Consider the following 72089-nt stretch of genomic DNA (forward strand, 5'->3'; position numbering starts at 1 on the left):
AATGAGAAGAAAAGCAATAAAGTTAATTGAAGATTACTTACAGGAAAATAAGAGTCGATTGTTCAATTGAATATTGAGGCTTTGGAGGTGAGAATAAAAAAAATAAGATGCAACTGTGGGGTTGAAAACAAAAAAATCAATGGAAAATGAAAAAGTTAGGTTTAGGAAATTTAGGGTTTAGGGTTTATTTGTAAAATGGCTAATTTGAAAATTCGAAATAAGATGTGACTGTAGGTGGGAGCGTTTTTTTTTTTTTTTTTTTTTTTTAATTCTGTTGGAAATTAGGTCGAGTGTCGGATCTTGGTTTGGACACCCATGGTGGCATGACCCATGACCCATGTAGTGACCTTATAAGTTTGAATTTCAAACCACCTTATCCTGGGGATAAGGGTGAATAACCTATAATCTCATTTTCTGAAGAGATAGAGTTGTGGGTGGTTACATCTCTTGCCTCTGTACATATTACGTGATATGGGTTTTAACCGAATAGTTTTTTTAGAAAAAGTTTTTCTCTCTTTAGCTCTCTACCATAGGAAAACAATCATGCTTTTGTACTGTGAATAATGTAGATAGTTCTCTAGTAGTTCTACCTCACTGCTGGGAATTATTCGAAAATATCAATATAGGCACGTGATTCACCCACATAATCTATGGATTCGGTGTGAGCGTAAAAGGTATGCCTGAATCCGTTTATTTTCGTTGTGTATTATTTCTTATTTTTCCTACAAATTCGAAAATTAGAAAATTAATATTGAGATATTGGAGCTCTTGGAGGCCTTGTGAGTTAGAAACCCCATTTTTCTTAATATATATAGATAATAATTGTGGGGATATATTTTCTAAGTACCAACACGTGGCCAAGGTGACGCCGACGTGTCAGCCGAGGTGCCACGTGTCCTGGTTATGACGCCAAGGTGATCTCGGCAAGGCCGAGGTTATCTCTGAAGATATCGAAATCTGAGATAAACGGATAAGAGATAAGGGACAAGAGTCCTAGAATGGGAGAAGACTTCAGTTTGTATTAAGATAAGACTCTTAGAGAGTTTATCCTAATCTTACTGGGAGTCCAAGATTAGCAGTAATCCTGAGTCCATAGAAGTTAGGCTTCTATTGGGACTAGGTTTATGTTTGGCTATAAAAGAGAGGCACCCCCATGGGTCTAAGGTATGCTTTTGATACTCAAGCTTGTGAGTTTAGCACTTGATTTATCTTTGAGAGATATACTGCTTGATCGTCGGAGTGCCCCCGAGTGGTCGAAACCACCGTCGGAATCTTCTTTTTCTGTTGCAGGTTAGCCAGGTGTCATCTATTCTGCTAGTAGTCTCTAGCTGAATACTGAGTCGGGCAGTGTGATCAAAAAATCACCCACACAATTTGGCGCCGTCTGTGGGAAAGAAAGGAGAATAGATGGCCATCACTATACAAGATCAACGTATCGAAAACGACGAGTTTAGCAAAGATGGAGAATGTGTCGACATAAATGGAGTGAAGACCCTTCCAGAAGGGACGCAAAGACAGGGGGCATGAGTGCTCCCAAGGAGATGACATTCAAGTATAGAAGAGCTCAGCCCAAGTAAGCAGATCCCGGATTCCAGATCCTGGATCCCGAATCCCAGAAGACAAGATCTCAGCCTAAATAAGTAGGTCCGAGAAGACAAGAGCTCAGCCTAAGTGAGCAGATCCTGGATTCCAGATCCTGGATCCCGGATCCCAAAAGGCATGATCTCGGCCTAGATGAGTAGGTCCGGGAATAGAAGAGCTCAACCTGAGAGAGCAGATCCAAGATTCCAGCAGACAAGACCTCGGCACTTAAGCTCGAGAAGAGAAGAGCTCAGTGAGCAGATCTCAGATCCCAGAAGATAAAAAGAAAACATACAAGGTCAGACTGCAGCTAGCCAGGTTGAAGACCTTTTATAAGGTCCACAAAAGAGCATGTGAAAGCCATGTAGGGGGCAGAGAGAAGACAAAGATGTTTAACACTTGTTGAAATTTGTGGACAATTTACAAGTTGAAGTTAAACCGAGATCATTGTTTAACACTTGTTGAAATTTGTGGATAATTTACAAGTTGAAGTTAAACCGAAATCATTATTTAACACTTGTTGAAATTTGTGGACAATTTACAAGTTGACGTTAAATCGAGATCATTGTTTAACTATTGTTGAAATTTGTGGACAATTTACAAGTTGAAGTTAAAATCGAAATCATTGTTTAACACTTGTTAAAATTTGTAGACAATTTACAAGTTGAAGTTAAACCGAGATCATTGTTTAACACTTGTTGAAATTTGTGGACAATTTACAAGTTGAAGTTAAACTGAAATCATTGTTTAACACTTGTTGAAATTCTGTGTGCATTTACAAGTTGAAGTTAAAACCGAGATGATATTTAACACTTGTTGAAATTCTGTATCAATTTACAAATTGAAGTTAAACCGATGTGATATATAACACTTGTTGAAATTCTATGTGAATTTACAAGTTAAAGTTAAACCGAGATGATGTTTAACACTTGTTGAAATCTTGTGTGAATTTACAAGTTGAAGTTAAATCGTTGTGATATTTAACACTTGTTGAAATTCTGTGTGAATTTACAAGTTATAGTTAAAACCGAGGTCGTATCGAAAAGAAGATGGTTTAACACTTGTTGAAATTCTGTGTGAATTTACAAGTTATAGTTAAACCGAGGTCATATTGAAAGGAAGATGGTAAAACACTTGTTGAAATTTTTGAGAAAAATTTGCAAGCTGAACTTAAGCCGAGGTTATGATAAAGAATGATGGTTAAAACACTTGTTGAAATTTTTGAGAAAAATTTACAAGTTAAAGTCAAGCTCAAGCAAATCTGCGTACTTGCCGGGACTACCAGGTTGTCAAAACTTGAAATATGAAAAACTGAAGTCTTGATAGAAGACATTGAGAAAGTGACAAGTCCTAAACAACACTTGTGAAAATATTTGTTACAATATTTTCAAGTGTTAGGACAAGGCCGAGATGAGTAAGATTAGAAGTCATGACAGAGGTATTTTACCCAAAGAGATTGCACAGTCAATGTGTACTTTGAAGACATGCAAATTATTTTAAGTGTAGAATCATACAAGAGCAGAAAAAAGAAGACATTCATTCAAAGAAGAAAATAGAGAAATGCATTTAAAGAAGAAAGAAAGCACATCGGCCTGAATATTGAAAAATAAATTATTCAAACTACAAAAATGGCACGTCGGTCGGATTAAAAGCATACAAAGAAGGACAAAGTACAAGGTACAAGGTACAAGGAGTAAAAGAAGGAAACAAAACTACCCGGCATCAATGGTAGGATATTGAAGACAGTTAGGAAGACTTCTCAGCAGCCTTCTCGGCCTCGAACTCAGCATCGATCTCCCGAAAAGTTTGATCAAAGCTCTTCTCGGCGATTGGCACTTCGGAGTTTGAAGGCAAGGATTGAAAGCAAGAATTTGGAAAAAGACACAGAAAACAGAAACAAGAATGTAATTCGTAATCAAGAATGGTGATAAAGCTATCAGGAAATCAAGACAAAAAGATTGCACAGGTGTGTCAAGCCAAGAACAGTGGCAGAAATCAACAGATGTGTGAACAGTGTATATTCAAGAAGATGATTTGGAAACAACGGGTAAAACAGGAATTGTGATTAACAATGAAGCAGAGCTTCTTGGAAAGCAACAAGAAATAAAACCAGGAGGAACAGTGGCTTACCAGAAAGAGGGAAGTCGGAAAGAGAATTGCCGAAGTCTGACGACGGATTCGAAAATGACAGAATGACGTAAGCTTCACCGGAGGAAAGGAACGAAAATAGTTGCAGAGCTTGAAAGCTTGGAACAATGACGGATTTAAGCGAAAGAGCTAGAAAGAGAAAAAGCTAGAGGATTGAATGAAAAAAGAGAAAAATCAGAGTCAAGAAGACTTCAAAGTTCAAGAATAAAGCCAAGTGCACAGGCACTAAGTAAGTATGTGAAGAACAAGAAAGTAAATGACCCAAACACGATGCTAGCAACAGAAAGCGGATATGACAAGAATAGTGTCAGGCGTTCAAACAATTCAAAACTTGAAAACAGACGAAAATAGAAGACAACAGAGGGCAAGTAAACGGATTCAAAAGAGTTATGAAAGATTAAGCTTATAAGAGTTTATGAACCTACCAAGAGAAATGAACGCCGATATGAAGATCGCCGGAGTCAAATAGATAACTAGAAGTCGGGAACCCACCGAAGAATGTGAGTGGAGCAGTTGCAAAGCTCTTAGAGTTTACGAATTAATAGAACAAGAACCTCGGCTAGGAGGTGTGATCTCGAGCAGCTTGGAAATCATGACGCTTGATACTTGACAGAAGTGGACAGTAAAGTCCAGGGAACTTTGAGGTCGGCGAGTTTGATCTCGGACAGAGGGGCATAGATGAACGAACAGTGTAGGTTCCATCATCTCAGAATGCCGAGGTAATAGATCCTAGGGAGCAGTTGTGGGGATATATTTTCTGAGTACCAACACGTGGCCAAGGTGACGCCGAGGAGATCTCAGCAAGGCCAAAGTTATCTTCGAAGATATCGGAATCCGAGATAAGCGAATAAGAGATAAGGGACAAGAGTCATAGAATGGGAGAAGACTTCAGTTTGTACTAAGATAAGACTCTTAGAGAGTCTATCCTAATCTTGGTGGGAGTCCAAGATTAGCAGTAATTCTGAGTTCATAGAAGTTACGCTTCTATTAGGACTAGGTTTATGTTTGGCTATAAAAGAGAGGCACCCCCATGTGTCTAAGGTATGCTTTTGATAATCAAGCTTGTGAGTTTAGCACTTGATTTATCTTTGAGATATATACTGACTTGATTGTTGGAGTGCCTCGGGTGGTCGAAACCATCGCCGGAATCTTCTCTTTTTGTTGTAGGTTAGCCATGTGTCATCTATTCTGCCAGTGTTCTCCAGCTGAATACTGAGTCGGGCAGTGTGATCAGAAAATCACCCACACAATAATCACAATAAATTATAAACAATTTCATAATAAGTTATAACAAAATCATAAGTAACACCATAATAAGTTATAATTAATAATTACAAATATCATAATTGGAACATGTGGTACACACTCCAAATTGGGATGTGTAACAATGACAAATTTTTTATACTAAAATAGTGAAATTGAATTGTTTTTTTTCTCTGTAATTTTGATTCTGATTTGGTTATAGTCTTAAGAAAAAGCGACATTAGAACATGTCTTGAAACACTTTTAATTATTTTCTGTTTTTATCCTCTTCTATCACTTTTATGATTTTTGAACCAAAAATGGACGAATTGTTTCATTTCAAATATTTTAGGGTTAAAATGAAAGATATATAAAATTCAGTGAACAAACAAGAAATAAGGAGCAAAGTTGAGGGCATTTATAAATTGAGTTATGCTAGGACCCCAAACAAATTACCAAATTTTCTACTAAATCTCTCACATAGATGTGGGACCTACGCACATTTGATTTGTATGGATTCCACACCTATTTGAAAGGTTTGATAAAAAATTTAGTAATTTATTTGGGGTCCATAGCATTTTCCTCATAAATTTCCACATGATTTTTTCATGGTTGTAGGACACATTAGGATAAATGGGGAACTCCCTCCGATACATGAGAGACGGAAAAAAAATTACAAATATATGAGAATATATCTGTAATAGAGTATAAATGAAAGATTATGCATTTCATATATTGATAATTTTTTTTTTCTAACGCCCACCCTTTCGCTGAGGTGAAAATTTTATTTGATTACGTCGATATTTAAGCATGAATTCTCTCTCTCTCTCTCCCCTCTCCGTCTGGTAGTTACTGGAGGGTCCGAATGCAGGGGCTAAGGTGGGGGCAGAAGAAGTGCTTTGTTCCGACTAAAACTCATCAAACTGGGTTCTCATATAAAATTCATTGCTAGGTACTTGTACTAGTTCTTCTTCCTTCAGTATATCATCACTGCATGTGTAAGCGCATATATATACACAAATAGAGAATGGCCATTACATCTTCAACAAATAATGAAGTCAGCTTTCTCAAAACCTGCATTAATGGCATCAATGCTTTATCTGGTACACTACCCATCTCCAATTCTCTTTTGGAACTACTAATGCATCAAAGCTGTGTTTGTGATAGTTATAACTAATGGATTTTTTGGGATATGAAACTGGTAATGGGTATTTTTGGGGAATTGCTATTTGGGTCTGATACTGGTGCTATTTGGGTTTTTGTTAAGGAAAATGTTTTAAAGCACTTATTATGGAGCTCCAATCACAGCTCTAATGAGTTGGCAGTAGACCCAACCCATGATGATGTGATGTACATATCTTGTTTTTTTTTTCATTTTATTGTTTTTGCTTCCTGCCACCTCAGTGAAGCTCTGATTAGAGCTCTGAATCATGATTCTTTTTTAATTTCATTGGTTTGTTTTTTTTTTGATGCAATTAATTGTGGAGTATATATTTTAGGTGTTTGATAAAAGGCTTGAATGATTATGGGGTGATGGTCTTTGAGAGGGTTGTCACCGGTGTTTTTTAATTTTTTTTAGTTTGGTTAATGTTGTTAGGGCAAATTATATCAATAGTTCCTATATTTCAGTTTTGTGTCATTTTGGTTTTAATTGACTAAATTTTGACTCTTAATTTTAAGTTTTGGTGTCAATTTGGTTAAATTGACAATGCCATTACAGTTTTTTTCCTAAAAATAATCAGTGAATTGGTTGAGATTAACTCAATAAATTAGTCAAGTTTATAGTTTTGACCATAAAAATATGACACATGCCATTCACGTATGCATTTTTCATAGAACAATGCTTATAGTTGTAATCAATTGGACCAAATTGAGACGGAGTGAAAAATTCAAGGTCAAAATCGAGTCAATTAAAATTATAACAACCAAACTAACACAAGGGCCAAAGTAAAGGGACTACTGCTGTAGTTTGCCTATGTTGTTATTGGGTAGAGATTTCCCCCTTCTTGTAATGTATTATTTTATCTTTCTAATAAAATTCTTATTTTTGTGTTAAAAAGATAAAAAGAAAGAAACTTGTGTTTGTGAGTATAGAAGGTTTATACAAACTAGATATAAAATTCTTGTATCTGATTTTTATAGAGGAAAATTGGTGAGTGGGTGGTTTTTAAAATTTGAAAAGTTTTTTTAGAAGTGGTTGTGTCCGTACCATTTGAGCATGTATTTACAGTATAGTGAAACTTTGAGGATGACCGAAATTGATGTAATTATTGTTAATTGAGTCTCCATATTTGTCTCCACAAGTAGTACAGGCGAAAACTATTGGAATGTGAAAAAAATTTAAATGGACAATTTTGGTTTAAAACCCTTTAACTTCATAATGACGTGTTCACACCAAATGTGATACTTTAAATATTAGTATAGACTGTAAGAATAGTCCATTTTATAAAAACAATATTTATTATTGAATTTCATTGCCAGTTCGATGATACACGTCAATTAAAAGGTGTGTGTGTACCATATACTCTGGTTATGCTTATGTCGCATTGTCATTCTGGATTGGAATTTATGCGCGCACACACACACAACAATTTTGTAAATCATTTTCCATAATATATTGTCTAACATTTTCATCGTTTTGGTTGATTAGGTATTGGCATACTATCAGTCCCATATGCACTCTCATCAGGAGGCTGGTTAAGCTTAATCCTCCTCCTCTTAATTGCTGCTTCGGCATGCTTCACTGCGCTTCTAATCCGACGTTGCATGGATTCAGACCCATCAATCACAAGCTACCCTGACATAGCTGCCATTGCCTTTGGTAGAAAAGGAAGAATCACAGCTTCAATTTTCATCTGTTTAGAGCTCTACCTTGTGGCCACAGGCCTTCTAATACTAGAAGGTGACAATTTACACAAGTTGGCCCCAAACTTTGCCTTAAAGTTTGGAGGTCTCAAATTAGATGGAAAGCATTCATTTGTTATTATTGCAGGGTTTATGATCTTCCCCTCTATGTGGCTTACTGATTTGGGTGTTTTATCGTATATTTCATTTGGGGGAGTGATGTCTTCTCTTATTATTATTGTGTGTGTTTTCTGCGTTGGCACGACAAAAGGGGTTGGATTTCATGGAAAAGGAAGCCTTGTGAATTTGAAAGGAATACCCACTGCGCTTAGTTTGTATACATTTTGCTATGGTGCTCATGCCATGTTCCCTACTATATATAGTTCAATGAGAAAGAAAAGCCAGTTTTCCAAGGTATGTTTGGAAACTTAGTGAGACTCATTTTGGTACTTGATGTCACAGTTACTGGAAGTTTCCTCCTTATGCACCTTTAAGCGAAATATCTCTACGTAATTCTGCTGCTACTGTTGTTGCGTGTTGTTGATTCGAAATAGTTACAAACAATAAAAAGTGCACAAAAATGAAGACTATAGTCAATATTCAAATTTGGTATGGTGTGGGCTACACCCAAAATAAGTCTCAGATGCACATTTCATTTTTCTATCTATTTATTATGGGTTCATAGTGTTGCTGTTGTTAATTTTATTGTAACTAGATCAAATATTAGAACTTTTTTTATATGTATAGGTATCGAGTAAACTTAATGTTAGAACCCGCCATAGATATGACTAATTATTACACTTCATTGCTTCTGATTGCAGGTCCTATTTCTAAGTTTTATCATTTGCACCATCACGTATGTGTCCATGGCCATATTGGGTTATCTAATATATGGTCAGACTGTTCAGTCTCAGGTAACATTGAACTTGCCTCAAGAAAAGCTCAGCTCAAAAGTAGCAATATACACCATATTGGCCGGCCCAATTGCCAAATACTCTTTGACCATAACGCCAGTTGCCACTGCCATAGAAAACTGCTTGCCAGCAAACTATCAACATAATAAGCTTATTGGTATGCTAATCAGATTGGTTTTGCTGATAAGCACGGTGATTTTGGCTGTGTTATTTCCCTCTTTCGAGTCTGTAACGTCCCTCAGTGGAGCATTTCTCATTGTTTCTGTTTCCTTCTTGCTCCCATGCCTTTTTTACTTAAAAATATTTGGGGTCTATAGAAACTTGGGGTATGAGCTAGTTGGTATTGTGGGAATAATATTTATGGCAGTCTTAGTTGGAATTGTGGGGACTTATTCATCTATTGCTCATACTGTCAAGCATGCTTAGAACTACTTTGTGTATTACACTATTTATTTTTTTATTTATAATTTTCTTTTGTAATATTTTAGTAGTACATATAATGAAACAATCCCTTGCCAATACTATTGAAAATCTTGTTTGTTACTCACCTTCAAATGAAACTTTGAGTTGGTGTTGAATACTATTGTATTGCTATCCGAAAAGTGTTCACCTTTTTTTTTTTAATTTTTTTTTTTTGGTGATACATTTGTTCTTGTTTGGTTCATTGTGAAGTGCAGTTTGTTTGTTTGTTTTATTTTTATTTTTCACTTGACATTTGCTCTAGAGTTTCAGATATTGTAGTGTCCATTTTTACCTGCCTAACTTGATTTACAGTGTTAAATTCAATTAGTTTACCCGTTAAACCCCTTGTTTATGTTTCACCAGTGATTAGATGTTGTGCTGAAATTTTCACAAATAGGAATATCTCCCGAATCACTCTTTAATAAACTGTTCACCATAAGTAACTTCCATAGCTTTATTGTTTCTTCAGTTTCCTGTTTCCTTCACATCTTTGGTTTGGTCTATGCTTAACAAACCGAAATTCGTAAGCTTTAGATTTTTTAATGCATTTGGACTAAAGCTCGTGAGCTTAATGTAATACTAACCTGCACAACGAAAGCCTGAAGTTATTATAACAAAGCTGTACGTATGTTCCTCATTCCTCATCGTCAGATTTAGCTACTATCCGTATTTTGCCATTACAACTTGATCGTATTTGGTTATGTTCTGTTTTATTGTTGTTAATACGTCATTTAGTGGACGTTTTGATTGCTACACAACTTGTATCATTTGACAGTTCATAAATAAAAAATAAGACCTGTAATGAATTAGTATCATACTCTTTCTTGTCCAAACAATTGTTTATTATTGTTAAATGTTTATAAGATCAGCTAGTAAGCTCTATTTGGGAGGCTCTTGGAAGTTTCTGAATTCAATGATTTCAGAGCATGGAATCATCTTTAGGCAGCTTAGCTGGTTTCCTTTAGTCCTTTCTATTGTCACATGGCTCATAATGCACTAAACAGAGTACATTTTTTGAGTTGCTTGGTCATAGTTTTGTTTCGTTCATACTTCTAGTCAAGGTTTTAAATATCAACCAACACATCGTATCCGTTTTTTGATCTCCAAATACTGATACATAATCTTATCAAGGTTTCTTTGGTTACTGATCTCCAAATAACGTTGTTGAATAGTTTTCAGCTTTAACGCTGTGTTTGCTTGGGGGATTTGGAAAGAGAAAGGGAAAAAACGCGTGAAACTCAGTAAAATGTAGGTATATTTTATTTACATTTTACTTACCTTTTTCATTTTCCTTTCCAAATTCTTTCTCAAATCTCTCAACCAAACACAACATAAGTGTTTTAACCCTAGCCCATTTCCTTTACATCTTTGGTTTCCTCTCTGTATTAACAAACTGAAATTTGAAATTCTGAAAATTATAACTGTCTTTATTTCAGTAAAGCTTGGAAACAGAATCTTCTCTCTGATTTGTGTGGCAAATGTATGAAATTGGCCAATTGACAGAGGAACCCGTGATTTTAGTAGTGAGTCAAATTAACTTTGATCATATTATGTCAAAAAATAAGTTAATTAAAAAAAAAAAAAAAAACCTTGAGAAATACATGGCGATAAAAAATTATGGTCGCGCCAAACAAAGTACAATTTCTGCCAGGGAGATCTTGTTTTGTTCCTAACTCAAAACAATAAAAGGAAACAAAAACAAAAACAAAATCTGAAATCTTGATCTGCCGCATTTCACCTTTGAGTGAAATTGTAGACATTTTATTGATCCATCTGATTTTCCATCAACTTCTGTTGATTTTATCAGACAAAAGTGGTTCCTCCAAATCAATTTGATCCACAATGATTTTCACGGTTGTTTGATCATTTTGTGGCTTTGGATCTGCTTCCACGTGGAATTCTTCAAGATCTTTGGCTTTGCCCCATAGCACAGTATACAATCCAATAACCACAGCAACAGCTCCTACCAAGCTATATTAATAGAACCAAAATCAATTTTGTAACTTTCGTTAGAAAAAAATAAGATTAATTACACCAATGCCCCTCAATTATTAGCTAATATCACTTTGTCCTTCCTCATTTATGACACTTTTACCCCTCCAGACCACATCTAAGAGGAATGTATTTATATGTTTTTCACAGTTGAGAAGGTTCAATATGTACAAGTTCATAGATCATGAGTGTAAAGTAATATTGCTTAATAATTAAATGGGTGTTGTTGTAATGAACCTACAAAAATAATCATAGAAGACATTGAGATAGTATTATTACCTTCCACTATAGATCTCTTCATGTAGAAATATAGAAGCAAAGATAGTGACTATAACTGTGGATAGAGGGTTGAACATTGCAGAGAAGAGTGGACCTCTATGTGAAATGCACCAGGCTTGGCCAAAGAAGGAGATTGCTGATGATATTCCCTGTTTTTGTAACTTCAATTTGTTAGTCTAATAATTGAATAAACTATTGAATAATTTTTAAAAAAAGGCTGTCACAGCAATAAGATTGCTTCATTGTGAACTGGGCATGTGATTTTATTTCGATACTAATACACCTTGGTATATTGGTGGGAATGAAAAATACATATATTAAGTGGTTTCTGGTATGTACAAGTTTCTAGTTGATTCACAGGTAATTCGCCAATTCAACCATTATACAATTTTATTTTTATTTATTTATATTTTTTTTGCTAATGATGTTCTTAAAAAATTTACAACCACAACATCTGATTCCCGATAAGTATTGCTCGATATTTTCATGACTCACACCGATACTTCTATTTAATGTTGTCTAGTAGTCACGGGCTTGAAACAAAAAAATAGTCTCTCCACATGTGAGGGGAAGATTGCATACGTCTCTATCCCCTTTCAGACTTGTAACTTCTATTTGTGTGTACAATTGGATCTTTAAATTGATAAATGAATTGATAATTTGAAAAGAACTCATATATAGATAGAACAACTACTTACTGTAAAGAAACAACATGAAAGTTGAAGATTTGACTGTAAATTCCAAGCTTGAAGGTCTCTGTCGAAGAACAAGGCAACTGCTGCGGATTGTAACATTGCTATGAAACACATCCATGCCGTTAAAGATAAGTGGTCTGGATAGCATCTTGACAGTGGGACCTGTTGGAAATTGTTGAATTCTTTTATTATGATCACAATTATCACTACTAGACTAAGAAAAAAACAAAGAGAAGAAAACACATTTTTTTGTCAAAGTATTTGCGGCGGTGTGTAATGTCGCCACAATAAGCTCATTATTTGAGATGCAAAAAATTATTTGTAGCGACTTTTGTGATGGTGTTTGCAATCTCAAAGAAATTTTTGAAATTTTGAGTTTTATTATTCTCCTATTTTTTTATTTGTAGTGATTTTTTTAAAAAATATTTTAGTCATTTTTTTTAATATAAATTTTTAGATGCACTTAATCTAAATTTGCTTAAAAAGTAAAATAATTGTAAAGAAATCTTTAAAAAAAAAAAAAAAATTCGATAAATACAAAAAAGTATTAAAAAAATGTACTATTTTTTTATTTATATTTTTTGTATTTAGTGAACTTTCGTTTTAAAAAAGTTTGTACTTTTAAATGTATTTAGATTAAGTGAATTTAAAAAATGAAAAATTAGTTAAAATATTAAAAATATTCCCTAAAAAATAAAAAATACGAATTCAAAACATAAATTTTTTTTTTGAAAACTCTAAATCAAAGAAAGCAATGAATTTTTTTGCAACAAAAAAAAATCCTATCAGCATTTTGCTGTGGCTAAAACTAGGATTTGCTGTCGCAAAAAATTAGCTAGGGAAACTTTTATGTCACAAAACATTTTGCAACCTCAGGAATTTCAATGCCCCATTTACCGGTGTCATGCTGTGACAAAATTAAAATTTCTGACATGTAGCCGACGGATAATTATTCAATAATTTCGGAATATAATTACATGGTATTCCATAATATTGTAATTGATGAAAAATGTGGATAGGTGAGGTCTTGTGTTGGGAGATTAGGAAATATAAAGAGACATATTGAATGATGATTGGATAAGGAGTATGGACACGTGTACTCCGGAAACATTCTATAATTTCCCGCAGCAAACACAAAAAATAAAATAAAATAAAATAAGAAATTCAGCAGTGTAAATATATGAAATTAAAGAGCATTTTGAGAGTAGAGTACCTGCAAAATGAGCCAAACTGACCAGCAGCAACAGCCAGCAAAGAGAAATAGACAACCCAGCAACCAATCATCACCTCCTTCTGAGGCGAAAAGAGACTTCGATGGTAGGAATTGTGTGTTTAGTAGCTTTGGTCCTCTCAGAAATGCCATGGACACAGCTCCACTTACACACAAGACTGTTCCTATGATCTTCGCCATACTTCTTACGCTTCGCATATCTACCTTTTCCAATCTGATTGGTTCAAACGTCAGGAAAACATAAAAAGAAAAATTATAGGAACAATCGAAGTAATTTATTGAAATTTTATGTTTTTGTTACAAGAATTTTGACCTTTATTACTGTTTTGGACGCGGCAAAATATAAAAAGAAAAAGCTATTACAAACATGAGGCAACATTTTTTGAATGGTGTGAGACAATTCATATAGTGGTATTTTGAGGAGTTGGCAAAAAAATTTATTTTTTGTGACTTTTTCAACTAAAAAAATTAAAAAATCAAAAAATTAACATTTTACTATGTACCCAAACCACCTCATAATAAAGACACACCAAATTTATGAATAAAAACTTACAAATTTATTTCACACAAATGGGTCACCCCACATGGGGATTTGTTCCCAGTGTAAACAAAACGCACTCTTCATTAATTTTATACTTTTTGTGTGACCATCCCATTAATTTAACCAATAAAGGGATTACGAATCTAGAGATCTAAAATCAAAACAAACATGAGGGTGGGGTCATCGTTCATCATCTACATCCACTTCAAACTGTGATGGAGGAAAACAAACGGACCCATAATGTTTCCCCTTCATTTATAGACATGGCTTCCTTCCACACTACTACCCTCCATATATTTTCATACTTTATATTATAAGTTCTGGATTGGCCCCACAATAATGATTTGAATCGTTCATTTATTAAATATTGTAGCAAAGATTGTCTGCGCAAAAAATTAATTTTATCAAACATTACTAAACACATGAACAAATTATATTTTATTTTTAAAAATGAACTGCAACTATGAGCTTGAACATCAATCATACTTTTATAATACAAAATGTGATTTGTTCATTTATTTATCGATATTCAATGAAATTATGTTTAAAGAATGAACAATTTAAATTATCATTGTGATGGGGCCAACAAAATGAAGTGTGAAGAGATATAGAAAACAAAAATGCTTGGGATCCCTTTTTTTGGAGACTCCCATAATCCTCTTTGAATTTCAATCATTAATACATGTGTGAGATTCAATACAAACATGAATGATTGAGATTCAAAGAGAATTGTGGAGATTAAAAAAAAGAGTCTCAATCATTATTATTTAGAGAATAAGATGATGCATTCCCTTCATTTATTGCGTAATCTGATCGTGTGAGGAAGGTGTTGGCATAATCAGGGTGAAAATGAACATGAATTCAATTTTCATTATTATCAATTGCCATAAATTAATTATTTAATGGGATTCACAATGAGACTCATTTTGATTCAAGTTATTCATATTATAAAAATTTTCGAGCAGATCATACTACTAAAAATTAATTTGATCAGATTTCAACAGTTACTTAATTGGATCTCATTTGTTTAAAAAAAATAAAAAATGACACACTATTTTCAAAATTATATTGTCTGTTAATTATTTTTCTAAAAAAATGCCATTTGATTAATTTTTTTTTAATATCCAATCAACTTAATTTCTGATATGAATAATGTACTTAACAAGCCATACAAGAACAACGGTTCGAACTGCCAAAATGAACTCAAAATAGCCGCACAGTGAGCTGAGTTGGATCGTCCAATTGAAATCCGAATTTATTTTATTTTATTTTATTTTATTTTCATCTAAACACAAAGTAATGAATACCACACATATTTATAATGTGGGTCACACCACTTATGTGTCTAGTGGTAAAATAATTAGTATAAAAAATTTATATATTTATATATAGGACAATTACAATGATAGTTCTTATATTTTGATCATTATGTTATTTTAATCTCTACAATTTTAATTAGCTCGATTTTGATTTTAAATTTATGATTTTATCTCAATTTAATTAAATTAGTTACCACTTTTAGCATTTTTTTATGACAAATATGCACACAAATATCACGTATTATATTTCAAGGGCAAAACTATAAATCTACTGTCTTAGGAAATTAAATTCAACTAATTTAGTGATAATTTTCTTTAATAAATAGTAACAATTTAGACTAGAGTGACATAAATTTTAAAATTAAACTAATTAAAAATATAGAAAACAAAATAATACAATAAATAAAATATAAAAATTACTGTTATAATTTGTCTTTATATATATAAAAAATATTTAATATCTAAAGCGTTAGTTTTATTGTGGAATTACCCAGTGATTGATGCGATTACGAAGGTGACGGCGGGGACTAGATTACCCAATGCACTTCCCATGGACGACGTGGCAAGGTATAGACCCTCAGAAAATATATTCTGATAGATTGTTACACTGTTTTTTTTTAAAAAAAATGACAACGTAAATAAATAATTAAGAAACCTTTATCATCCACAACAAAAAAAACCTAACATAAAATTCAGAAGGAAGTTTTACCCAATAAGAGTGGTGAAAAATATCCACCAGAAGCTCCTCCATTCCAAACATTTGCTATTCCTCTTCTTCCTGCAAGTTGCAACAGTAGCACAAATATACATGATCAAAGAAGTCTACCCTTTCAGTTAAAAAAAGAAGTCTACTCTTTGCACAGATATCAAACATGAGTAATATTATACTATACACTCTTAAAAGAGTGCAGCCTCCGTTTGAGAAGTAGGTTAACTTTTTAATTTTTTGATTTTTTTAATTATTTTAGTGTGGGTTAAAAAGTTTGATTTGAGAAGGATTTTTTAACTTTTTGATTTTTTTGATTTTTTTGAAGAGAAAAGTGTAATGATTATGGGTTCGATGTGATGTTCTGTTTGTTGAGGCTAAAATAGCATATTTTGTCTTTTGTGACTATTTTAGCCACAAACTAACTTGCCAAACAACACCACAAGGTGGATAATTTAGAAATGAGAGTTTTAAATGTGAAAAATTATGTATCATATCATTTGTTATGTAATGGTATTTTAAATTTCTGATATGGTTATTAATTAATATATCGATCAATATTATTTGATATAAGATCATATTATTAATATCATGCATATTCTAATATTTTGGGCAAATTACAAATACCCTCTCGAGATTTGGTAAAAATACAGATTCTTCCCTGAGGTTTGAAAAATTACATCTCGCCGCTGAGGTTTATATTTCCATAACAAATTATCCCATGAGATTTTTATTTTCATACAGATTTCCCCCTAATTTACTATGCAAATTTGACCTTCAAAGTGCAATTTGTAATTTCTCAAATCTCAGGGGGAAATCTATATTTTTACCAAATCTCGAGGGGTGTTTGTAATTTGCCCTAATATTTTTATTTAAAAATTTGTTAGAAATATAGAAATCAAATACAAAATTAGAAACATAAAATATATTGATGGATGAGATTTCAAAGAGTGCGCTCGCTCCACTGACCAATCTTCAAAAATCCTGTTCATACATCCATGTTTTTTTCTGTGTTTTGTTTTTGTATTTTTAGACTTACACTTTGGATAATGAATTTGAATTGGGACTTAGAAAAAGGTAAGGGAAGTGGAGAAAAAATTTAATTTATATTAATCTCACTTTCTTCCATTTTTTTATTTTTTATTTTTATTTTTGAATTTCTATCTAAATTTATGATCCAGACCCAATACCTTGAAAATTTTATAAAAACTGTGGAACATTTTCTATTTATGATGCATGAGAGAGAGAGAGAGAGAGAGAGAGAGAGAGAGAGAGAGAGAGAGAGAGAGAGAACCAACCTTGTGAAATAAGCTATTGGAGCAATGACTAGGGTAGCTATGGCTTGCCTATAGGCCACAAAAACCCTAGGGCTCATTCCTTGCAAAAGAGCAGCTCTGGTTGTTAAAGAAACCCCTGCATACATAACCTGCAGCCCAAACATAACCATTGCAGGCTTATAATCATGCAAGTCACTCATTTTTTCCTTGCCAAAAACTTTGTGACCAATGTGACCATATAAGCATTACTATCACTCATATATATATATATAAGCTACCTTCCAATACACACACACGACACTTCATCCTATGCAGAGCCTAAGTTTTTATGTTAGATACAGACAGACAAACAAACAAAGCTATGAGTTGTAACGAAAGTGATGAATGTGTCTCTATAAGCAGTTCTGTCATTGCCTTCCAATGAACATGGGCTTGGTGTGGGAAGTGGGTTGGCTTTTTGGCTTTTTTGACTATTTTAGCCTGGGCTTAAAAACTTGATTTGGGAAGGACTTTTTGACTTTTTGGTTTTTTTGAGTTTTTTTGTGAGAGAAGAATGTAATGATTATGGGTTGGATGTGATGTTTTATTTGTTATGGCTAAAATAGCCTATTTTATTTTTTGTGACTAAAATAGTCAAAAATAACCTGAAACTCACTCGCCAAACACAGGAATTAAACATATGCAAAGCCTAATTTTTATTTTATTTTTTATTTTTTGGTCAATGAGTAGCAGGCACTTAAAAAGTTGATTAAAAAAATACTAATTATAAAAGCTAAAAAGAAGCACTGATTGAACAATCCACGTAAAATATTTCTTAGCTGCCCCACATGGTCCAAATATTTCTTAGCTGGCCCACACGGTCCAGTTATCAACTTATTTGTTTATTTTAAAAAAAAAGTGAAAAGTTAAAAAGCAAAAATAAATGGTGTAAAATGCGTTTGGAGTTTTTTTTTTTTTTTTGAATGTTTCAAAAATTAAATTAGTTATGGAAATAACCAACTTTCCAAATTTTTTATCAAACTAATCCATTTTTTAAAATTATAATTTCAAAATACGATTTTATGGTGAAATCGCATTTTAAACATGCGATTTTATATTGACATGACCAACATCTATACACTAATGGGTTATATCAATGTGAAATTGCATCTTTGATGTGATTTCACTATGAAGTTGCATTTTTTAAAAAATGAGTTAGTTTAATAAATAGTGTGAAAAGTGAATTATTTATATAAATAGCTTGATTTTTTAGAATATTAAAAAAAATGAGGTTTCTAAATAAGCAATATTGTCAAAAATATAAAATGACCGCATTACCCACAGCCATGAAGGTAAAATGGAAAATTTTACCCATAGCCATTAGGGTAAAATAAGAATTTTGCTACACAAATATATGATCGGACATCATATTTTATTAATTTTTTAAAAAAAAAAACTTCTAAATAAGCACTTACCAAACACATTATGAAAAAAGTAACAAAATAAGCAAAAAAACAAAAAAGCAAGAAATAAATTAAACCCCAAACGCCCCCTAAGACCATCTCCAACGTTGAATAAAAAATTTCATCGAATTTAAATAAAAATTTGATGAAAATTTTGATTTGATACTATTTACTCCAATGTTAAAATTAAAATTTTTGTCATATTTTTTTACATCCATGGTTGTTCGGAAGGACGTCCGGGTGGATTTCCTGAAAGTCGTTCGGACATGAACTGAAAAATCTAAAAACTCTTAGATATTTATTTGTGATTATGTATCAATTTTAACTAGTAAATAGCAATCTCAATCAAACAATCAAAGGCAAATTGACATAACGATTTTACGTGGAAAAATCACAATTGGAGCGCCTCCGATTGTGATAAAAAAAACTATGGGCCAAAGCCACAAAACGATCCATTAAGAAGATATAAACGAATTATACAAGTGTACTCACAATTACCTACCGAATCCACACCCGAATTGAACTGACCCCTATGTGTCTCTTCCAGCCCCGTCTTCACATCGAAATTGTCTTGCTCAACATTGAATCCACAATGTCGATGTCGAATCACGATGATGAGCCACTCTAGAATCTACCAAAACTTCAGGTCCGAATTCCTCGTAATCCACCAAAAAACAACTATCTCTTTTGTATTGAATAAATAAAGCAAACAAAACTCTTTGATATAATCCACTCAATTCATGACTAAACTCTCACAGATATCAAAGGAAATAGGCAAAGAAGCTCCAGATGAAAACTTTAGTACCCAAGAAGAAGATCTGGAAGTCGTAACCCTAAAATCTGATAGAACCACATATTTATAGAAAACAGATCCGCAATCTCTGCTCGAGTGCAAGAATAGACACTCGAGCGGAAAAAAATAACTCCCAATACTTCTGCTCTTTTGTTTCTTCTCTACTTTTTGAAACAAATTTTGTTTTTAAATAGGGTTTGTTCTTTACTTATGAGGCCATGGTGTGCCATAATAGACTGATTAGGGCCACGGATAAGATGATGACGTCCAATGATCAGCAGGTTGAAAAGATCAAAGAGTTGGAGCTTCGAGCAGTAGATACAGAGGGGAAGGCGCCAAAGGCTGAGAAAAAGCTTCAAGCCATGGATTTAATGCTAAAATCTTTAGAACAAGAGATCGGCTCTTTGAACTTGCCAATGCTCTGGCTACTTCAAAGGACAGCTTTGTGCGTGCAATCAAAGCGGCAAAAGATGAGGGGTGCAATGAGGCCACCGCCATCTATGAAGTGCAGTTTGCCAAGCTTGAGAATATGTTGTTCGAAGACAGCTGGACATCGGCACTCGAGGTGGAGAATGTCCTAGTGGACTCTGATTTGAAGAAGAATGTGCCTTATCCATGCCTTGAGACTGCCGAACATCAAAATGATGCTGTTGAAGGAGCGGGAGCTAGAGATGGAGATACTTCGACGGAGTGATCATGACTATATAATTTTTTTTTAGACTATTTATCAGAATTTCTTTTTATAAATCTGTGGACCCGTTTGGATGAAAAAGTTAGGTTTCTTTTTCTTGGGTGTTAATTCTTTTGGCGGATTATTTGAATGTCGTGTGAATTTTTTAGTATGAATATTTTATGTTTTTGTTTTATGTTTCAAGCAATAGATCTTCAATATCAACGACTGATATATCTTAGGAATAGCTTGCAGGGATCAGTATAAGAGATCGATTTCTTTCTAATCCGATGTACTATCCCTGGGATAGGTGTCATGAGAGGATCCTCATGGATCCATACCTTGCCCAAAGTAAGAGAACGGCGCGGCATCTTGCCGATGTATTATCCTTGGGATAGGTTTCATGAGAGGATCCTCACGGATCCGTTCCTTGCCTAAAGCAAGAGATCGGCGCAACATCTTGCCGACGTACTATCCTTGGGATAGGTTTCATGAGAGAATCCTCATGGATCCGTTCCTTGCCCAAAGCAAGAGATCGGCACCACATCTTGCTGATGTACTATCCCTAGGATAGGTTTCATGAGAGGATCCTCATGGATCCGTTCCTTGCCCAAAGCAAGAGATTGGCACCACATCTTGCCGATGTACTATCCCTAGAATAGGTTTCATGAGAGGATCCTCATGGATCCGTTCCTTGCCCAAAGCAAGAGATCGGCACCACATCTTGTCGATGTACCATTCCTAGGGTTAGGTTTTTTTTTTTTTTTTGGCCTTTAACATGTTGACGTCACCTAGACATATTTGAAAAATCTATCAGCATTAGATATTAAATGCAAAGGCATGCTTATTCAGATAAAGCGACATACGTGTCAGAAGAGAGCGTCATTTACTCTCCCTTTGCTCAGATCATTATCATTGATATTCGGGATTGTTTGCCTCTACAACCGTTTCAATCGAAGGTTCGTCTAATGCTGACACCTGTTCCCTCCTTCTGTTGTTCAAATCATCTGCCTCCTCAAATCGTAAGTGTTCTTGTGCCTTCTTCTTTATTGCCCTAGGTTTACCATAGATTTATGTTGAGATGGGGACGTATGTGTATTTACTTAGTAGTCTAGAGGGCATAACCCATTTTTTGATCTACTTGCAATATTCTTGCTAGCGTGAATGTAGAATCCTCTTGTCCGAATGATAATTTATTATTCCCTAGTGATGATAACGTCCCTTGGCTAGTTTTCTTCATAGTGGTTGGCAAGGTTAGGTTTCCCCTTTGCCCCTGTCTTTGCAAAATTCTTCCACATTATGGAGTCTCTCCTTTTCTGTTGGCCACAAACTTTTTCAAAATCGTAAACGCAATACTTGCTCCGAACAATATGCCAAGCTTAGATTTAGGTTTGAGAGAGTTGCAATATTGCTACAGTATGTACCAGGCTCCCTTGGGGGCATTCTTCCTTGCGTCTAAGCGCTGTGATCGAGATAGATCACTTGTTTGGTTACTCCCCGAGACCTTCAACGTAGAATCGGAGGACGTAGTCATGGTTTTAGGGAGTTGGGAATTTACGTCCTCCCTTTTTGTTGAGGGCGCTACAACTGTGCCCTGAGTGTTGGGTATTGGTGAGCCTTGATGATTTTCATGATTGCGTAGCTATATCTTCCATTGTGCTATACTGATCATAAAGCCCTTATTCCTCATGTTTACAGATCATCGCTCCATAAATACATATCGGCATAACTAGTCTTGGGGTGTGAGCTTGCAAGCTTTATAGACAGGTTGGAGGTGTTTTGCCGCCGTCTCTCGGTCGGCCCAAGTGTTGATAGACCAATTTCTTCCACAAGTAGCTGTGTGTGGACGCGCCCTCGGGCCTTATGCCACCACAGTTCGGACTCCCTTTTGTGTCATGGTTCTTAGTCTGAACCAAAGAGTCCAAATTCGGCAAATCGTTTTGAGAAAACAAATTTTTAGAAAAGAAGTGCCAAACATGGACTGCTTTGCCAGATACAGAGTCGCCACCTAAATATTTTTTAATAGGGGAATTTAGGAAACCGTGACTCGTTTGCCTAAGGTCACGTGTCCGTCATTACCAAAGTTGCCTCGGCTCGGGAACTTGGGTACGATTAGGGAAGGTCAGCTATGAGCACCCCCTCTCGCCCGATCCGAAGATCGGCCTCTACTAACCATGATATCCAATTTTGAAAACGTTATGTGTTCTTATTCCGGTTAATTAGCTAGAATTACTATGTGATGCGCACAGCAAAACAAGTATAGACTAGATCGCCTAATTTGGAACGAAGCATCGCATATCCGTTTGTTTGGAAAATATTTTGAAATTTGCTACTCGCGAGTAGGCTAAAACACGGATTTTGATGAGTTGTTCCAACTCAAGCAATCCAACCTTCACCCACAGGCATTCAGGCAGTTCATATCACATAAGCATCTATCCACATGGTAAGCATGCTGTCATGTTAACATTCACACTTGTGCGAGATGCTAAAGCATAAAATACTTACAGTGTACTCCAAGCCAAAATAAAGAATTCGTTAGCAATCAATGTATGATCCAAGTCCATGTTAAGTGCTTAATGCAACGCATACAGAATGCAATTAGGATAGGCTCGGCTAATCCTAGGATGGCATGTGAAATGCAACCATTTGATGCACGTATTCAAGTTAGATTTGAAATACTTATGCAGTTAGCATGATGCGCCGAGCCCGGTGCATGCAATACTAATGAATGATGCACGCATGCATAGCATAAGGTATGCTAAATTAAATATGCCATAATACTAACCATCAAAGCAGGTAAGTAAAAAGGAGAAAGAAGTGGGGGTTGGAAAACATGCACACACGCACCCACACTTATTACAAATTCGCCCTCGCTCGGAGGGACCAAAAGAATAATACAATTAATTAACCTTCAAGCTAATTAATTATTACAGACAAATTAAACTAGTTAAGCAAATTAACTAATCTAATAAAATAGTAAACAACCCCGGGAAGAGGGCCCAATGTAATACATGCTCGGTTCCGTTCGGAAGTCCACTGCCATGCACAAGTTGCCTCTGTTTTTACTGTTTGGCACCTCTGAAAATTGCACAAACTCCATGGTTACTTCTCTGAGTGCTGTGGAACGTCACCGGCCATGAGGAATGGTCACCGGCCATGGGGAATGGTCATCGACCACCTGTGGAGATATCGGCCACAAATTGTTGGTCGGTCGGCACTGTATGTAGCCGACCGGCCAAAACTTCCTGCAGAACCTGTTTTGACAACAGCAGAGGGCAAAACAAGGTATGGCAATGCATTTCAAGAAAATGTGAGCACCAACACATCCCTTATCATGTTTGTGACTCAAAGGGACATGGTTCTCAATTCTCAGACCACCAATCGCGCATTTCAATGCGTGATGGCCAAAGAAACCAAGTATGCACTTTGATTTCAAATGAGATGCACATCAAACAAACAAGTGAGGCTCAACCTCTATCATACTCAATTCAAGAGGCAAAGCATGCATGCCAATGCAATGCAACCTAGGCATGTTAACTAAGTATGCAACATGGGCATGCAATGCACAATACATACTAGGCATACAACCTATGCAAGCAAGCATGCAAGGCATGAGGCAATGCAAACCAACAAGTGTGCAAGATGCAATGTAGATGTTCAAGCATGCAACAACACATGGAGCAAACATGTTAAACAACCTAAACATGTAACAACACACAAGTATGCAACAACACACAAGGTGAACATGCAACAACATGCGAATAATGAACTTAAACTAATTTGGGCAGCTCTATACTAGGCCCAAAACAGTGGCCAATTGCTAAGAGAATGAGGACCAAATAACATGCAAGCATGAATGCACACAAGAACCAATAGTTAGGCATTGAAGAGCAACTCTCAAGCACACTTAAGAGGATGAAAACATGGACAAATGGCATGCATTATAAGCTCTGAAAATCAAGTCATGAAAGGTGCCAAACCAACTAGACAAGACAAACAAGGCATGCAAGCAAAGTCAAAATTCAAGGCAAGCCAAAGGTGTATTGAACTACATTTAGCAAAATCGAACATGGCATGAATTAAGCAACCAAAATCAGAGTTTTAGCATATTAAGACAAAGCCAATAACACATCTAGATGGCATCTAAATGGCTTAAACATGCAAGCATGCACAAGGGCCTAAACAAGGGGCATAAGACAACAACCTTTTAACACATTAAAGGGGCATCAAATGCAAGCATGCAAGCATGTCATGAGGACTGAAATGACATGTTAAATGGTTCCAAACCACTGGAATAATGCAAGTAATGCATGCTCATGGTTCATACACTTGAGGCTTACAAGCTAAGAATGCAAAGAGGCTAAACAAAGCATGGCAAGCATGGCTAAGACAACCTACATCAGACCTTAAGCATGGTAAAAAAAGCCTAAAAGCTTCACAAAGCTTGGCCAAAACAAGCAAGCATGGTAATCTACATGCTAAGCACATGTTAAGGCAAATGATGGCATTACAAGACATGTATGCTAAACAAGCATGGTGTGCCTAAACCAACATAAAACAGTGCTATAGCATGGCAAAATAACACTAAATAGCAACTAAGATATGGCCAACATAAACCTAAATAAGATGCTCACTCAAGAGGCTAAAATGGCCCTTTTCAAAGACAACAAGGAGAGGGGGTGGCCCTCTCCTTCTTAGGACCTCAAGGCACCATCCTTACCACTGAAATCCCTTAAGATTTTAGTGGTGAGGAGGCCCAAACAAGGTGGTCCCGGAGCTCAACCAAAATGGCACAAAATGGGGCCAAACAAGCCCTAAGAGGGGTCAAATAACCCCAAAGCTCAAAACACTCTAAACAACTATTTAGAGCAGGCAAAAACAAGACTTTTACATGTTATACACAAAGTCTAAAAACAGTTGCAAGAAAGGTGAAAAAGCTATGCAAAAATGGGAAAAAAGGGTAAGATCGTTACCCTTGTAGACCCTCTTCAAAAATGGAAGACTAGCAGCTTCCTTAGGTTCAAACCAGTCCAAAACCTCCAAGAACAAGCCCCTTATGCCTCAGCAACTAAGGTATGGTGTAATGGTAGGTGTTTGTGTGCAAAACTAAGACTAAACACACACAAAACACTCAAGAGAGGGAGAGATATAGAGATAGAGTATGAACAAACCCTAACCCTAAAACTCAAAGCTCTAAAAAAAATTGTAACCCTAATGGAGGGAGAAGAGGCTCCCTCTTATAGACAATCCCTCTTGTAAAGCTTTCCAAACAAGCTAGTCAAGAGGGAGATCCCTCCATACACGTGTATGGAGGGGAGCAAAGTGTATGCCAGCTAGCACAGCTGGCATAAAAATATCTGCAAAAGCAGATGAACAGTGGTCGGCCAGCCAAAAATGCAATTTGACCAAAATAGATGGCCGGTCGACCATCTAGAGTGCCGGTCGGCCAAACATTTGACCGATGGCGACAAAACACAGCCGGTGGCCTCAAGCCATGGCCGGTGGAGTGTGGGGATGGCCAACAAGCCATTCCCTGCCCTCCAAAGCAAAAACACAAGTGTTTGGTGCAAAACCAAATACAAAACAGTCGAGTTAAGAGATCCTGAGGCAAGGCGCGTAGCCGAGACCTCCGGGAACTCAAGACGAACACAAACAAGGATGATCACCGAGTGTTCAAACGGTGACGTCCAAGTCTTGAGGAAGGTCAAAAATGGGGTGTCTACACCGTGCTACCATTTCCTACTCCCGATATTGCTCCTGAGGCTCTTGACGAAGCTCGAGAGGCTGGGCCATTACTTCCCTTATTACTAGGAGAAGTAAATCAAGGAGAAATTCATCGGGCAGAGACAATTATTATGCCAACTGAGTCGTCAGAGTCTTCGGCGCCCAATATGCCTACGTGACATCGATTGACCAGACAATCAAAAGCTGTTCGGAGGGCGAGTCAGGAGGCCGGTGGTCGAGGCTTACACAGATCAGCCGACCATTTGCCTAGTGGGACAGAATCGTCAACAAGTTGCGAACGTATTCAAGCGAGTGAAGAGCACACAGGAAATGCCGTGGAAGAACCGATAATACATTTTTCAACCAATGGGTAGAGAATTGGTCCTTGAATACACGCGATTCTGTATTTGCCGATACTGGGGTTGCCTTTGGTATGGCGTGAAACATGCGTATTCCTGAAGACATTTGATGTTTGAAGGGACAATCCAACCAACAAATTCTGGGCCAAGGCATTCAAAACTTAGTAATGGTAAGACTGTCATGATTTGTCCTTTAACTAGTGTCATTATGAATCTAATAAGTATACATGACAATACAGGCCGTCAATCAATTCATAGAGATGGAGGTTTGGCTAACCCGAGAGAAAGATCAGCAAGATGAAGAGAGGCACAAGATTGAAGAAGAGAGAAGACTGATTGCCGTTGAAAGAAAGCAGATATCAGTAGAGAGAAAATGTTTTAAAGGAGAATTAGCACAAGCCGAAAGCAGAATTACAATGGTCGAGTCGGGCTAGATGTCGGCTGAAGAAAATTTTGAAGCGACAACTCGGCAACTTGATAAATTAAGGTCGGCTTATGAGGGATTGAGGATTTCCATGGAGACCATGAAGGGTCAATGAGAGGTCAAGCTTAAAGCGAGTACAGAGGCCACTTGGAACGAGGCAAACATGGCCTATGCCGATCAGATGAATAAACTAGAGAACTTTTTGAGAGATGGCTGAAGGGCAGCAATGAAACAGATGGGGGTTACTGAGTCATCAAAATTATATTCTTAAGTTCCCCTGCCCAACCTTGATATTCTGATTCCTCCCGAATTAGATAGCTTGTAGTGATTTTGTTAGGAATCCAACTTGTTTTTGTTTTGTTTTGTTTGTTTGTTTGTTTGCTCTTTTTTTTTTTTTTTTTTTTTTTTTTTTTTTTTTTGTAGTCTGTACATTTGTACTCGTTGTAAAGTGCTTTTGATGAGTGGAGAACTCTTTTTACCACTTAGGATGTGCATACTAATTGAGCAAATGAAGAGTCTAATGCTTTTGTTTTTTATGGCTAGCGGATCCCTCTTCTTTATTGATTAAGCATATGAAGAGGCGGTAGACGTGGATAGCCATTCTTAAAAGAATTCCCATGCATTAATTAACCCTACTCACTTTCCTCCATTTATACAAGTTATGGAGGCTTTCGCATAGTATAATCCCTTAAAACAACAATTTGCTCATATGGACCTGGAACAATAACTCGCTTATATGGACCTTGAAGAATCGTCATCACATTCAAAGGCTTCTACTTGGGATGAGGTTGTCACCACCTCTTCTGCGACTAGCTGGAATACTTGGCCAAAACCATCCCAACTGCAGGCAAGGAAACAAATTCACCATAGACTTGTAGAATTTGATGACCCCACTTTGGTTCCTATTTCCTTTCGCAGCTCAGTGGTATATCCTTATATACCGTTTGATCGCCTTCACTACGTGGAAGATAATCTTCTTTCAACGTGGTATACCTCCACTTTGCAAACAAGAATAGTGCGGAAGGCTCCCAATTCAATTGAGGCTTTGGGACTTAGCCCTTCGCACGTTTGGCCAAAAAGGCAAAGCTTTGTTCTTCTGACTAGCTAGAGTGTGTGAATGAGCCTCAATTCCCTTCCTCTTTTAGATTGGACCCAATCACACCTCTCCTTTCTCCAAAGCCTAATTGGATTGAGGAGCTGAAACTTATCCTCTTTGAGGGGCAACACTTCCCTTCATACCAAGTCCCAAGTCCCCCTACTACTTATCAGCAGTATAAGGCTCAAACTTTGCCTATTGTTTTTTTCCCACTTATGCTTTGAAATTCTTCAAGATGGTGTCCCCCACAAGAACCTTCGATGGGCTTATGACATAGTCTCTCTAAGCTACACCCTCAATCCAATTGCCTAGGTTGAACTTCATACTTTCTTGGACCAACTCCTTTTTCTTCTTAATTGGCATAAGAATAACTTGGCCACCTGTGAAGCTTTGAATGAGATTTTTGCTACTCATGTTCAAACCCAGAATAAAGTAGAGAATTTACTTGAATAATATGCTGACTTCAAGAATAACGACTCAACATACTGGGACAATGTTGGCATAGAGGGGATGGATGTGGTGGAGATAGCTTTGAAGCAAATAGAGTTTGAAATGAAGGCCAAATAACTCTTTCACCAAATAAGGGCGCAATAGCTGGACAAGCCCCAATTGGGTAGGATAGAGGACAAGTTAAAGAAAGAATATGTATTTATTGAGTACTGTTGGACTAAGTTTCATGATCTTGTAACTTTTTCCATTCCCTATTTCTACGAAATTGAGAATGTAATCAAGTAGGCTTCTTGAATAAAACAAAAGGTATATTATGTAACCTTATATTTATTTATTATGCATCATAGCCGAGCATTATTACATCATAGCTACAAGGTTTAATAGTAATATTTACATAGATGCATTGCGTTCCAAGGTCTAGGGAGCACATTCCCCCGTTGATTGGCGACCTCATATGCTCTTTTGCTGGCCAGATCAGTGATCTGATAGGGTCCCTCTCAATTTGGCCCCAGTTTCACATCGGTAACTTTTTGTTCGTTCGAGAGGACCTTCTTTAGAATTAGTTTGTCAATTAGATACCTTCGGTGTCTACCACACTTGTTGTAGGCCCGAGCTATTTTTTGTTAGTACTTCACCAAGCGTAGTGACGCTTTCTCGCGTTTTTCTTCGGCGAGATCACGGTCATTCAAAAGTAGTCCATCGTTCATGCCACTTTCCACTTAAATAAGATTGCCCTTTTGAAAAATCAATCTCTAGTGGGATGACAACCTTCATCTCAAATGTAAGCGAGAATGTTGTTTCACCAGTAGCACATTGGGGTGTTGTTCGGTACGACCAGAGGACTACTAGGAGCTCTTCGGCCCATGCCCCCTTTGATGCCTCCAACTGTTTCTTAATCCCATTCAAAATGTTTTAATTAAAGTTTCAGCTTGCCCATTACTCTGAGGATAGGCAAGGGTAGAGTAATAGACCTTGATCCCGTATCAATCACATAATTCTTTGTACATCTGAAAATCGAATTGTATTTTGGTTCACATTCTTCGTTATCTCAGGGGTACCATCTTTCAGGGCTTACTATTGTCCTCTACTTCCTCTTTGGACTTGGTGACCTATGTTGATTTTGATTGGGCGGGTGATGTTACTGATCGTAAGTCTACATCTGGTTTCAGTATGTTTCTTGGTGATTCCTTGATCTCTTGAAAAAGCAAGAAACAATGAGTTATTGCTTACTTTACTAACGAAGCTAAGTATCGTGCTATGGCTTATGCCATTGCTGAGATTGTTCGGCTTCGTTGTCTCTTGTCTAATTTGGATGTCCCTTAGTCTTCTCCAACCTCTCTCTATTGTGACAACCGCAATGCTATTCAGATTGCCTGTAATACTCTCTTCCATGAATGGATGAAACACATTGAGATTGATTGTCACTTTGTCCAATAGCATCTGCAGTTTGGCTCTATCTTGATTTCTTTCGTCTCTTCAGGTTTGCAACTTGTGGACTTTTCCACCAAGACTTATACTACCGCTCAGTTTTGATTTCTTCTTAGCAAACTTTCTGTGTTTTCTGCTACAACACCTTGAGTTTAAGCGGGGGTGTGAGAATATATTGTGTATATTCTGTAACACCCCACTAAAAATCATTTACATAAACTAGTTAAAATGTACATTTTCTTCTCACATACACAACATAGTTCCATACAAATGTTCTCTTTCTCATTGAACTGCAGATTTTGCTTACCAAACAATTACAATAATACATACCCATGTTCAATGAGTTAGAGAAATTACAAAATAATTACATCGTTCTTCTAATTTACCAATTACATTGGGACATTAATACAAAATCAAGAGTTCATAATAAAATAAAAGTTTTCATAATTTAGTTACAATGTCCAATTCACAAAAGATTAGACTTTTTAAATAAAAACAAAAGAAATGCCTTTATCTTTTTCTTTTTCATCATGAACAGGTTTGGGGCTCTTTATTTCCTAAAATGTTAGTAACATAGGAATGAGCAATGTTTCCCAATAGGGAATAACTTTGTCCAATTATATAAATATTTGATTTAACTATGCATGATCCTTATTGACGCCCAGGAGTTCATTGTATTTTTAAAACTATATTTTACAAACACAATTCAAGGTCAACTTCCACACTTTTTCCACCCTTACACGGATGGCATGTAGACACCTCAAACCTTTCCACTTTCGTTGTCCTCACACGAACCGGCCAGTGGAAGCCTCGCAGCATCCTTACATTCGCCGCCCTTAGGCAGATCGGGCAAGTGGGCACTGCAAGCACAATCCCACATTTGTCATCCTCACACGAACCGGGCAAGTGGGCACCTCAAACACATTCCAAACATTAACATTTTCACATAACACCAACAACTACAAGGATTCTCAAATTTTACTTATCAATTATCCATTTCATCAAAATCATGAACAAACCTTTATGGTTCACATAAAAATTTGGGGCTTTTCTTTTCAATTGATTATTTCCCTTGATTCATGTATGTTTATTCACTATTTCATAGTTGATTTCATAACCCATCATCAATTTCAATTAAATACACGAAGCCCACATATATAGATATATATATACACCTCATTTATCTCAATAGTTCCAAATATCTAAAGATTCACACCTATCTAGATCAAAATATAAATATACAAGGGTAAAGATATTCTTACATCAAAAGTTGTGGAAGAAGGGATGAAGACCCAAAGATAAATCTCTACGATACCAAGATCTAGTCGGTCCAAAATGTAGCTCTTGATGAGATAAACAACCTTAATGAAGGAGCAAGAATGATTTCTATCTAAAAATAGATGAAATCTAGTGTTTAGGAGTTAGGGTTTTCAGAAAACGGGTTTAGAGAGAGAAGGAGTATGAAAAAGTGAAATCAAAATGTGTTTAGATTGAAATTTAAAACTATTGTCCTAAACAAATTGCTCAAATGAATGTTTCTTCGCTCGAACGAAGTGCCAAAATACAAAGAGACCGCTCGAGCGAACTTTCTATCGCTCAAGCGGTAAACGCAAGGTCTCAGAAGTTTTGCAGACCTACAGTGAAAATATTGGGAGCTCGTATTCTACGCTCAAGCAACCATTCCTTCGCTCGAGCGGTGTCACTTGCAAACCTGCGAGATATTGGGAGGTACAAATCTCCGCTCGAGCGATCAAATGACCGCTTGAGCAGTCACCCAAAAACAGCTGTTACATATTCTATCTTTGGCATGATTGTGGTTGTACATATTATAGGCATGATTGTGTATAGGTGTAATTGAGGCGTGATTGTGTTTTCCTTTTTTGGTTTAGGAGTTAGAGCTATATAATATAGGGTCTTGTTGTAATCAAATACACAATTTGAATATACAGAATATAGAAAACTTACAGTATATACAAATACTAATAAATAAAAAATGAACAAAAAAAAGCCTCTTAATTTTAGGAATTTTTGTGGTGCTTTGTTATGATTATTATTCTTCTTTTTTTTTTATCTATAAAATAATAATGATGAAATTAGTTGCTGAGCTTATCAGATTAAAATTGTACATGTGAGAACAACAAATTCCTTTCTCCATTTAAATCAACTTCTGGACTCAATAACCATAGTACATGTCAAGTATGAGGAAATAAAAGAGGGGGGGGGGGGGAGGGGGGAAAACCCGTTATTTTTTTTAGCCAAATAAGCTATAAAAATATCAAATTGTAGTTTAAAGCCGTGCAATAAACCTCTATTTTTTGGCCAAATAAGCTATAAAAATACCATAAATAGTCTTTTTAAATCTAATCCCGTGCATAACACGGGTGATATGCTAGTTTATATTTATATTGTGAAAGACAAGGTTAAATAATCTATTACTTGAGTGAATAAGTTTTTAAAAAACAACAAATTAATTGTAGAAAAACAAAATCAATCAAAAGTATAAATCAAACTCATATCACAATATAAATAATTTATATCTATATTGTAGTTTTATAACATAAATGGGATGCATTGCCAACTATTGACACAGTTAGTAAAATTCATGACCCATTAGTATTGTAAAATATTTATACTATTAAGAATGTCATTTAAAATGCACAAAAGGAAAAAAAAAAAAAAAAAAAAACCACACTCATATTCATCTCACACATGTTTTACTTTGTCATCCATCCCAAACCTGTTAGGTGAAAAAATACAACCAGTTATTTTCCCTTTTTAGAAAACATATTCGTCTTGCACTTGTTTTTATTTTGTCATCCATCCAAACATGTTAGGTAAAAAAATATAATCAGTTATTTTCCTTTTTCAAAAAACACAATAAGCTAAAAAACACAATAACAATTTTTTTTTGGGTCATCGTGTCATCAAAACAGAGTGTAAAAAAACACAATCAATTAAAAAATACAAGCACAATTTTTTTTTTCTCACTGGCAGATCAAAACGGTGTGTAAAAAAACACAATCAATTAAAAAACACAAGCATATATTTTTTCTCACCGTTTGATCAAAATAGAGTGTATAAAGCACAATTAGTATTGTAAAATAATCATTCATATTAAGAACATCATTTAAAATATAAACAGGAAAAAAAGTATCACACTCGTCCAAATATAATAGTTAAAAAACACAATCATATGCTCATTTTTCATAATACACAGTGAATTAAAAAATAGATGCACAAAACTTTTTTTTTTCTCACCGTGTGATCAAAATAGAGTAAAAAAACCACAATCAATTAAAAAAAAAAATCATCGTTGAGTGTAAAAAAATACAATCATCGTGTTTCTATGTTATTATGTCAAACAGATGCTCTGAAATATAACAGATGCTCTAGAATATGTTAGACAAAGGATATTTGAAGGATTTCTTATATATATATATATGTGTGTGTGTGTGTGTATAACAAATGTTCTAGAATCTAGAATCTAGGATCTAGCATTTTAATTGTTTTTTTGTCTAATACCTGTGATCAAAGTTAAGGGAAAAGACAAATGATAGTAATATTGTAACGGCCCCAAAATGTGTCACATTTATCTTTATTTAATTATGCGTTAATATGAATTAATTTGAGAATATCTGTCTGAATTGGAAAAATATCTGTTGGAGCTATGACTTTGGAATTGAAATTGACGCCTTTAATGGGTTCAGAAAATGGAATGGAGTACATGAATATGCTAATGGAAATTTTAGCACCATTAGGAAAGTTTAATTGAAAATTAATTTCGTTTGGTTCGCTAAGTTGTATTTGGCTCATCCTTTAAACACTTAGATATATATATATATATATATATATGAGCCTTAGTGTTAGACTCAACAAAACTAAAAATCTGAGAGGGAGTTATTGAGAGAGTTCTGGAGACTAGGAGAAGGAAGAGGAAGAAGAAGATCAAAGGGGAATTAAGCCAAATCTTCACCAAATCAACCATCTAGGGTGAGAATTCATCTCTAATCTCTTGAAGCTAATTGGAATTAAAGAGTTGGGTACTGTAAATTGTTGTTTAGAATTCACATGAGTTTAAAGAGAGGAATTGTAATCATCCATGGCATTTTCATGTTTAATCATTTGTTTTCTTGCATTAGTTTTCAAATGGAAAGGAAACTCCATGGGAGTTGAGATTTTGCAACTCAAGAATGCAAGTTTTGAGGATTTACATTTCAATTCAAGTGTTTGCTTTGTTCTATATGGAAATTAGTTTGATTTGAAACTATGATTTTGTTTGAAGCTAGCAATTGATCATTCACCATGTTTTCATGAGTTTTGGGTCTTGATTTTCATGAACTTGAAGTTGATTTTGCAAAAGATTGAGTTCCCTTTCAAAGCAGATTTCGGACTGAAAATGTACCCAGATCGCTCGAGCAGCCAACCTTATTTTGGAAAAAATTCAATTATGAAGTTCATCCACTCGTGCGGCCAAGACCATCGCACGTGCGGCCCAACAAGGCAGTTTTTCCGATTTTGTTTTCTTTCTATTTTTTTGACTTCCGAACCTTCATTTACATGGTTTTCACGTGTAATACACATCCATATGCATATCATAAGCATGAGAAAGATTAAAGAAATAAGAGGAATAACCAGACGAATATGAAACGAATGATAATGATGTAAGAATCAAAAGGCAAGTCGAATGTGTAATAATAAAATATGTGTTGTGTTATGTGCATTGTCATTATAGGTCACGAGTCAGGACCGACCAACCGCTACAAGGAGCCCACTTTGAGTAACATTTCTATAAAGATATGTTGATATGTGCTATACTTGAAATGTTGTACGACATGCTATATGATATGATACGTTTCTAAAATATGATTTTGATTTTGTGAACGAATATCTGGTTTGCGAATCTAGTATGGCACCCAAGGATAGTCCCAAGTCATGGGAGACAACACGTTAGCGCAGGTCCATGACATACATGTGATTATGAGATCTCGTTAACCACTTCATTGTGGTGATATGTGTTTAATCGGTGTCCGAGGACCGATTACTCTAGTCAGAAAACGTTATGACATGTTCCTTTTGATGTGCCATTATTATGTTCTGATATGAAATTGATTTGATAGCTATGCATGATCGGTTTTCTATATATGATATGATTTGGAATTCATTCACTAACCTCTTTACTTTAATGTTATTCACTAGGCTTTAGCTTACGGTTTATATTATGTATAGGTGAGCGTTCTGGAGGACAAGTCTAGGAGGAGTCTTTAGCTGAGCCACCGTTTTGAAGCCTACCAAGTTGTTTTGTGTGCCTCTACGTTGGGGCTAGGCCTGGAAGGCCGTTGTCAAGCTTTTGAACATGATGTATACTTTTGGCACGTGTATCTATTTTGTATATGATATTATGTTATAAGTTATGTATTGTTATGTGGGTAAATTAACGTTTATATGTGTACATGTTTGTTCATATAGATGTACAGCTCATTAAACCATTGGTATTTTTGTATAATGCTTCTGTTAGCCTCGATTATTTTTGATTGTATAGAAAGGCCTTTGGTAATCTCAGATTACTGGCTGGTCACGACGCTAAACCTATAGGGACGGGTTTGGGTTGTGACAAATATGTATTAGAGTTACGGTGATAATTAGAGCCTTTAGAAAGGGTAAGAGTAATCTATATGTTAGATTAACAATTAAAATTGAGAGTTTATAGATTTGTATGTAGATTTTTAGTTATAATATACATATTCAGTTATAAGAGCAATGAAAAGAACTGTAATCAATCAATGAAAGAACCATGATCAATGAAAAAACAGTTATGAAAAGAAAAACAAGCACTAAAAGAATCAATGAGAAGAAAAGCAATAAAGTTAATTGAAGATTACTTACAGAAAAATAAGAGTCGATTGTTCAATTGAATATTGAGGTTTTGGAGGTGAAAATAAAAAAATAAGATGCAACTGTGGGGGTGAAAAGAAAAAAATCAATGGAAAATGAAAAAGTTAGGTTTAGGAAATTTAGGGTTTAGGGTTTATTAGTAAAATGGCTAATTTGAAAATTTGAAATAAGATGTGACTGTAGGTGGGAGGTTTTTTTTTTTTAAATTCTGTTGGAAATTGGGTCGAGTTTCGGATCTTGGTTTGGACACCCATGGTGGCATGACCCATGACCCATGACCCATGTAGTGACCTTATCAGTTTGAATTTCAAACCACCTTATCCTGGGGATAAGGGCGAATAACCTATAATCTCATTTTCTGAAGAGATAGAGTTGTGGGTGGTTACATCTCTTGCCTCTGTACATATTACGTGATATGGGTTTTAACCAAATAGTTTTTTTAGAAAAAGTTTTTCTCTCTCTAGTTCTCTACCATACGAGAACAACCATGCTTTTGTACAATGAATAGTGTAGGTAGTTCTCTAGTAGTTCTACCTCACTGCTGGGAATTATTCGAAGATATCAATGTAGGCACGTGATTCACCCACATAATCTATAGATTCGGTGTCAGCGTAAAAGGTATGCCTGAATCCGTTTATTTTCATTGTGTATTATTTCTTATTTTTCCTACAAATTAGAAAATTAGAAAATTAATATTGAGATATTGGAGCTCTTGGAGGCCTTGTGAGTTAGAAACCCCATTTTTCTTAATATATATAGATAATAATCACAATAAATTATAAACAATATCATAATGAGTTATAACAAAGTCATAAGTAATACTATAATAAGTTATAACTAATAATTACAAATATCATAACTAAAACATGTGGTACACACTCCAAATTAGGATGTGTAACAATGACAAATTTTTTATACTAAAATAGTGAAATTGAATTGTTTTTTTTCTCTGTAATTTTGATTCTGATTTGGTTATAGTCTTAAGAAAAGCGACATTAGAACATGTCTTGAAACACTTTTAATTATTTTCTGTTTTTATCCTCTGCTATCACTTTTATGATTTTTGAACCAAAAATGGACGGATTGTTTCATTTCAAATATTTTAGGGTTAAAATGAAAGATATATAAAATTCAGTGAACAAACAAGAAATAAGGAGCAAAGTTCAGGGCATTTATAAATTTCCACATGATTTTTTCATGGTTGTAGGACACATTAGGATAAATGGGGAACTCCCTCCTATACATGAGAGAAGGAAAAAAAATTACAAATATATGAGAATATATCTGTAATAGAGTATAAATGAAAGATTATGCATTTCATATATTGATAAAAAAATTTTTTCTGACTCCCGCCCTTTCGCTGAGGTGAAAATTTTATTTGATTACGTCGATATTTAAGCATGAATTCTCTCTCTCTCTCTCTCTCTCTCCCCCCTCTTCGTCTGGTAGTTACTGGAGGGTCCGAATGCAGGGGCTAAGGTGGGGGCAGAAGAAGTGCTTTGTTCCGACTAAAACTCATCAAACTGGGTTCTCATATAAAATTCATTGCTAGGTACTTGTACTAGTTCTTCTTCCTTCAGTATATCATCACTGCATGTGTAAGCGCATATATATACACAAATAGAGAATGGCCATTACATCTTCAACAAATAATGAAGTCAGCTTTCTCAAAACCTGCATTAATGGCATCAATGCTTTATCTGGTACACTACCCATCTCCAATTCTCTTTTGGAACTACTAATGCATCAAAGCTGTGTTTGTGATAGTTATAACTAATGGATTTTTTGGGATATGAAACTGGTAATGGGTATTTTTGGGGAATTGCTATTTGGGTCTGATACTGGTGCTATTTGGGTTTTTGTTAAGGAAAATGTTTTAAAGCATTTATTATGGAGCTCCAATCACAGCTCTAATGAGTTGGCAATAGACCCAATCCATGATGATGTGATGTACATATCTTGTTTTTTTTTTCATTTTATTGTTTTTGCTTCCTGCCACGTCAGTGAAGCTCTGATTAGAGCTCTGAATCATGATTCTTTTTTAATTTCATTGGTTTGTTTTTTTTTTTGATGCAATTAATTGTGGAGTATATATTTTAGGTGTTTGATAAAAGGCTTGAATGATTATGGGGTGATGGTCTTTGAGAGGGTTGTCACCAGTGTTTTTTAATTTTTTTTAGTTTGGTTAATGTTGTTAGGGCAAATTATATCAATAGTTCCTATATTTCAGTTTTGTGTCATTTTGGTTTTAATTGACTAAATTTTGACTCTTAATTTTAAGTTTTGGTGTCAATTTGGTTAAATTGACAATGCCATTACAGTTTTTTCCTAAAAGTAATCAGTGAATTGGTTGAGATTAACTCAATAAATTAGTCAAGTTTATAGTTTTGACCATAAAAATATGACACATGCCATTCACGTATGCATTTTTCATAGAATAATGCTTATAGTTGTAATCAATTGGACCAAATTGAGACAGAGTGAAAAATTCAAGGTCAAAATCGAGTCAATTAAAATTATAACAACCAAACTAACACAAGGGCCAAAGTAAAGGGACTACTGCTGTAGTTTGCCTATGTTGTTATTGGGTAGAGATTTCCCCCTTCTTGTAATGTATTATTTTATCTTTCTAATAAAATTCTTATTTTTGTGTTAAAAAGATAAAAAGAAAGAAACTTGTGTTTGTGAGGCTTATTTTGGGAAGATGGTAAAAAGTGGCTTTTTGACTTTTAATCAAGCTTTTGGCTTTTTTAGACAAATGATTTGGGAAGTTAGTAAAAAGTGACTTTTGACTTTTTTGATTAATATTTGTTTATGATGTCAAATCATAATAAAATGACTAAACTACCCCCATTTATTTAAAATATTTACAACTGAACCTATGTAACACATTGTGACCCATGAGGGGTAAAATTGTAATTTCACCGTTGGCTAAAAACCAACTTGCCAAATGAAAAAAAAAGCCAACTTTTGGCTTTTGCTATTAACCAAAAAAAGTGACTTTTAGCCAAGTTCCCAAAATAGCCCTGAGTATAGAAGGTTTATACAAACTAGATATAAAATTCTTGTATCTGATTTTTATAGAGGAAAATTGGTGAGTGGGTGGTTTCTAAATTTGAAAAGTTTTTTTAGAAGTGGTTGTGTCCGTACCATTTGAGCATGTATTTACAGTATAGTGAAACTTTGAGGATGACCGAAATTGATGTAATTATTGTTAATTGAGTCTCCATATTGGTCTCCACACGTAGTACAGGCGAAAACTATTGGAATGTGAAAAAAATTTAAATGGACAATTTTGGTTTAAAACCCTTTAACTGTTGGACAATATTCATTGTATTTAAATAGATTAAATTCTGTTGTGTACAAAACAACAACAAGAATATAAAGAAATAAAGAAAATGAGAGAATTTGTTTGATTACAAAAATCAAACTCGAAATAATAAATAAATAAATAAATAACAGATTTTATTTTGTTACAAAAATAAAATTTAAATATGATTTTAATAAATAAGAACAACACTGAAAATAAATTAAATAACTTACTTGATTTAATTTCTTCGAATTATTTTCTGATCAAGTCCAGTGTTTGACACTGTGCCCTTAAGACAGATTCGTCCTCTCCACGGTGTTATCAGAATTTGGACGTCTATCTCCCAAGATGAAATGATTTACCACAAACAATAGCAGCACTACAAATTGTTTGCCTTACGAACACACTAAGTGTTTACACTCTTTCTTTCAGAAATAAAATACAACAAAATGAAGAATAGAATAAGCAGAGGTGAAATACAAAATTTCTGAATTTTTTTTGTAATAACATCAAATGAGGGTGGTCCTATTTATAGATGTAAAGGTGGGTCTTGGTTTTAAATTGAACAGGTATGATACTTGTTGGTTTTGAATTCAAACAGATAGCAAAAACGGGAAGGGCCCTGTTTAGGTGTGCACTAATTCCAGACTAGTTTATTTCTGTTTGAAAACGGGAAGGGCCCTGTTTGGATGTACAGAAAATCCAAATTAGTTTAATTTGAATTCTGGATTTTATTTTACCAAAAAATAAAATTAAATTCAAATGTTTTTGGCCCAAAAAGATTAGAAGCCCAACCACGCACCCGCGCCCAGGCCCAGCCCAGCCCGCCCGACCGGACGGACGGCGGCGGCGGCGGCGCACGCGCGTGTGGTGATTTTTGGGTCCAATGGGTCTAGTCCATTTTGCCCATAACCTCTCCCTCTAAAACACTTGGGTACCCCTTGGGGCACACCCCAAGTATCTCACCCAAGCCTTATAAACCCTTTCAAAACTTCCCACCAAATCAATGTGGGACAAGCCAATTTACAACCTTAAGGAATTTCCACCAAAACTCCATTTCCATGGAGCACACTTTGGCTTCAATTTCCCATTCACTCGGTAATGGTTTTGAGCAACCAAATATACCACGTGAATCACAACGCGGCATAGAACGCATTACCACTTTGACCCGAGTAAATCGACACTCGAGGCCCACCTAAAAAATAGACCAAACTTGAGAAAAAATTCTGGTTTTACCCAGAATTTTTCTACCATTTCCAACAATCCCCCACATGAATGGAATTTGATGACAACGGAAATGCAACAATATGCAGACTTTAATGAAAGAGTATAAGTCGAAAATATCTTGCATCAGGATAGGTAGTTTTCGGCCTTGAACCTCCCCTAGTGATAACCTATCGGACTTACTGGCTAACCAATGGACGCGATGCCTTGAATTGTTCAGCCGTTTGTGTAAGCCAAGACAATAGATTTCACACAAAATATCTTCTAACACATCGTGGTTCTCACTGTTGTGTTCATTTTGGCCTTGAACGCGCCTGGTTTTCATTTAGCCTTTTCATTCTCATAGAACCGGCCCCAGTTCAACACTCATATAGGCGATTCTTATTGTGAGTATCTCCTTATACTCATCTTGATTTTATACCGTAATCAAGATATGAGTAATCATTAAAAGCAAAGCTTATCCTTATACCCCTGCATACAACATATGTTGTAGATATCACTCTCACCTTAGGAATGGGTAGGGAATTTTTAATCCCTTGGTGATTTCTGGTGAGTCATACATAACTTAATTGTCCCTTTGAACTTAGTTCTTGGGATCTCCAGTCATATAAGTAGGGTTACCATTATGACGACTCTTATGTAATAGGCTTTAATCCCATCCCCTTCGATGAACTATACACTAGCTCTTTTGTCAAACCTTTTGTTAACGGAGCCGCAATATTCTCTTTCGATTTTATATAATCTATTGAGATTATTCTGTTTGACAACAATTTTCTTACGATATTATGTCGACGACGAATATGTCGTGACTTACCGTTATACATATAATTCTGTGCCTTGCCTATTGCAGATTGAATATCACAATGAATGCAAATAGCTGGCACAGGTTTTGGCCACATTGGAATGTCTTCTAAGAAGTGACGAAGCCATTCTGCTTCTACACCTGCTTTGTCTAAAGCAATGAACTCGGATTCCATTGTGGATCGTGCAATGCAAGTTTATTTCGTGGACTTCCAAGAAACAGCAGCGCCTCCTAGAGTAAAGACATATCCACTAGTGGATTTTGAATCTTTAGTATCCGATATCCAATTAGCATCACAATAACCTTCGAGTACTGCTGGATATTGAGTAAAGTTCAAACCATGATCACGAGTAAATCTTAGATATCTAAGAACCCGAATGATCGCTTTCCAATGGTCTTCTCCAGGGTTACTAGTGTACCTACTCAATTTACTGATAGCATAAACTATATCAGGACGAGTACAATTCATTAGGTACATTAAGCTTCCAATGATTTGGGAGTATTTTAACTGAGACATTGCATCACCTTTATTTTTCGATAAATAAAGACTGATATCTACAGGTGTTCTAGCTAAATTCAAATCATCCTTGATAAATTTATCAAGAATTTTCTCAATATAATGAGATTGAGATAATACATATCTGTCAGATGTTTTAGTAATTTTCATTCCTAATATAACATCTGCGACCCCCATATCTTTCATATCAAATCTTTTGTTAAGCATCTGCTTAGTTGATTTGATCATGTTTTGACTGCTTCCAATGATAAGCATGTCATCCACATAAAGACAAACTCTGACATATCCTTGGTCAATGTTTTTAACATAGACGCATTTGTCACATTCGTTTATCTTAAACCCATTAGTAAGCATTGCATGATTAAATTTTTCATGCCATTGCTTAGGTGTTTGTTTTAATCCATAAAGGAATTTTACAAGTCGACAAACTTTCTTTTCTTGCCCTGATACTACAAACCCTTCGGGTTGTTCCATAAAGATCTCTTCAACTAGATCACCATTTAAGAAAGCTGTCTTAACATCCATTTGATGTATTTCTAAATCAAACAACGCTGCTATAGAAATAAGCATGCGAATGGATGTTATTCTTGTTACAGGGGAATATGTGTCAAAATAGTCTAGACCTTCCTTTTGTCTGTAACCTTTAACTACAAGTCTCGCTTTATACTTGTCAATTGAACCATCTGCTTTCATTTTTCTCTTGAATATCCATTTATATCCAAGAGGTTTAGAACCTGGTGGAAGATCCACCAATTCCCAAGTATGATTTTGCATAATGGATTCAATTTTATTATTAACAACCTCTTTCCACAAAGGTGCTTCAGGACCTGTCATTGCTGTCTTAAAGCTTTGAGGTTCATTTTCTAATAGGTATGTCAGAAAATCTGGACCAAAGGATTTTGATGTTCTCGCTCTCTTACTTCGTCTTGGTTTATCATCAGTTAAATCCTGTTGGTCGAGACTATTACTAGTCTCTTGTGTTTGATTGTCATTAGTCTCTTGACTTTGTGTACAATCATAAGTTCTTTTCTGTGAACTTAATTCATGTCCTTTCTTGTAAGGAAAGACATGTTCAAAAAACACAGCATTCCTTGACTCTATAATAGTGTTCACATTTATATCAGGTATTTATGATTTATAAGTCAGAAACCGATATGCACTACTATTCTGAGCATAACCAATAAACACACAGTCTACTATTTTTGGTCCAATCTTACTCTTTTTAGGAACAGGAACTTCAACTTTTGCCAAACACCCCCACACTTTTAAGTATTTGTAGGAAGGCGGTCGACCTTTCCACGATTTATAAGGAGTGCTGTTGGTTTTCTTGTGGGATATTCTATTAAGAACATAATTAGCAGACAATATTGCTTCCCCCCATAAGTTCTGTGGTAAACCTGAACTTAGTAACATGACATTCATCATTTCTTTGAGGGTTCTATTCTTCCTTTTAGCAATTCCATTTTGCTGTGGAGAATAAGGGGCTGTAGTTTGGTGAATAATGCCATGTTGTGCACAAAATTCATCTAATGGTGCATCATATTCACCACCCCTATTACTTCTGATATAAATCAATGAATTTTAAAACAAATTCAAGAAAAAACCAAAATAATTATGACTACTCAAGTCAGAATTAATGTTTTGACAAAATTATATCCTCATAAAAATTTTTGCCTAAGAATCAAACAATTCAAAAACCCATTTGATTGTATACATTCTTGCAACTCAATAACAAATAAATGTCACTGTCATAAAAATATTTGTGACAGAAGAAAATTAAATTATCTCATACAATACAAGAGATACACCCCCATATTAATTAAAAGGTTCATGGTTTAACAAATTCTACTACGTAAGTAAAATAATTATTAATGACATCTCATGTCACATAATTCAAAATAAACTAAAAATCAACGTAAAAGATTTCTTAAATTACTTTCCAATTAAACGGACCGATATAATTACATACATCTTCATGTTTAAATTTCTCTGGTGTTTAAACACCCATTCAAAATTGATTAGAAATATTCAAATTAACCTGCTTATGTCCAAAGTCGACATAACAATTTATCATTCCAAATCACTTGAAATTATTGTTAAGAAATAACTTGAGTTGATATCATACATGCATATCAAACGCATCAACTAAAAATAATAAATTAACAAAATAAATAAATCATGTATGATCCCATCACTTGTATCATGAAATAAAAGGATTCTCAACTCATAAATAAAATCCAACGCATTTAAACTTTAAATTTCAAAATGACAAAACATACCTTCATTTAATAAGTTTGATTTGTACATAAATAAACAAATTAAATATGCATTAAAATGTTCTTCTGAATATGTATATATTTTCTGACTCAAGTGCAGAAACAATTCAAGACTATGAATCCACATTGTAATAAAAATAAAAATAGTTTGTAAAACTAATATTTTTACTTTAGAAACAAAATCTTCCATGTATACTCACGATGAACTATGATAAAGTCAAAAGAATTACCACCTTTTCACAAAGGGTTCAAAAAATAAGTGGTCTACCAAACGAAACCATAAGTCACTTATAAAATTAACAGATTGTGACCGAGTCACAAAGTTACATGATTGATTAACAAAATTAATTTTCTAGTTACTAAAACCAGAAAATAAATTACAATACAAAATAATTTTATTTTTCTTGTTACTAAAACTAGTAAAATAAAATATCGAAATAATATCTGATTACAAAAATCAGAAAACCAAACCACAAATTAATTTTCTAGTTACTTAAACCAGAAAATAAATTATAACACAAAATCATTTTAGTTTTCTTGTCACTAAAACTAGAAAATACTGTAATTTTATTTTCCTTGTTACTGAAACTAGAAAATAAAACACCACAAAACTATCTGATTACAAAAATCAGAACAAACACAAAATAATTTTCTAGTTACTAAAACCAGAAAATAAATTATAACAACAAAATAATTTTATTTTCCTTGTTACTAAAACTAGAAAAATAAAATATCACAATAATTTTCTGTAATACCAAATAATATTCTGCAATTGTTAATGACACCAGTATATTACTACTAGTTGTCAAAGAAAAGAGACAGTATATTACTACTATCTGTCAAATAGCATAAATCACTATTTGTTTTTCCAACCAGAATATTACTTTGAAAAAAACAGAGAATTAAATACAATGAAGATACCAAAAAGGAATCTGTCTTAAGATTGTTGGACAATCTTCACTGTATTTAAATAGATTAAATTCTGTTGTGTACAAAACAACAACAAGAATATAAAGAAATAAAGAAAAGGAGAGAATTTGCTTGATTACAAAAATCAAACTCGAAATAATAAATAAATAAATAAATAACAGATTTTATTTTGTTACAAAAACAAAATTTAAATCTGATTTTAATAAATAAGAACAACACTGAAAATAAATTAAATAACTTACTTGATTTAATTTCTTCGAATTATTTTCTGATCAAGTCCAGTGTTTGACACTGTGTCCTTAAGACAGATTCGTCCTCTCCACGGTGCTATCAGAATTTGGACGTCTATCTCCCAGGATGAAATGATCTACCACAAACAATAGCAGCAGAATTTGGACGTCTATCTCCCAGGATGAAATGATCTACCACAAACAATAGCAGCACTACAAATTGTTTGCCTTACGAACACACTAAGTGTTTACACTCTTTCTTTTAGAAATAAAATGAAGAATAGAATATGCAGAGGTGAAATACGAAATTTCTGAATTTTTTTTTTAATAACATCAAATGAGGGGGCCCAGCCCGCCCGACCGGACGGCGGCGGCGCGGCGTGTGGTGATTTTTGGGTCCAATGGGTCTAGTCCATTTTGCCCATAACCTCTCCCTCTAAAACACTTGGGTACCCCTTGGGGCACACCCCAAGTATCTCACCCAAGCCTTATAAACCCTTTCAAAACTTCCCACCAAATCAATGTGGGACAAGCCAATTTACAACCTTAAGGAATTTCCACCAAAACTCCATTTCCATGGAGCACACTTTGGCTTCAATTTCCCATTCACTCGGTAATGGTTTTGAGCAACCAAATATACCACGTGAATCACAATGCGGCATAGAACGCGTTACCACTTTGACCCGAGTAAATCGACACTCGAGGCCCACCTAAAAAATAGACCAAACTTGAGAAAAAATTCTGGTTTTACCCAGAATTTTTCTACCATTTCCAACATTAACTTCATAATGACGTGTTCACACCAAATGTGATACTTTAAATATTAGCATCGACTGTAAGAATAGTCCATTTTATAAAAACAATATTTATTGTTGAATTTCATTGCCAGTTCGATGATACACGTCAATTAAAAGGTGTGTGTGTACCATATACTCTGGTTATGCTTATGTCGCATTGTCATTCTGGATTGGAATTTATGCGCGCATACACACACACAACAATTTTGTAAATCATTTGCCATAATGTGCCTGTTTGGCAGAAATTATTTACAGCTTATTTTAGCTTTCAGCTTAATTTAAGCTATTTTGATGTGTTTGGTTTAGCTTATAGCTTATAGCTTATAGCTTTGTGGAAGTCAGAAATCAGCTTATTCTTTGAGTGGGGCAGGAGATGCTTTAAGAATAAGCTGGAAATCAGCTTAAGCTGAAAGTTATAAGCTATAAGCTGTTTAGGCATAAGCTATAAGCACTTTCCCACAGCTCTACCAAATAGGGCTAATATATTGTCTAACATTTTCATCGTTTTGGTTGATTAGGTATTGGCATTCTATCAGTCCCATATGCACTCTCATCAGGAGGCTGGTTAAGCTTAATCCTCCTCCTCTTAATTGCTGCTTCGGCATGCTTCACTGCGCTTCTAATCCGACGTTGCATGGATTCAGACCCATCAATCACAAGCTACCCTGACATAGCTGCCATTGCCTTTGGTAGAAAAGGAAGAATCACAGCTTCAATTTTCATCTGTTTAGAGCTCTACCTTGTGGCCACAGGCCTTCTAATACTAGAAGGTGACAATTTACACAAGTTGGCCCCAAACTTTGCCTTAAAGTTTGGAGGTCTCAAATTAGATGGGAAGCATTCATTTGTTATTATTGCAGGGGTTATGATCTTACTGATTTGGGTGTTTTATCGTATATTTCATTTGGGGGAGTGATGTGTTCTCTTATTATTATTGTGTGTGTTTTCTGCGTTGGCACGACAAAAGGGGTTGGATTTCATGGAAAAGGAAGCCTTGTGAATTTGAAAGGAATACCCACTGCGCTTAGTTTGTATACATTTTGCTATGGTGCTCATGCCATGTTCCCTACTATATATAGTTCAATGAGAAAGAAAAGCCAGTTTTCCAAGGTATGTTTGGAAACTTAGTTAGACTCATTTTGGTACTTGATGTCACAGTTACTGGAAGTTTCCTCCTTATGCACCTTTAAGCGAAATATCTCTACGTAATTCTGCTGCTACTGTTATTGCGTGTTGTTGATTCGAAATAGTTACAAACAATAAAAAGTGCACAAAAATGAAGACTATAGTCAATATTCAAATTTGGTATGGTGTGGGCTACACCCAAAATAAGTCTCAGATGCACATTTCATTTTTCTATCTATTTCTTATGGGTTCATAGTGTTGCTGTTGTTAATTTTATTGTAACTAGATCAAATATTAGAACTTTTTTTATATGTATAGGTATGGAGCAAACTTAATGTTAGAACCCGCCATAGATATGACTAATTATTACACTTCATTGCTTCTGATTGCAGGTCCTATTTCTAAGTTTTATCATTTGCACCATCACGTATGTGTCCATGGCCATATTGGGTTATCTAATATATGGTCAGACTGTTCAGTCTCAGGTAACATTGAACTTGCCTCAAGAAAAGCTCAGCTCAAAAGTAGCAATATACACCATATTGGCCGGCCCAATTGCCAAATACTCTTTGACCATAACGCCAGTTGCCACTGCCATAGAAAACTGCTTGCCAGCAAACTATCAACATAATAAGCCTATTGGTATGCTAATCAGATTGGTTTTACTGATAAGCACGGTGATTTTGGCTGTGTTATTTCCCTCTTTCGAGTCTGTAACGTCCCTCAGTGGAGCATTTCTCATTGTTTCTGTTTCCTTCTTGCTCCCATGCCTTTTTTACTTAAAAATATTTGGGGTCTATAGAAACTTGGGGTATGAGCTAGTTGGTATTGTGGGAATAATATTTATGGCAGTCTTAGTTGGAATTGTGGGGACTTATTCATCTATTGCTCAAACTGTCAAGCATGCTTAGAACCACTTTGTGTATTACACTATTTATTTTTTTATTTATAATTTTCTTTTGTAATATTTTAGTAGTACATATAATGAAACAATCCCTTGCCAATACTATTGAAAATCTTGTTTGTTACTCAACTTCAAATGAAACTTTGAGTTGGTGTTGAATACTATTGTATTGCTATCCGAAAAGTGTTCACCTTTTTTTTTTTAATTTTTTTTTTTGTCGATACATTTGTTCTTGTTTGGTTCATTGTGAAGTGCAGTTTGTTTGTTTGTTTGTTTTATTATTTTTTTTTCACTTGACATTTGCTCTAGAGTTTCAGATATTGTAGTGCCCATTTTTACCTGCCTAACTTGATTTACAGTGTTAAATTCAATTAGTTTACCCGTTAAACCCCTTGTTTATGTTTCACCAGTGATTAGATGTGCTGAAATTTTCACAAACAGGAATATCTCCCGAATCACTCTTTAATAAACTGTTTCACCATAAGTAACTTCCATAGCTTTATTGTTTCTTCAGTTTCCTGTTTCCTTCACATCTTTGGTTTGGTCTATGCTTAGCAAACCGAAATTCGTAAGCTTTAGATTTTTTAATGCATTTGGACTAAAGCTCGTGAGCTTAATGTAATACTAACCTGCACAACGAAAGCCTGAAGTTATTATAACAAAGCTGTACGTATGTTCCTCATTCCTCATCGTCAGATTTAGCTACTATCCGTATTTTGCCATTACAACTTGATCGTATTTGGTTATGTTCTGTTTTATTGTTGTTAATACGTCATTTAGTGGACGTTTTGATTGCTACACAACTTGTATCATTTGACAGTTCATAAATAAAAAATAAGACCTGTAATGAATTAGTATCATACTCTTTCTTGTCCAAACAATTGTTTATTATTGTTAAATGTTTATAAGATCAGCTAGTAAGCTCTATTTGGGAGGCTCTTGGAAGTTTCTGAATTCAATGATTTCAGAGCATGGAATCATCTTTAGGCAGCTTAGCTGGTTTCCTTTAGTCCTTTCTATTGTCACATGGCTCATAATGCACTAAACAGAGTACATTTTTTGAGTTGCTTGGTCATAGTTTTGTTTCGTTCATACTTCTAGTCAAGGTTTTAAATATCAGCCAACACATCGTATCAGTTTTTTGATCTCCAAATACTGATACATAATCTTATCAAGGTTTCTTTGGTTACTGATCTCCGAATAACGTTGCTGAATAGTTTTCAGCCTTAATGCTGTGTTTGGTTGGGGGATTTGGAAAGAGAAAGGAAAAAAGCGTGTGAAACTCAGTAAAATGTAGGTATATTTTATTTACATTTCACCTACCTTTTTCATTTTCCTTTCCAAATTCTTTCTCAAATCTCTCAACCAAACACAACATAAGTGTTTTAACCCTAGCCCATTTCCTTTAGGCATGTTTGTTTGGGTGGACATGAACTTGGGATTGGACTAATAGTCCAATAAAATTATTAATCCGATGTTTGGTTAAACAATTAAAGTACGGATTAATTATTTTAAACTTGACTATTAGTTAAGATAGGATACATAATCCAACGAATTCGTAGTCTTAGGACTATTAGTCATGAGAATGCTAATCCAGTCCGCCCAAACAAACATGGCCTTACATCTTTGGTTTCCTCTCTCTATTAACAAACTGAAATTTGAAATTCTGAAAATTATAACTGTCTTTATTTCAGTAAAGCTTGGAAACAGAATCTTATCTCTGATTTGTGTGGCAAATGTCTGAAATTGGCCAATTGACAGAAGAACCCGTGATTTTAGTAGTGAGTCAAATTAACTTTGATCATATTATGTCAAAAAATAAGTTAATTAAAAAAAAAAAAAAAACCTTGAGAAATACATGGCGATAAAAAATTATGGTCGCGCCAAACAAAGTACAATTTCTGCCAGGGAGATCTTGTTTTGTTCCTAACTCAAAACAATAAAAGGAAACAAAAACAAAAACAAAATCTGAAATCTTGATCTGCCGCATTTCACCTTTGAGTGAAATTGTAGACATTTTATTGATCCATCTGATTTTCCATCAACTTCTGTTGATTTTATCAGACAAAAGTGGTTCCTCCAAATTAATTTGATCCACAATGATTTTCACGGTTGTTTGATCATTTTGTGGCTTTGGATCTGCTTCCACGTGGAATTCTTCAAGATCTTTGGCTTTGCCCCATAGCACAGTATACAATCCAATAACCACAGCAACAGCTCCTACCAAGCTATATTAATAGAACCAAAATCAATTTTGTAACTTTCGTTAGAAAAAAATAAGATTAATTACACCAATGCCCCTCAATTATTAGCTAATATCACTTTGTCCTTCCTCATTTATGACACTTTTACCCCTCCAGACCACATCTAAGAGGAATGTATTTATATGTTTTTCACAGTTGAGAAGGTTCAATATGTACAAGTTCATAGATCATGAGTGTAAAGTAATATTGCTTAATAATTAAATGGGTGTTGTTGTAATGAACCTACAAAAATAATCATAGAAGACATTGAGATAGTATTATTACCTTCCACTATAGATCTCTTCATGTAGAAATATAGAAGCAAAGATAGTGACTATAACTGTGGATAGAGGGTTGAACATTGCAGAGAAGAGTGGACCTCTATGTGAAATGCACCAGGCTTGGCCAAAGAAGGAGATTGCTGATGATATTCCCTGTTTTTGTAACTTCAATTTGTTAGTCTAATAATTGAATAAACTATTGAATAATTTTTTAAAAAAGGCTGTCACAGTAATAAGATTGCTTCATTGTGAACTGGGCATGTGATTTTAATCATTGGAATTTCGATACTAATACACCTTGGTATATTGGTGGGAATGAAAAATACGTATATTAAGTGGTTTCTGGTATGTACAAGTTTCTAGTTGATTCACAGGTAATACGCCAATTCAACCATTATACAATTTTATTTTTATTTATTTATATTTTTTTTGCTAATGATGTTCTTAAAAAATTTACTACCACAACATCTGATTCCCGATAGGTATTGCTCGATATTTTAATGACTCACACCGATACTTCTATTTAATGTTGTCTAGTAGTCATGGGCTTGAAACAAAAAAAATAGTCTCTCCACATGTGAGGGGAAGATTTCATACGTCTCTATCCCCTTTCAGACTCTATAGTGTTAAGAGTCGCACTGTCTTTCCTCTTCCCCCTTCTTCTCCATCCACTATTTATTTATTTACTTATTATAATTTGGAAAAAAACATATACATAGACTAAGTAAGTATTTGTAACTTCTATTTGTGTGTATAATAGGATATTTAAATTGATAAATTAATTGATAATTTGAAAAGAACTCATATATAGACAGAACAACTACTTACTGTAAAGAAACAACATGAAAGTTGAAGATTTGACTGCAAATTCCAAGCTTGAAGGTCTCTGTCGAAGAACAAGGCAACTGCTGCGGATTGTAACATTGCTATGAAACACATCCATGCCGTTAAAGATAAGTGGTCTGGATAGCATCTTGACAGTGGGACCTGTTGGAAATTGTTGAATTCTTTTATTATGATCACAATTATCACTACTAGACTAAGAAAAAAACAAAGAGAAGAAAACACATTTTTATGTCAAAGTATTTGCGGCGGTGTGTAATGTCGCCACAATAAGCTCATTATTTGAGATGCAAAAAATTATTTGTAGCGACTTTTGTGATGGTGTTTGCAATCTCAAAGAAATTTTTAAAATTTTGAGTTTTTTTATTCTCGTATTTTGTTATTTGTAGTGATTTTTTTAAAAATATTTTAGTCATTTTATTTAAATATAAATTTTTAGATGCACTTAATCTAAATTTGCTTAAAAAGTAAAATAATTGTAAAGAAATCTTAAAAATAAAAAAAAAAAATCGATAAATACAAAAAAGCATTAAAAAAATGTACTATTTTTATATGTATATATTTTTTGTATTTAGTGAACTTTCTTTTTTAAAAAGTTTGTACTTTTATATGTATTTAGATTAAGTGAATTTAAAAAATAAAAAATTAGTTAAAATATTAAAAATATTCCCTAAAAAATAAAAAATACGAATTCAAAACATAAAAATAATTTTTGAAAACTCTAAATCAAAGAAAGCGAAGAATTTTTTTGCGACAAAAAAATAATCCTATCAACATTTTGCTGTGGCTAAAACTAGAATTTGCTGTCGCAAAAAATTAGCCAGGGAAACTTTTATGTCACAAAAACATTTTGCAACCCCAGGAATTTCAATTCCCCATTTACCGGTGTCATGTTGTGGCAAAATTAAAATTTCTGACATGTAGCCAACGGGTAATTATTTAGTAATTCTAAAATACAAACATGTGTATTTTGTTAGTGTATGATTAGCTTTAGCATGCTAGTGTATGATTATGTCTGTTAGTATAGCTTTAGCTTTATATCATGTTAGTGTATAGCTTTAGCTTTATATTTTATAATGTACAATGCATCACACTGTCAGTGGGCATCAAATGCTCAAATTCTCTCTATAAAAGAGAGTGCATTCCCCTTGTAAGAATACTCAATATAACATTCAATACATCAATCATAATACATACAATTTATTCTCTCTCTATCAATTTATCTTACATGGTATCAGAGCTAAGTTAACAACCTAATCATTCTGCTTCACCGGCGGGCGGCAGCCTCGCCTTGGCCGCACGCCGGACCTCTACCCATACCTTCACTCCGCTGCCACAAATTATTCTTCTTGCTCTTGATCTTGTTGTTGCTGCGCTACAGTAGTTTCTAACAAATTTCATGGCAGAACTTCACCTTCAAGATCAGAAATTCCTTTTAAGCTAAAGCACAATACACATGGTCTGTTACCTTAACGCGGCTGACATTAGCTCAGCACCGACCTTTGAATCACGCACATGAAGCAGGTCATGAGGCACACGCCCATCTACAAAAAATCTCAAACTCTGTAACAAGGCTACCAACAATATAGGACCGGAAACTACCTGTTCTCCACCTCCATTCACAGCGGTGTCGTCACCGGATTCCTATCTACACCGGCGAGCCACTAGCGACGGTGATCAAGATGGCTCTACCCAGAAATGGTGATGGTTCCAACATCACGAAACCCAGTCTGCCAGGGCTGTAAAGAACCATCCCACCACTCCAAGACCGCCGGAGACCTGGAAAGCTACTAGCGAAGACTTTGTGCCCATACAGGGGAAGATGCCAATGGAGCATATGTTGCTGTGCGTAGCAATGGCAGACACGTGGCATTCTCTCTCTCTCCTCTATGTTGTCGTCTCCATGAGAGATGACAGTTTCTTCAATGACAGACACGGGGCATTCTCTCTCCTCTCTCCTCTCTCGGTTACTGTACCGCTGCTTGCTCACAGCCCGTGGCCTCCAGGCGCCGTCGTTGGAGGTCAATCTCCGGCCATACCTCCTGTGGTGTCCGCTCCGCCGGTTTCAGTCTCACTCCCCTTCAGCCATGGGAGGCCTGATCAAACCATGCCCTCATCAACTCTCTCTCTCGGTCACCATGCATGACCACAGAGCAACACACAATTTCACATCTCTCTCTCAATTTCTTTTACCCTCTCCTGACATCAACCCAAGGAGACCCACGGCTCTCTCTCACTCTCGACATCCACCTCTCTCTCTATCTCTCATAGAGCTTCATACACTTCACCCCAACACACACACATGGATTATTATAAGCTCTCTTGGTCAAGCTTCCATCCCACTCTGTTGGGCACATGGCCACCGCTGCTGAATCTGCTTCATCATCATCCACCTCTTGAAGCAAAGCTTTTTCATAACTCGAGTTCACCTTTGCAGCTTTTGAACATCGATTCCCAAGAGCAACAGCCAGTCTTTGTCTGGTCAAAGGCCCAGCCCAAACCTCACGGCAATCGTTTGTTTCTGCAACATGCACTTTCCTATCTCCTATCCTCCTTCCTTTTCTTTTTTTTTTAATCACACCGCCCAACCTTTCTTTTCATTATTCTAACTTCTAATTTCTTTAATCACACCCATCCACCACCCAAACTTTATTTTTTATTATAAAGCTTAATTGGTGCTCTCAATTCGCCCTGTTCCCCACTCCCTCCTTTATTATTTTTATTCATCATTATATATTCATCATCACCATCCCCAATTTTTTTTTTATTTTGATTCCCTTCCTTGCAAAAAAAAAAAAAAAAAAAACCCTTCACAACCATCTCGGTTTTCATTCTCCAAACTTATCATTTTTTTCATGACGGGATCAACCCCGATCACAATTTTACAGAAACAACAAAAAAAAAAAAAAAAAAAAAAACACAAACAAAAACAAAAACCAAACACAAACACACCAAAAAAAAAAAACAAAACAAAACAAAAATACAAACAAACCACCACATCCACAGGTGGGATTTTTCTTCTCTACTCTGCAGCCGTTCTCTTCTTCTTGCCTCCGTCCTGAGCGGTCCTTGACAGTGCTGCCTCCGTGTTTTCCACGCCGCCGAGCACGTTCACTCCCCCATACTCCTCCACTGCAGCATATGGCGGACCTCCAAATCGGAACATCACGGTGGCCTTCCGCTTCAGCTCCTTGTTTTCCGCCTTTAGCACACTTATCTCTGCTCGCGCATCCTTATACATGCGTTGGAGCAGAGCCAGCTGGGAGTTTAACTGCTGCACCTCATTTGTCCTACTCTGAAGCCCGTGCGACAGGTTTGTGACCGCAGTCATGGTCTCCACGCATGACTTCAATGTATATTGATTGGCCTCAATATTTGTTTGTGCTGCCATTCTTTGCTCCACAGACCGCATAGGAAAGGTCAGCGGAGCAAACTCAGGGGCACTTGGTTGAGGTTCACGGGCAACCGCACCGGTTATCTCTCTTGTGGACTCGTTGAGGTCGGGAAAGAGAATGAGCAGACCACGGGAAGAAGAGGCCATGTTCTGGGTAGCTGAACGGGAAGACGAGGCCATTTTCTGGGCAACCGAGTGTTACAGAGTGTTACAGCGTTTCTCTCTCCGCAAACGTAGATTTTTTTTTTCAGAAGTTTTTCTTCGCAAGTTGTTTGTCTTCGCCTCAGCCTCAGCCTCCGTCTTATAGCCAAGGCAGACACGCGCATCATGCGCCGCTCGACGCTCGACGACAAACTGGGTACGCCTTTTGATGGCACACCTTTTTATGGATTGGGCACGCCTTTTGATGGCACGCCTTTTGAAAGATTGGGCACACCTTTTGAGGGCACGACTTTTGAGGGCTCGATATCTATATCCATGTATATCTTTTGGGCAGCCTATATACACACTCACACAGTGTCTTCTACACCGGTCAGCTTTATCAATCCATTTGTTTCAACCTCAAATAGGTTTCTATCTTCACACCTATTTGAGTTTGAGGGGGAGGGGGTTATACACAGTATCATGTATAAGTCGCTCATGGCGCACTCCCTAAGTCGCCCCCTTGGTGCACCACCACAATCTTTTACATCGGTCCGGCATGACCCCATAAACTGTCCCGACATTGATTCCGGTCAGCTTCTACAACGGTCCGGCATGACCCCATAAACTGTCCCGACATTGATTCCGGTCAGCTTTTACATCGGTCCGACATGACCCCATAAACTGTCCCGACATTGATTCCGGTCAGCTTCTACATCGGTCCGGCATGACCCCGTAAACTGTCCCGACATTGATTCCGGTCAGCTTCTACATCGGTCCGGCATGACCTCGTAAACTGTCCAGACCTTATCTTCTCCAACGGTCTGACACGACCCCACAGTGTCTTCAACAACGATCTAACACGACCATACAGTGTCTCCTATCCTATTTTTTTTTTTTTTTTATTTTCCTGTTTTGTTACTCTCTCCAAACTCAAGTTGGCTAGTACCTATCCTTCTTGAGTTTGAGGGAGGCTGTTAGTGTATGATTAGCTTTAGCATGCTAGTGTATGATTATGTCTGTTAGTATAGCTTTAGCTTTATATCATGTTAGTGTATAGCTTTAGCTTTATATTTTATAATGTACAATGCATCACACTATCAGTGGGCATCAAATGCTCAAATTCTCTCTATAAAAGAGAGTGCATTCCCCTTGTAAGAATACTCAATATAACATTCAATACATCAATCATAATACATACAATTTATTCTCTCCCTATCAATTTATCTTACATATTCCATGGTATTGTGACTGGTGAAAAATGTGGATAGGTGGGGTATTGTGTTGGGAGATTGGGGAATATGAAGAGAGATATTGAATGATGATTGGATAAGGAGTATGGACATGTGGTACTCCGGAAAAAATAAAATAAGAAATTCAGCAGTGTAAATATATGAAATTCAAGAGCATTTTGAGAGTAGAGTACCTGCAAAATAAGCCAAACTGACCAGCAGCAACAGCCAGCAAAGAGAAATAGACAACCCAGCAACCAATCATCACCTCCTTCTGAGGCGAAAAGAGACTTTGATGGTAGGAATTGTGTGTTTAGTAGCTTTGGTCCTCTCAGAAATGCCATGGACACAGCTCCACTTACACACAAGACTGTTCCTATGATCTTCGCCATACTTCTTACGCTTCGCATATCTACCTTTTCCAATCTGATTGGTTCAAACGTCAGGAAAACATAAAAAGAAAAATTATAGGAACAATCGAAGTAATTTATTGAAATTTTATGTTTTTGTTGCAAGAATTTTGACCTTTATTACTGTTTTGGACGCGGCAAAATATAAAAAGAAAAAGCTATTACAAACATGAGGCAACGTTTTTTTGAATGGTGTGAGACAAATTCATAAAGTGCTATTTTGAGAAGTTGGTAAGAAAGTTAATTTTTTAATTTTTTTATATTAAAAAAACTTATTTGTTGTGATTTTTTTAACTAAAAAAATTAAAAAATTAAAAAATAAACATTTTACTATGTACCCAAACCACCTCATAATAATGACATACCAAATTTATGAATAAAAACTTACAAATTTATTTCACACAAATGGGTCACCCCACATGGGGATTTGTTCCCACAGTGTAAACAAAACGCACTCTTCATTAATTTTATACTTTTTGTGTGACCACTCCATGAGTTTAACCAATAAAGGGATTACGAATCTAGAGATCTAAAACCAAAACAAACATGGGGTGGGGTCATTGTTCATCATCTACAGTCCATTTCAAACTGTGATGCAGGAAAACAAACGGACCCATACTGAAATGATGCTTCCCCTTCATTTATAGAAATGGCTTCCTTCCACACTACTACCCTCCATATATTTTCATACTTTATATTGTAAGTTCTGGATTCGTCCCACAATAATGATTTGAATCGTTCATTTATTAAATATTGTAGCAAAGATTGTCTGCGCAAAAAATTAATTTTATCAAACATTACTAAACACATGAACAAATTATATTTTATTTTTAAAAATGAACTGCAACTATGAGCTTGAACATCAATCATACTTTTATAATACAAAATGTGATTTGTTCATTTATTTATCGATATTCAATGAAATTATGTTTAAAGAATGAACGATTTAAATTATCATTGTGATGGGGCCAACAAAATGAAGTGTGAAGAGATATATAGAAAACAAAAATGCTTGGGTCCCTTTTTTTGGGGACCCCCATAATCCTCTTTGGATCTCAATTATTGATGCATGTGTGAGATTCAATACAAACATCAATGGTTGAGATTCAAAGAGAATTGTAGAGATTTAAAAAAAAAAAAAAATCTCAATCATTGTTATTTAGAGAATAAGATGATTGATTCCCTTCATTTATTGCGTAATCTGATCATGTGAGGAAGGTGTTGGCACAATCAGGGTGAAAATGAAAATGAATTCAATTTTCATTATTATCAATTGCCATAAATTAATTATTTAATGGGATTCACAATGAGACTCATTTTGATTCAAGTTATTTATATTATAAAAATTTTCGAGCAGATCATACTACTAAAAATTAATTTGATCATATTTCAACAGTTACTTAATTGGATCTCATTTGTTTAAAAAAATAAAAAATGACACACTATTTTCAAAATTATATTGTCTGTTAATTATTTTTCTAAAAAAATGTCATTTGATTAATTTTTTTCTAATATCCAATCAACTTAATTTCTGATATGAATAACGTACTTAACAAGCCATACAAGAACAACCGTTCGAACTGCCAAAATGGACTCAAAATAGCCGCACAGTGAGCTGAGTTGGATCGTCCAATTGAAATCCGAATTTATTTTATTTTATTTTATTTTATTTTCATCTAAACACAAAGTAATGAATACCACACGTATTTATAATGTGGGTCACACCACTTATGTGTCTAGTGGTAAAATAATTAGTATAAAAAATTTATATATTTATATATAGGACAATTACAATGATAGTTCTTATATTTTGATCATTATGTTATTTTAATCTCTATAATTTTAATTAGCTCGATTTTGATTTTAAATTTATGATTTTATCTCAATTTAATTAAATTAGTTACAACTTTTAGCATTTTTTTTATGACAAATATGCACACAAATATCACGTATCATATTTCAAGGGCAAAACTATAAATCTATTGTCTTATAGTAAATTAAATTCAACTAATTTAGTGATAATTTTCTTTAATAAATAGTAACAATTTAGACTAGAATGACATAAAATTAAAAATTAAAAATTAAAATTAAACTAATTAAAAATATATAAAACAAAATAATACAATAAATAAAATATAAAAATTACTGTTATAATTTGTCTTTATATATATAAAAAATATTTATGTTGTGTTTGGTTAGGGGATTTGGAGAGAGATTTGGAAAGGGAAAGAGAAAAGGTGTGTGAAACTATGTGAAATGTAAGTATATTTTTTTCACATTACACCTACCTTTTCCATTTCTCTTTCCAAATCCCTTCTCAAATCAGTATAAATATCTAAAGCGTTAGTTTTATTGTGGAATTACCCAGTGATTGATGCGATTACGAAGGTGACGGCGGGGACTAGATTACCCAATGCACTTCCCATGGACGACGTGGCAAGGTATAGACCCTCAGAAAATATATTCTGATAGATTGTTACACTGTTTTTTTTTAAAAAAAATGACAACGTAAATAAATAATTAAGAAACCTTTATCATCCACAACAAAAAAAACCTAACATAAAATTCAGAAGGAAGTTTTACCCAATAAGAGTGGTGAAAAATATCCACCAGAAGCTCCTCCATTCCAAACATTTGCTATTCCTCTTCTTCCTGCAAGTTGCAACAGTAGCACAAATATACATGATCAAAGAAGTCTACCCTTTCAGTTAAAAAAAGAAGTCTACTCTTTGCACAGATATCAAACATGAGTAATATTATACTATACACTCTTAAAAGAGTGTAGCCTCTGTCTGAGAAATATGTTGGTTTTTTAATTTTTTGATTTTTTAATTATTTTTGCTTGAGTTAAAAAGTTTGATTTGGAAAGAATTTTTTGACTTTTTAATTTTTTTAATTTTTTTTTGTGAGAGAAAAGTGTAATGATTATGGGTTAAATGTAATGTTCTGTTTGTTGATGCTAAAATAGCCTATTTTATCTTTTGTGACTATTTTAGTCACAAACTAACTTGCCAAACAACACCACAAGGTGGATAATTTAGAAATGAGAGTTTTAAATGTGGATAATTATGTATCATATCATTTGTTATGTAATGGTATTTTAAATTTCCGATATGGTTATTAATTAATATATCGATCAATATTATTTGATATAAGATCATATTATTAATATCATGCATTTCTAATATTTTGGGCAAATTACAAACACCTCCTCAAGGTTTGGTAAAAATACATATTTCTCCCTAAGGTTTGAGAAATTACATCCCGCCCCCTGAGGTTTATATTTCCATAACAAATTATCCCATGAGGTTTTTATTTTCATACATATTCCCCCTTAATTTGTTATGTAAATTTGACCTTCAGGGTGCAATTTATAATTTCTCAAACCTCAGGAGGAAATCTGTATTTTTATCAAACCTTGAGGGGGTGTTTGTAATTTGCCCTAATATTTTTATTTAAAAATTTGTTAAAAATATAGAAATCAAATACAAAATTAGAAACATAAAATATATTGATGGATGAGATTTCAAAGAGTGTGCTCGCTCCACTGACCAATCTTCAAAAATCCTGTTCATACATCCATGTTTTTTCTCTGTTTTGTTTTTGTATTTTTAGACTTACACTTTGGATAATGAATTTGAATTGGGACTTAGAAAAAGGTAAGGGAAGTGGAGAAAAAATTTAATTTATATTTCATTTATAATAATCTCACTTTCTTCCATTTTTTTATTTTTTATTTTTATTTTTGAATTTCTATTTAAATTTATGATCCAAACACAATATCTTGAAAATTTTATAAAAACTGTGAAACATTTTCTATTTATGATGCATGAGAGAGAAAGAGAGAGAGAGAGGGAGAGAGAGAGAGAACCAACCTTGTGAAATAAGCTATTGGAGCAATGACTAGGGTAGCTATGGCTTGCCTATAGGCCACAAAAACCCTAGGGCTCATTCCTTGCAAAAGAGCAGCTCTGGTTGTTAAAGAAACCCCTGCATACACAACCTGCAGCCCAAACATAACCATTGCAGGCTTGTAATCATGCAAGTCACCCATTTTTTTCTTGCCAAAAACTTTGTGACCAATGTGACCATATAAGCATTACTATCACTCATATATATATAAGCTACCTTCCAATACTCACACACGACACTGCAGAGCCTAAGTTTTTATGTTAGATACAGACAGACAAACAAACAAAGCTATGAGTTGTAACGAAAGTGATGAATGTGTCTCTCTATAAGAGCATCTCCAACCACATCCTCTTTTTAAGAGGATGAAAATAATATTTTTTATTTAAAAAGTAAATATAAAAGAGGTCACTATTCATTCAAACTCCAACCACAAACCTTCATTTTCTTCATTCAAACTCCAATCAAAAAGTAATTTTTTTTCATTAATAAATATTTAATTTGAAAATTTTTGTAAAATATATTTAATATTATACTCATTTTAAAGGTATGATTTTATATTTTTTATTGATGTCAATTTTATAAAAAATTAAATTTACATATTAAAAGTTATTTTGAATATAATAAAAAATGTAGAGTGAATAGTGTTTTAGAGGCTCCTTCATTTTGTTCATCCTCCCTTCATATTTGAAGGATCAATCCATCTTCCTTCATTTGGGAAGAAGAAATGAAGGATGGGTTGGAGCTCAAAATTAGAAAGGATCCTTCATATTTGAAGTTTTGAAGGATGGGTTGGAGATGCTCTAAGCAGTTCTGTCATTGACTTCCAATGAACATGATTAATTAAACATATGCAAAGCCTTAGGCCAAGTTTGGGAAGACTAAACAAGTGCACTTTTTGACTTTTTTTGTATTATGTGTAGAAAAAGTAGAGAAGAGATGTTGACTGATGTGACCCAAAAAAGATAAAAAGATGAAATAAGTGCACTTTTTTAAGTTAGTCAAACTTGACCTAATTATAAAGCTAAAAAGAAGCACTGATTGAACAATCCACGTAAAATATTTCTTAGCTGCCCCACATGGTCCAAATATTTCTTAGCTGCCCCACACGGTCCAGTTATCAACTTATTTGTTTATTTTCTAAAAAAGTGAAATGTTAAAAAGCAAAAATAAATGGTGTAAAATGCGTTTGGAGTTTTTTTTTTTTTTTTGATTGTTTCAAAAATTAAATTAGTTATGAAAATAACCAACTTTTCAAATTATTTATCAAACTAACATACCTTTTAAAATTGTAATTTTAAAATATAATTTCATGGTGAAATCGCATTTTAAACATATGATTTTATATTGACATGATTAACATTATACACTAGTGGATTATATCAATGTGAAATCGCATCTTTGAAGTCGCATTTTGAAGTTGCATTATTTAAAAAATGAGTTAGTTTAATAAATAGTGTGAAAAGTGAATTATTTATATAAATAGCTTGATTTTTTAGGATATTAAAAAAAATGAGGTTTCTAAAAAAGTAAAATGGTCAAAAATATAAAATGACCACATTAGCCACAGCCATGAAGGTAAAATGGAAAATTTTATCCATAGCCATTAGGGTAAAATAAGAATTTTGCTACACAAATATATGATGGGACATCATATTTTATTAATTTTTTTTTTATTTATAAAAAAAGAGCTTCTAAATAAGCACTTACTAACTGCATTATGAAAAAAGTAACAAAATAAGCAAAAAAAAAAAAAAAAAGCAAGAAATAAATTAAACCCCAAACACCCCCTAAGACCATCTCCAACGTTGAATAAAAAATTTCATCAAATTTAAATAAAAATTTGATGAAAATTTTGATTTGATACTATTTACTCCAATGTTAAAGCTAAAATTTTCGTCATATTTTTTCACATCCATGGTTGTTCGGAAGGACGTCTGGGTGGATTTCTTGAATGTTTTTCAGACATGAACTGAAAAATCTAAAAATCTCTTAGATATCGATTTGTGATTATGTATCAATTTTAACTAGTAAATAGCAATCCCAATCAAACAGTCAAAGACAAATTGATATAATGATTTTATGTGGAAAAACCACAATTGGAGCGCCTCCGATTGTGATAAAAAAACTACGGGCCAAAACCAAAAAACAATCCATTAAGAAGATATAAAGGAATTATACAAGTGCACTCACAATTACGTAGCGAATCCACACCCGAATTGAACCGACCCTTATGTGCCTCTTCCAGCCCCGTTTTCACACCGGAATTGTCTTGCCCAACGTTGAATCCACAATGCCAATGTCAAATCACGATGATGAACCACTCTGGAATCCACCAAAACTTCAGGCCCGAATTTCTCGAAATCCACCGAAGAACAACTCTATCTTTTGTATTGAATAAATAAAGCAAGCAAAATCCTTTGATATAATCTACTTAATTCATGATTAAACTCTTACAGATATCAAAGGAAACAAACAACGAAGCTCTAGATTGAAACTCTAATACCCAAGAAGAAGATCTGGAAGCCGTAACCCTAAAATCTGATAGAACCACATATTTATAGAAAACAGATCTGCAATCTCTGCTCGAGCGCAAGAATGGACACTCGAGCAAAAAAAAAAAACTCCCAGTACTTCAGCTCCTTTGTTTTTTCTCCACTTTTTGAAACAAATTTTGTTTTCAAATAGGGTTTGTTCTCTACTTACGAGGCCATGGTGAGCCATAATAGACTGATTAGGCCCACAGATAAGATGAAGACGTCCAATGATCAACAAGTTGAAAAGATCAAAGAGTTTGAGCTTCGACCAGTAGATGTAGAGGGGAAGGCGCCAAAGGTTGAGAAAAAGCTTCAAGCCATGGATTTAATGCTAAAATATTTAGAACAAGAGATCGGCTCTTTGAAGGCCGAAAAAGAACAACTTGCCAATGCTCTGGTTACTTCAAAGGACAGCCTCGTGCGTGCAATCAAAGCAGCAAAAGATGAGGGGCGAAATGAGGCCACCGCTGTCTATGAAGTGCAGTTTGCCAAGCTTGAGAACATGTAGTTCGAGGATGGCTGGAAATCGGCACTCGAGGCGGAGAATGTCCCAGTGGACTCTGATTTGAAGAAGAATATGCCTTACCCATGCCCTGAAACTGCCGAACATCAAAATGATGTTGCTGAAGGAGCGAGAGCTGGTGATACTTCGGTGGAGTGATCATAATGATATATTTTTAAAAAAAACTATTTAGTAGAATTTCTTTTTATAAATCCATGGACCCGTTTGGATGAAAAAGTTATGTTTCTTATTTCTTGGGTGTTAATTCTTTTGGCGGATTATTTGAATGTCGTGTGAATTTTTGAGTATGAATGTTTTCTATTTTTGTTTTATGTTTCAAGCAATAGATCTTCAATATCAACTACTGATGTATCTTAGGAATAGCTTGCAGGGATCAGTATAAGAGATCGGTTTCTTTCTAATCCAATGTACTATCCCTGGGATAGGTGTCATGAGAGGATCCTCATGGATCCGTTCCTTGCCCAAAGCAAGAGAACAACACGACATCTTGCCGATGTATTATCCTTGGGATAGGTTTCATGAGAGGATTCTTATGATCCGTTCCTTGCCTAAAGCAAGAGATCTGCGCAACATCTTGTCGACGTATTATCCTTGGGATAGGTTTCATGAGAGAATCCTCATGGATCCATTCCTTGCCCAAAGGAAGAGATCGACACCATATCTTGCTGATGTACTATCCCTGGGATAGGTTTCATAAGAGAATCCTCATGGATCCGTTCCTTGCCCAAAACAAGAGATTGGCACTACATTTTGCCGATGTACTATCCCTAGAATAGGTTTCATGAGAGGATCCTCATGGATTCGTTCCTTGCCCAAAGCAAGAGATCGACACCACGTCTTGTCGATGTACCATTCATAGGGTTAGGGTTTCCTTTTTTTTTTGGTCTTTAACATGTTGACGTCACCTGGACATGTGTCGACATTTTGAAACATCTATCAGTATTAGGTATTAAATGCGAGGGCACGCTTATTCAGATGAAGCGATGTACGTGTTAGAAGAAAGCGTCATGTACTCTCCCTTTGCTCAAATCATTATCATTGATATTCAGGATTTTTTGCCTCTACAACCGTTTCAATCGAAGGTCTGTCTAGTGCTGACATGTAATAACCCTCACTACTGATTCCTGATAACCCTACTGATTACTGCTAAACTGAAACTGATTATTATAATTGACTGAAATCACTGAACGGATTGATTGATTGTGCCAGTTTGAATGCATATCTATCTGTTGACTGTTAAATTATCTGTTCATGTTTTATGCTTTAAACTGCAAATTGAAGGCCTTATCGGCGGCCCAACTCGAAATCAATTAGTGTTTTATGATCATTAGAATTTATGTGAATTTATGGCATGTTTATCCAAAATGTGATTTAGTGTGATTAAATTAGATTAGATAATCTAAAACACATAAGTTGGTTTTATCTACCAAAATGCCATTGTGAGTGGGCCACTACCTTAGACCATATTTGAGCCTTATTACACTCATTCATACACATTTCATCAGCTCATTTCTAAGCACAACCAACCATAGAGAGAGAGAGAGAACTAAGAGAGTTGGTTTTCATCTTGTTTTGCTTGGAAATTGAAGGAATTGTAGAGTTTATTGCAAAATTGAGCCTCTAGACTTGTGATTGGAGACTTAATGTAGAGCATCCACCTTCTTGAACTTGTTTTTGAATTGATTCATACATGGTTCTTGTGTCCTTAGTGATCTAAGCCTAGATTGAGCCTTATAATGTTGTATTGTAGCTTAATGCATGCATGCATGTTGCCATTCTTGAGTTTTGAAGTTATTGTTCATGAGATTGCTTCATGCATGTTCATCTTTTGATCATAGTTCATGATTTTACCATGTTTTAGAAGAAATTGGCTCATTAGAGCATGTAATTGAAGCTTTGAATTGGTTTAAACTCATGCATGTCGTGTTTGAGCTTTGTTCATGAAAATTGGTTTGAAATTGGATTTAATTGAACTACCTTTGGGCTTTGATTTCTCAAATTGATATTTGAAACACGTTATACTATGGGTTTTGAAGTGTTTTCCAGAAAATTAGCCCAAAAGGATTGAATTTAGTATATTAAAACTTGATTTTGAGCTTGAGGTTCGAATCTGGAATTTCCAGATTTTGGACTCACGCTCGAGCGGAGTGACTGGCGCTCGAGCGTGAAATTCGTGCTCCTAGCACTTTACACTGTCTTATAGTCCGTTCGAGCGGGGTATTGGACGCTCGAGCGAGGACTTGTGTCACACGCTCGAGCGGGTGTCGAGCGCCCAATCGAGCGTGATTTTCACACATCCAGTACTTTTTTAGTACGCTCGAGCAGGAAAGTTTACGCTTGAGCGGAGGCTTTTGTTTGCATGTCCGCTCGAGCGGGGAATCCCACGCTCGAGCGAGACCACTATTTTCTGAAAATATTTTCTAAGTGCATCTTTGCATCCTCATTTCATTCTAGGCATTCTTAGGCCTAGTTTAAGGCATCTTGATGAGGATATTGAGGTAGAACCACACCGAGTCAAGATAGGGATTAAGTCATTATTTTTCCAACTGTATAGCTTAGTGTGTGTTCATTCTGCAACTGTGTAGGATTGGCTTTCGGAGACGCGCTCTAGCTTATCTGTAGCCCAGAACTCTGTGAGTAACAATGTTGTAAAGATATGTTCGAAAATGAATATTTTCTGAATGATCAATTGAACTGCTTTTTGAACTGTTTACTGTTAACTGAATGAATGTTTGTCCTCCATTTTGAACTGTATTGTGGCATCCATAGCAATATACTGTTACTGAGCTGTTACTGCTACTGTTACAGAGATCTCTGTCGGTTCCCATGTTTGGAACCATTACTGATAGCCATCATTAACTGTTCGGTCTCTCAAGACCTACTGTTTACTGTACTGTTTCTGCTAATGGATGTACCACATATGACTGTTATGACTGAATGACTGTTATACTGAATCAATTGACTATTTCCAATACTGAAAGGGACATTCATTCTTAACCCCTTTACGCATTATGTTATTCACTGGGCTTTAGCTCACTGCTCATATATATATGTGGGTGTACAGGCACCGGACCGTTGCTAGAAGCGTCAGGGTAAACTCCAGCTTTGTCAAGCCAACCACTGTGCCTCACTGCGAGGTTCCGAGCCTGTCAAGCTAAGGCTTTTGGGGTGTTTTAGTTCCCCATTTTTATTTATAATCTGTATAGACTGAATGTTACTGTACTGTACTGTTTTATTAGGGATTAAGTCCCTGTCTTGAATGATTGTATATATTGTACATACTGTCTATGTACTGATTGTATATGTGCACATGAATGATAAGTCTTTTTGCATACAGACTGTCACAGCTCATTGAACATTGTCTATTTATTGTTTTGGCATTCGCCACGCTCCTGTACTCTGTATTATTGTTTGACTGTTAAGCAGGCCTTCGGTAATCATGGATTACTGGCCGGTTACGGTGCTAAACCCATAGGGACGGGTTTGGGTCGTGACAGAGTGGTATCAGAGCGATACTTAACCACGAGTTATACCGCACACATGTGTCCAAATGAGCTATAGGGTGTCCTAGAAAAGCAATTAGGGCATCACATGAGCATGAAAAATGTGTGTGGACATCATATGAATATGTGTTAATGTGTTGAAACATATAACTGCTTATGTTTAAATGTTTAAAGTATGCAACTTCCTATGTTTATTATTACTATGTTGCATATAGTGAAATGGATAATGCAAGCACTGCTAATGAAACTGAATCCGCTGAGGCAAGAATGGCGAGGTTGGAGAGAATGGTGGAACTACTAACCGCAAGACTAGAACAACAACAGAACCAACAGCCCCCACCTCCTCCAGTACAACCAGAGCCACCTGTTAATGATGATATCATAGCTTTGACACAGAAATTTAGTAAGATGAAACCGCCATCCCTTCAGGGAGGCCTTGAACCCTTAAAGGTTGAGGCTTGGGTTCTTGAAATAGAAAAATTGTTTGAAGTGTTTCCGTGCTCTGAAGCACATAAAGTGTTGCTTGCTACCTTCACCTTACAAGAAGAAGCTAGAAGGTGGCGGATGTTGATCCGTGATACAAATACTGTCATGACCTGGGCTCAATTTAAGGAGTCCTTTTTCGAAAAGTACTTCCCTCAGTGTGTCAGGGACAGAAAGGTGACTGAATTTGAATAACTGAAACAAGGTACCATGTCCGTAGGAGAGTATGAAACAAAGTTTACAGAACTTGCCCGTTATCCACCACACATGGTTGATACAGATTACAAAAAGGCCAGGAAGTTTGAAGGCGGCCTTAATGTTGAAATCCTTGATAAGATCAATGTTTTGAAACTATTGAAGTATGTGGATGTCCTTGACCGAGCCATAATGGCCGAAGCAAATATCGAACCTTTGAAGCAGACTGCAACACCCGCAACTGAGTGGCGCGGGAAGAAATGGGGTTTTAAATTCAAGAAAGGCAGAAACAACCCACTGAACAAAAAACAAAACTCAGGGTCAACCACCAACTCTAGTCAGGGAAGTGGTTCCATACCGCCTTGCTCCGAATGTGATAAGAAACATAAAGGGGTTTGTTATAAATTATCTGGTGCTTGTTACAGGTGTGGCAAGGTGGGCCACATGGTAAAAGATTACCCCTCTGCTCCTCAGGGCAATAGTAAAGCTGCAGCTAGTGACGCAGCATCAACTGCTCCACCAAAACCCAACCCCAAAGCTACTGGGAAAGAGCCTATGAGGCAAGGCCGAGTGTTCGCACTCGTACTGGGAGACGTACAAAATCCCGAGATCGTCGTGTCAGGTATCCTCTCTATTTGTACCCAAAATGCTTATGTACTGATTGATTCAGGGTCTACACATTCATATGTATCGCATGCTTTTTCGCGAAAGTTGAATAGACCATTAGAACCCATGAATTATCTATTAGCTGTATCTTTACCTGTTGGGGGATCTATGACTTGTGCTTATATATACCCTGCATGTGGAATTATTGTTGGGGATATGCATCTGTATATTGATTTACTGCCATTGAACATTGACCATTTTGATGTAATATTGGGGATGGACTGGTTAACGAAGTATCATGCTACCATAGACTGTGTAACAAAACAAGTAGTTTTCCGTCTACCTGGTTTGCCTGAATTTATGTTTAACGGAGTAGGAGTAGTACCTCCCCCGTATCTGATTTCCTTCACGAAAGCCTTGAAATTGATTAGAAAAGGGGTATAAAGGGTATTTCTGTTCTTTATTGACTGTACCTACCGATGATAATACTGATGTGAACAATGTTCCTATAGTCAGAGAATTCCTAGATATTTTTCCAGATGATCTGCTAGGGGATTTGATTGATAGGGAGATTGAGTTCACCGTTGATGTGGTTCCGGGTACACAGCCAGTATCTAAAGCTCCTTACCGAATGGCTTCGACTGAATTGAAAGCATTAAAAGTGCAACTGCAAGAACTACTAGATAAGAAGTTCATCAGGCTCAGTACTTCACCGTGGGGCGCACCTGTCTTGTTTGTGAAAAAGAAAGACGGCTCACTGAGACTTTGTATTTACTACTACGAACGGAACAAGGTAACTGTGAAAAATAAATATCCATTGCCGCGTATTGATGATTTATTTGATCAGTTACAGGGTGCTCAAGTGTTCTCTAAGATTGATCTCAGATCTGGATATCATCAGCTGAAAGTTTAACCAGAGGACATTGACAAAACTGCTTTTTGAACGAGGTATGGACATTACGAATTCCTAGTTATGCCTTTTGGAGTTACCAATGCACCTGTTACATTTATGGACCTTATGAACAGAATTTTTAAACCATTCCTCGATGACTTTATTGTTGTATTTATAGACGACATTCTGATTTATTCTAAAAGTAGAGAAGAACATGAACATCATCTAAGACTTGCCTTACAGACCTTAGGAGAATAGAAACTGTATGCTAAACTGTCTAAATGTGAATTTTGGCTTGATCATGTTATGTTTTTGGGACATGTTATTAGCAAGGATGGAATTTCAATTAATCCGCAGAAAGTTGAGGCAGTAGTAAATTGGCCTAGACCAACAAATGTTACAGAAGTCCGAAGCTTTTTAGGATTAGCCGGGTATTACAGAAGATTTGTCAAAGACTTCTCCAAAATTGCCTTACCATTGACTCAACTGACACAAAAAGGGATATCATTTGACTGGACTGACCAAAGGGAATCAGTATTCCAAGAGTTGAAAACTCGACTTGTGATTGCACCGGTTCTTACCCTACCCTCAGGTACGGATGGTTTTACCATTTTTAGTGATGCTTCTCATAAGGGTTTGGGATGTGTTTTAATGCAGAATGTGAGAGTTATTGCCTATGCTTCCCGACAACTGAGACCGCATGAAAAGAACTACCCGACCCATGATTTAGAACTTGTTGCAGTAGTGTTTGCATTGAAGATTTGGCGTCATTACCTTTATGGGGCTACATGTGAGGTATACACAGACCACAAAAGTCTGAAGTATTTCTTCACACAGAAAAAACTGAACATGAGGCAACGGAGATGGTTAGAACTGATAAAAGACTATGAACTGCAAATTTTGTACCATCCGGAAAAGCTAACACCGTTGCCGATGCACTGAGGCAGAAAGTGATTGGAAACTTAGTCTGTTTACTCACTGGACAGAAAGAGTTGCTTTGTGACCTTGAAAAATCTGAAATTGAGATTGTTTTGCGAGAACAAGGTGAAACAATAGCTGCTATTTCTGCTCAACCGGCACTGATTGAAGAAATTAAAGAAAAACAACAACAGGATGACTTCTTGAAGAAGTTCATCGAAGAACTAGAATCCAAACCGAGGCCGGATTTCAAATTTGAGAATAATGTGTTAAAATTCCAGGGAAGATTGTGTGTACCGAATGACTCTAAACTGAAAAGAAGAGTTTTGCAAGAAGGCTATAATTCGAAACTGTCTATCCACCCAGAAAATACAAAAATGTATCAAGACTTGAAATTGAATTTCTGGTGGCCGGGAATGAAGAAGGAGATTGCTGATTTTGTATCAAAATGTCTTCATTGCCAATAAGTTAAAGCTGAACATCAACGACCCGCAAGCTTACTGCAACCCTTACCGATACCGGAGTCGAAATGGGAACATATTACCATGGATTTCATCGTTGGTTTACCTCGCTCTAGTAAAGGTATGGACTCAATTTGGGTTATTGTTGATAGATTGACTAAATCTGCTCACTTCTTACCTGTCAAAACAATTTATAATGAGGACAAATTGGCTATACTCTATATTGATGAGATTGTTAGACTGCATAGAGTGCCTGTGTCCATCGTTTTTGATAGGGACTCAAAATTTACATTGAGATTCTGGCAAAGCCTACAGACTGCATTGGGTACTGAACTAAGACTGAGTAGTGCATACCATCCTCAGACAGATGGCCAGTCAGAAAGGACTATCCAGACTCCGGAGGACTTACTGAGAATATGTGTCCTTGATTTTTAGGGAAATTGGGAAAGCCATTTGCCATTGGCTGAATTCGCCTACAACAACAGTTATCACTCAAGTATTGGTATGGCGCCTTTCGAGGCATTGTATGGCAGAAAATGTAGATCTCCGATTTGCTGGGTAGAAGTTGAAGATGGGCCTTTGCTTGGGCCCGAGATTGTGTATGAAACTACAGAAAAAGTAAAACTAATCCAACAGAGACTGAAAACCGTACAGAGCTAACAGAAAAGTTATGCGGATGTCAGAAGGCGAGATAGAGAGTATGAAGTAGGTGATCACGTTTTTGTGAAAGTGACACCAATGAAAGGCCAGACTCGTTTTGGAGTCAAGAGTAAGTTAGCGCCAAGATACGTCGGACCGTATGAGATCATTGAGAGAATCAATCTGGTGGCATATCAAGTAGCGCTTCCTCCTGAAATGAAGCATATGCACAACGTGTTCCACATTTCAATGTTGAGGGAATACCTTCGGGATCCCTTCCATGTGATTGAGTCTACTCGTGTAGTGCTGAGTGATGACTACACTTACGAGGAACGACCTGTTCAGATTGTAAACAGACAGATCAAGAAGTTGAGAAACAAAGAGATTCCGTTAGTGAAAGTTGACTGGTAGAACCATGGTGGCGTGTATGCCACTTGGGAAAGGGAAGATGACATGGCCAAGAGATATCCTGAACAGTTCCCACTGAATCCTGTTTTCTTCCAGAATGGAGGTAATTCGAGTTTGGAGGACCAAACTCTTTTTAAGGAGGGGAGACTGTAATAACCCTCACTACTGATTCCTGATAGCCCTACTGATTACTGCTAAACTGAGACTAATTATGATAATTGACTAAATTGACTAAAATCACTGAACGGATTAATTGATTGTGCCAGTTTGAATGCATATCTATCTGTTGACTGTTAAATTATTTGTTCATGTTTTATGCTTTAAACTACAAATTGAAGGCCTTATCGGCGGCCGAACCTGAAATCGATTAGTGTTTTATGATCATTAGAATTTATGTGAATTTATGGCATGTTTATCCAAAATATGATTTAGTGTGATTAAATTAGATTAGATAATGTAAAATACATAAGTTGGTTTTATCTACCAAAATGCCATTGTGAGTGGGCCACTACCTTAGACCATATTTGAGCCTTATTATACTCATTCATACACATTTCATCAGCTCATTTCTAAGCACAACCAACCATAGAGAGAGAGAGAGAACTAAGAGAGTTGGTTTTCATCTTGTTTTGCTTGGAAATTGAAGGAATTGTAGAGTTTACTGCAAAATTGAGCATCTAGACTTGTGATTAGAGACTTAAGGTAGAGCATCCACCTTCTTGAACTTGTTTTTGAATTGATTCATACATGGTTCTTGTGTCCTTAGTGATCTAAGCCTAGATTGAGCCTTATAATGTTGTATTGTAGCTTAATTCATGTATGCATGTTGCCATTCTTGAGTTTTGAA

The 72089-nt window shown here is 35.4% G+C and overlaps 3 protein-coding genes across 6 annotated transcripts; 1 reads left to right on the top strand and 2 right to left on the bottom strand.

Moving 5' to 3' along the window:
• Positions 1-5637: 5637 nt before the first annotated feature.
• Positions 5638-9272, top strand: LOC114257270 (amino acid transporter AVT1I). Of its 2 annotated transcripts, none has more exons than XM_082924562.1 (3): positions 5638-5923; positions 7622-8229; positions 8637-9272. In XM_082924562.1, exons 2-3 carry the CDS (start codon positions 7738-7740, stop codon positions 9153-9155), a joined length of 1011 nt encoding a protein of 336 aa, XP_082780688.1. In that variant the 5' UTR covers positions 5638-5923; positions 7622-7737; the 3' UTR covers positions 9156-9272. The 2 variants fall into 2 exon arrangements, with proteins under 2 accessions (XP_082780688.1, XP_082780687.1); XM_082924561.1 differs by having other exon boundaries at positions 5764-6074.
• A 1509-nt stretch (positions 9273-10781) lies between these two features.
• Positions 10782-17514, bottom strand: LOC145824544 (WAT1-related protein At4g30420-like). 2 transcript variants are annotated; one of them, XM_082924563.1, is made up of 7 exons: positions 17253-17514; positions 15958-16026; positions 15739-15855; positions 13371-13602; positions 12161-12319; positions 11463-11611; positions 10782-11162 (listed from the first exon to the last, which is right to left on the bottom strand). In XM_082924563.1, the coding sequence occupies exons 1-7, from the start codon at positions 17429-17431 to the stop codon at positions 10976-10978; spliced, it is 1092 nt and encodes a 363-aa protein (XP_082780689.1). In that variant the 5' UTR covers positions 17432-17514; the 3' UTR covers positions 10782-10975. The 2 variants fall into 2 exon arrangements, with proteins under 2 accessions (XP_082780689.1, XP_082780690.1); XM_082924564.1 differs by lacking the exon at positions 15739-15855 and having other exon boundaries at positions 17253-17465.
• A 31957-nt stretch (positions 17515-49471) lies between these two features.
• On the bottom strand, positions 49472-60309 carry LOC114257271 (WAT1-related protein At4g30420). Of its 2 annotated transcripts, XM_082924565.1 has the most exons (7): positions 60044-60305; positions 58752-58820; positions 58533-58649; positions 55953-56184; positions 50977-51135; positions 50153-50301; positions 49472-49852 (listed from the first exon to the last, which is right to left on the bottom strand). In XM_082924565.1, exons 1-7 carry the CDS (start codon positions 60220-60222, stop codon positions 49666-49668), a joined length of 1092 nt encoding a protein of 363 aa, XP_082780691.1. In that variant the 5' UTR covers positions 60223-60305; the 3' UTR covers positions 49472-49665. The 2 variants fall into 2 exon arrangements, with proteins under 2 accessions (XP_082780691.1, XP_082780692.1); XM_082924566.1 differs by lacking the exon at positions 58533-58649 and having other exon boundaries at positions 60044-60309.
• Between the last annotated feature and the right edge of the window lie 11780 nt (positions 60310-72089).

The sequence above is a fragment of the Camellia sinensis genome, chromosome 4 (assembly GCF_055761805.1).
Source record: "Camellia sinensis isolate YWXY chromosome 4, ASM5576180v1, whole genome shotgun sequence".
Lineage (NCBI taxonomy): Eukaryota > Viridiplantae > Streptophyta > Magnoliopsida > Ericales > Theaceae > Camellia > Camellia sinensis.

Coding starts and splice junctions, on each gene's coding strand:
- LOC145824544 (XM_082924563.1), bottom strand. CDS start 17,431: ATGAGTGACTTGCATGATTATAAGCCTGCAATGGTTATGTTTGGGCTG. Junction 12,320..13,370: donor CAGTTTGGCTCATTTTGCAG/GTACTCTACTCT, acceptor AATTTCCAACAG/GTCCCACTGTCAAGATGCTA. Junction 11,612..12,160: donor TTTCATGTTGTTTCTTTACA/GTAAGTAGTTGT, acceptor TTACAAAAACAG/GGAATATCATCAGCAATCTC.
- LOC114257270 (XM_082924561.1), top strand. CDS start 5,999: ATGGCCATTACATCTTCAACAAATAATGAAGTCAGCTTTCTCAAAACC. Junction 6,075..7,621: donor TGGCATCAATGCTTTATCTG/GTACACTACCCA, acceptor TTGGTTGATTAG/GTATTGGCATACTATCAGTC. Junction 8,230..8,636: donor AGAAAAGCCAGTTTTCCAAG/GTATGTTTGGAA, acceptor TTCTGATTGCAG/GTCCTATTTCTAAGTTTTAT.
- LOC114257271 (XM_082924565.1), bottom strand. CDS start 60,222: ATGGGTGACTTGCATGATTACAAGCCTGCAATGGTTATGTTTGGGCTG. Junction 51,136..55,952: donor CAGTTTGGCTTATTTTGCAG/GTACTCTACTCT, acceptor AATTTCCAACAG/GTCCCACTGTCAAGATGCTA. Junction 49,853..50,152: donor GAAGAGATCTATAGTGGAAG/GTAATAATACTA, acceptor CTATTAATATAG/CTTGGTAGGAGCTGTTGCTG.